Source organism: Cupressus sempervirens, chromosome 3, assembly GCF_028749045.1.
Source record: "Cupressus sempervirens isolate cs-2001-9-10 chromosome 3, ASM2874904v1, whole genome shotgun sequence".
Taxonomy (NCBI): Eukaryota; Viridiplantae; Streptophyta; class Pinopsida; order Cupressales; family Cupressaceae; genus Cupressus; species Cupressus sempervirens.
Genome location: NC_143120.1, coordinates 390,350,420 through 390,422,508, shown reverse-complemented (window position 1 = coordinate 390,422,508; position 72,089 = coordinate 390,350,420).

The window sequence follows — 72,089 nt, the reverse complement described above, 5'->3', positions numbered from 1 at the left end:
TATGCTTGCATGTTGATTTACAATAACTTGTTGATTAGAAAAGATAAAGCTTGGATGAATGAATAGTTGAATGGGTTCACTACACTTAGTGAAAAGTTTGATTAGGACATTTGGACCTTGAATAATTGATTCACACCCTCCCCCCCCTCTTAGTTATTCAAAAGTATTTCTAACAATTGGTATCAGAGCCATTTGCTGATTTAGTTTCAAGGTACTAGAAGTAGGAAGATCAAGATATCCAAGAGAGAAGTTCCCAGGCTCAACAAAGATAACTTTTTTGCATGGCAGAGTTTGATAAAATTACACCTTGGATCAATAGGAGACTATGCACAAACCTCAATTGGAATTGAACATGTAAATCTAGCAAGACCTCTTACTACAAATGATTTGAACAAAAAGAAGGAGCACAATCAAGCAATGCTAGAGATTACCTCAACACTCAATTATGCAGAATATGATGACATGAAAGACTATGACACATGCATTCAAGATGTGGAAAGCTTTATCAAATATCTATGGAGGAGATCAGCATGTCTAGATAGCAAATAGAGAAAGCCGAAGAGGAAAGTTTGATGACATGAAAATGGAGGAAGGTGAAAATGTTGCCTAGTATGCTGCAAGAATGAAAGAAGTGGTAAGTGCAATAAGAAGTCTAGGTGGTCAATTGGAAGAAGAAATAGTCATCAACAAATACTTAAGAACTCTGCTCCCTATCTATGCTATTAGAGTTTCAACCATCTAAGAGTTGAGGTGTGTACAAGGAAACACACTAACCTTTGATGGAATAGTGGAAACACTTATTGCTTTTGAGCTGTCTAGTTTTGACAACTACAGACCTGAGAATCTTGAATCTACTTTCAAGGCCAAGATGACAATAAAAGACACTGAGGAGGAGACATCAAGAAAAAAGAGAAGAAAGGGAAAACATGCATCCAATGATAGCATCATAGATAAGGAAGATGTAGAACAATTGGAAGCACTACTGGCTAGGAGATTCCATAGAGGAAAAGGTAAATTCAAAGGTAAGCTCCCTATCATATGTTTCAATTGCAATGAAGTAGGTTATATTTCTGCAAAATGTACATAGAAGAAGAACTAAAAAGAAGGAAACAAGTACAAGAACAAGAGAGAAGATGATAGCAAAGAGTGTAAGGAGAAAGGCAAGAGATGCTACATTGTTGAAGAAGATTCTAATGAGAATGATGATGAAGTAGTCTATGTAGCCATGAAGGATGAATCATAAGAAGATGAAGCAACAACATTGGTTACCTATGTAAACAAGAATGACAAGTGGATCATTGACAGTGGGTGCTTACATCACATGATAGAAGATAAGAGTAAGTTCATTACCTTTACTTAATATGATGGAAATAGTGTTAGATTTGGTAATGATGCACCATGTCAAATCAAAGGAAAAGGTTCTATTAAGCTCACATAGAAATTTCATGTGATAATGCATACTATGTTGAAAGATTGAACTACAACTTGTTGAGTGTATCACATTTAGGCAATGTAGGTTGCAAAGTAGAATTTGGAAATAAAATAGCCAAGATCTATGATACTGATGGAAATCTAATAAGAAAGGCTGAACAAACTAGGAGTAATTTGTCTTACCTAGATATGGAAGATGCAACATGTCTTGTTGTTATATTTGATGATGTGTTGTGGCACAAAAGGTTGTGTCATGTTAATTTTGATAATTTGATTAACATCAACAATAAAAAGAAGGTTAGAGGGTTCTCCAAGTTGAAGAAACTTGAAAACACAATGTGTAAACAATGTCAACAGGGAAGATGACTAAGTCTAGTTTCAAAAGAAAATCATACACTTCCCAAGAGGTACTAGAGTTAGTTCATATAGAATTATGTGGACCAATAGAAGTGCAAAGCTACCTAGGAGATAAATACATAATGCTATTTGTAGATGACTATTCCAAGATGATGACTGCTATGTTTTTAAAGCAAAAATCTGATGAATTTCAAATGTTTAAGTTGTATTTGGCTAGAGTTGAGAAAGAAATGGGAAAGAACCTAAAATGCCTAAGGTCAGACAGAGGAGATGAGTTCACATCGAAAGAATTTGAGGTATTCTGCAATGAAAAAGGAATCAAAAGGAAAACATCAGCATCAAGAACTCCACCACAGAATGGTATTGCTAAAAGAAGGAATAGGTCAGTGATTGACTATGCTAGAACCTTGATGATGGACAAAAATGTTGCACTAAAGTACTGGAGAGAAGTTGTAAGTACTACAGTCTACACACTGAATAGAGTTCAAGTCAAGAAAGGTAAAAATGCAACACCTTTTGAATAGTTGTATGGTCACTCACCTAATGTTAAACATTTCAAATTATTTGGTTGTAAATGCTATATTCTAAAATATACTAGAAATGGAAAGTTTGATGCAAAGAGTGATGAAGACATATTCCTTAGATACTCCACTAGAAGCAAAGCATTCAAGTGTTTGAATACTAACACTAACAAAACTGTGGAAAGTGCAAATGTAAATTTTGATGAGCATGTAGAAGTTCAGGTTGATGAGTCCAAGAAATTAGAGGATTATAGATCCTTTGTATATTTTTATGAAGGAATGACTATTGAAGAAAATTTTGGAAATCAAGTTGGGAATCAATAACAAATTTGCCGAGTCTCAGCCTGTGAATGTCGAGCTGCATTTAGAAGTTGAGTTGCAGAATGTAGAAAATACTCATTCTAATTCTAAGAATAGTATACATGAGAGGAATGATGAAGTGCTAGATGAAGGAGAACAAAATGACTCTGAAGCTAAAGGATCAAACATGGAAAAAATGACAGAACCAAGATTAGCGAAGTATGTGAGAAGACATCACCCTGCAGATCAAATCATTAGTGACAAGGAATAAACTAAGGAATGAATCATGTCTGTTGAGCAAGGTTGAACCAAAAAAAATGAAGGATGCACTACAAGATGATGACTAGTATAAAGCCATGGAAGAGGAGATAGATCAAATTGATAAGAACAAAACATGGTCTCTAGTTCCTAGACCAGCTAATAAGAATGTGATTGGTATCAAATGGGTGTTTAGAAACAAACTTGATGAGAATGGTGAGATAACAAGAAACAAAGCCAGACTAGTTTGCAAAGGCTATGCACAAGAAGAAGGATTGGATTATGGGGAGACATTTTCCACTATTGCAAGAATTGAAGGAGTAAGAACATTACTTGCATATGCTACATACAAAGGTTTCAAAGTATACCAAATAGATGTGAAGTCTACTTTTCTGAATGGTATACTAGAAGAGGAAGTCTACATAGAACAATCAGAGGGATTTGTTGATGAGAAGAACAAGGACATGGTCTGCAAACTGAACAAAGCACTTTATGGATTGAAGCAAGCGCTAAGAGCATGGTCTGAAAGGTTGCACAAATATCTTGTGAAGATAGGATTTGAGAGAACAGGTGACAACAACAACTTGTACATCAAAGCTGAAAAAGGTAAAGACATTTTGATATCAGAAATCTTTTTTGATGATATAATATTTGGAGCTAAAGATGTTCTTTGCAAAGATTTTGTTGATCAAATGAAACATGAATTTGAGATGCCAATACTTGGAGAAATCAAATTCTTTGTTGGATTACAAGTACATAAATTGAAGCATGGCATATTTGTGATCCAATCCAAATACATCAAGGAGATACTCAAAACATTTGGGTTAGAATATTCAAAACTAGTCAGCACACCCATGGCAACTGGACATAAGCTATCCAAAAATGATGAGTCTGCTAAAGTGAATCAGACATTGTATAGGTCAATGATTGGAAAGCTACAATATGTTGTACATAGTAGACTAGACATTGCATTAGTTGTTGGAATAGTGGCAAGATTTTTTGCAAATCCAAGAGAAAATCACTTAATGGTAGTGAAGAGAATACTAAGATACCTGAAAGGAACTGACGATTTTGGTTTGTACTATAAGACGAGTGAAAAATTTGAACTGAGAGCCTACATTGATGCAGATTAGTGAGGTAACATTGATGATAGAAAAAGAACCAGTGAAGGAGCACTTTTCTTAGGAAAAAGGTTGACTACACAGACCGACAAAAAGTAAAGCTGCACCTCACAGTCCACTGCTGAAGTAGAATATGTTGCAACTACTATAAATTGCACCAATATTGTATGGATCAAACATTTGCTACAAGGTATGGAGGAAGAGGTAACTGAGCCTATGATACTTTATTGTGATAATGCAAGTGCTATTAACATATCAAAGAACCCTATAATGCATGCTAAAACCAAGCATATTGTAATTAAGTATCACTATGTAAGAGAGTTGGTGGAAGACAAACAAGTGAAGATGAAATATGTTAGCTCAAAGGAACAAATTGATGACATCTTCACAAAAGCACTACCTAAAGATGCTTTTGAATATCTTAGAGGTAAGTTAGGGGTGATACCCTTAGCTAAGGCTACTTGAGGCAAAAACAAGAATGCCCTACATCAAATGAGCTGATTATAGAAGATCTTACACATTGATGCAGAAGATGTCTACTTTAGGATTCATGCCTAAAGTAGTTGATGTGCTGAAGTTCCAAATCAATCAGAAGAAAGGTGATAGAGGGAGACATTGAATGAAACTGCAAAAAACACTTGCATATTAAGATGCTAATATGTCTTTGGCATTGTTGTGAAAGAGGGAGAAATAGTAGAAAACTGATCAACAAATTTTAAAGCTAAAAAATCAGAAAAGAGGGAGAAGTTGTGAGAAACTGATTACATGTTGATGATCTAGTGATCAAATGAAGATAGAGGAAAATGTTGATGTAGAAGCAAAATAGGTCATGAACATTTTTGATGACATGTTTTCCAAGAGCATATACAAGTTCCTCAAGGTGACTTCCATTATTAAATTTTTATATACATTTTGCTTGTTATCATTCACTTCTTTATTAATTTTATTAAAAAAATACATCACATGTTGTATTGGGTGATGAAACTATGGGTATGGTTATATTTTTAGAAAATGGGAGTATGATTACACTAAAACACATCCCGCATCTAATTCAATTAGGGTTTTCTTTAAGTTTCCCATAGACTCAAAAGGATTATCATTTGGTGTTGTGGGTTATAAATGAAAATCTCTTTATTGTCTAAGCGTGGAATTGATTTTGAATTGGTGGGTACATTTTATTTCATTTGTAGATTCAATAGAACTTTTGGTAGAGTGGGTTGTAAAGGGATTTCATGTTTATGATCTACTAATGGAGATGAGTTTCTTAATTACAACTTTAATTGGTACATATGTGTGTGGGTTATGAAAGGATTAGAAGTTCTTGATGATCTAACAATGGAGATGAGTTTCATACAACTTGAAATGATTCATATGTAAATTATGAGTCTTTTGGTACGGTGAAGTAGATAGAGATTTCATTTTATGATTTGATGTGTATTTTGAAAATTATCTTTTAGATTTTGTTTTTGTGGTCTCATTATGGGTTTGACCTTCATATATGTTGGATTGCTACTAGAAATCATCTGTAGGTTTAAATATAGATCTTTTGGTATTGTTTCTGTGGACTGCCTCTAGTAGTAACCTTAATTATTACAAGTCATTGCCCATAGTTTGCATCCTACAAGGGAATATTGCAAGTCATTGTAGTTAAACAAAGAGAATATTATGTAATACTTTCATCTGGTGTTGAGGAAGGCAAGTGGAGACCAAAATGCTTTTTCCTCCATCCTTTCCACATGAGAAAAACATTAATCCAATTTCATTCATTGTTGTGATCTGCACATCCGATGGCTTTCCCCATCCAAAATCAACCTTGTACAATGGAAATCTTTGAGATCTTACTACATTAGTTCCATATACGTACCCATCCATCATTGTAATCAACTTGTGTTCTACCATGAGATTCTCCCTTCAACCAACCAACAAGTGGATACAAATGCACTAAAACTTATGAGAGGCTTTTTTTCATGTGCTCTATGAATGAAGAGTATTCAATGAGATCAAATTTGGAGAGGAATATGGTCTATGCACTAAGGGTTGGGATTGCAGGTCTTACTAGAGAGTATGCCTCTAGTGTTATATTGAGATAAATGGGAATAACTTGTTCCCTATTCCTAGAACAATCATCTACTACCACTATGGAAAAAATTATGCCTCCAACATTGAAACCATATGATAAATGGGAATAATAGATGCCCAAGCCATAGCCCAGTTAAATTGGTCTAGTTGTTGATTAGTTGGGTTGATTACAAATTCTAGAACTATCATCAAATTAGGTACAATAAAAAAAATTGTCATCAGATTAGGTAAATACCTTGGTCATTAGATCATTGTGAATGTCAAAATTTGATCTTCTCTACAAGATGGTGTTTGCTTTAAACATTTGTAACAAGCGAGAAATCAATTTTTTCATTTTTATTATATCTTTCCACTAATGGTAGATGATTAAACTTCATTATTATAAGAACACTTTGTGTCCAACAATGAGACAAAGATGAGAAACAATTTATTATTCCTCTAAATGCAGATGCAATACATGACAAATTGTACAACTTGTATTCCTCCCAATATTTGGACTGCAATTTCTCAAAGACACTTGCAAGTTACTCTAATGTCAGAATACCTACCACAACACATTCATGGATATATTTCCATAGACTCTCTCTCATGTTTTAAATTCTAATCAAACTTATGAATACCTACCTCTACCATATCTAAAATACACTTCACATTGTGTTGTAACTCTAGTATAGGTGTTTGATCCTTGATAGCTTTCATTTTAGCATTTCAATGTTCAAGTTTTCAAGTTTTCTCTTCATTATATGTTTGGTTTATCATTGATTTCCTCCAAATTGATTATGGTGCATCTCAACTAGCTGCTCCAACAATGCAATCACCCATCTATCTCTAGATCTTGCAAGCACTTGTTGTTTTACAGAATCTACTGCCACTTTGGAAAAAATTATGCCTTCAACATTGAAACCATATGATAAATGGGAATAACGAATGCCCAAGCCATAACCCAATTAAATTGGTCTACTTGCTGATTAGCTAGGTTGATTACAAATTCTTGTAGAACTATCATCATATTAGGTACAATAAGTCAAACAATCGGTTATTCCTAGCTAACAGGATCAAATATAATTTTCCAAGGTGATAAAATGGAATATATAGATGCATTACTTGAATGTGATGCATGAAGCACATTTCCCAACTTATAATGAATGGTTGGATATAAAGGTTCCATATGCTAGCCCAAAAATAGAAGTCAACGATGTAACGATGCATGTATTGACATGCTCTGGCTATGAGGATCCCAAGTGTCTATTGTTGCTATTAATTTTGGCATCACTATATGATCCATAATGTTATGAAGTACTGAAGCCGGTAGTAACTTCTCCCATGTCTCTAGAAAATTTAGCATAGGTTCAAGGTCCCTTGGCTCCTATGAATTTGTAGCAGCTATTCTCATTATTGGAAGAATAACTTTAGCAAAGAGTTCAGAAAAGAGTTGAAGAAGGAAGTTTTGCTTCTATCTAAATGCCATAATCATGAGGTTCATTCCCTTATAGAAGACATAACCTAGTTAAATAGGTCTAGATATTGATTAACTAGGTTGATTATGAATTCTTGTAGAATTTTCATCATATTAGGTACAATAAAATGAACAATCAGTTATTCCCAACTAGCAAGATCAAATACAATTTTTGAAGGTGATAAAATTCCATATGCAGATGCATCATTTGAATTCTAGGAGGCATGAAGAACATTCCCCAATTTATAAGGAATGGATTGATATGCAGGGTCCATATGGTGGCCCAACAATGGAAACCAAGGATGTAACCATGCATGTATTGGCATGCTCTTCCTACGAGGATGCCAAGTATCTACTGTTGCTACTACAATGGCAAAGAAAATGCATATGCAATACATATATTACTATAGGCCATATGGAGGACTACATAAAATAAACAAAAAAGAAAAGAAAACATGACATTAATCATTCCCCATTTGTTTTGTGTAAAATCCATAATAACAAGGCACATTCCCTTGTAGAAGCCTCTGCGACAATGACATTAACTCTAAACTATGCAAAGGATGCAGATGTATGTATGTATGTATGTATGTAGGTATATATGTATATGTATATGCATATGTATGTATGTATATATGTATATATATCTATGTATGTATGTATGTATACATACCGAGAAAAATGGGTAGACTTAATGTCATTGTTAATGGGGATTATATGTCCCCTACACACACATATTGCCCATTAACTTTGTATTATTTGTGTGTAAGATTTTGAGCTAAGTCACTTAGCAAGGGTTGAGTGAATTTTATTGTTTTATTATTTGGATTCTCAAATATGTATGCAACTAGATCAACTTTTTTGTTGTGCTAAGATGTAATAAGCACCTTAAAAAAGATCTCTATGTATATATACACATATACATGTATATGCTTGTGTGTATGTATGTATGTATGTGTGTGTGTGTGTGTATGTATGTATGTATCAGTGGAGATCTAGGATTTCATTATCATGCTCTTGTGATCTCTGCATCTCATTGTCGTGCCCTTCTGATCTCTATATCTTGTTCATTTATTGTACCTAATATGATGACAGTTCTACATGAATTTGTAATCAACCCAACTAATAAGCAACTAGACCCATTTAACTAGGTTATGACTTATTTCTTTCTAAAAATATCTGCTATGATATGTTTTTGTAAAATTTCTTATGAACTCTACCCATTTTTCCTGATCTGCATTATTTTTATGGAGGATCTTGAGGTAATTCATTTAGTACCTTAAAAAAGATCTTTCTATATACATACATACATACATACATGTATGTATGAATATATGTATGTACGTGCCCTTGTGATCACTGCATTTGTTTTTGTGCCCTTGTGATCTTTGCATCTCGTTGGCATACTCTTGAAATCTCTATATATGTATGTATGTACATATATATACATATGTATATGTATATATACATACATATACATATATGTGTGTGTCTATGTATATATGTATGGATATAAACAAAGAGATCTTGGTACAATAGAAAAACAATAAAACTCACTCAACACATAGCATGGCCACAGATGTGATGGAAACACCTATTGGTAAGTATATTCCTCTTTTTTTCTCTCATTCTTCATGTGTTTATTTCATTTGAACTATTATTTCTTAGGGGGCATTTTGTAATATTGGATTCATTTTATGTAGGAGGCGATGAGGGCATTCCTAGATATACCCCATTTAGATGTAGGGGAATCAATAAAGAATTGTGATGAATTTCTTGTGAGAAATGAACATGGACTTCCCCTAAGAGTAGCAGGAGGCAATCAAGACATTCTAGGTACTTTAAAGATTGATCCTTTCTTAAAGATTTTAGATGTTAACATGGAATTTAGATGTTAGGGAGGATGGGTAGGGGGTGGGCCAAATGAGCTTCCACTTTTACATGGTTGGCCCTACTTAGTAGAGAATATTAAAATATTCTTGAAACGAAGTGAAGCTCAAGATTAGCCTTATATGATTGCATGATAACTAACTATGTGAATCTCTTGGTTTTAGGCAATGCAAAAGGAGGTCATAGTTCAATATGCAATCTCAATTCATATGCATACGACATCAGGTGCAGTTGAAAAATGCAACAGGTTTGCATATTTTCTTAGAGGTCTTTAATTAGTTATTTTAAGTTATAGACCATCACAAACATTCTCTTGGCCATAAAAACTAGAGTTCTAATGTTCATGATGGTCTATAATTTTAAAAACCTAATAAATCTATTAAATAAATGTAATCATGCTGCATTTTTTCAGTTGTGCCTATTGTCCATGCATATAAAATGCAGTTGCATGTGTGCATTCTCAATTCAAAGTGTCTAATTCTTATTTTGGGTGTGACAGAAAAATGAAATGCACTAGAAGATGGGAAAATGATGTCACTTTTTTAGTTCTAGAACCTTTTTTGTACTTTAAAGATTGCTAATTTCTTAAATAATTTAGATGCTAATGGAGAATTTAGATGTTTGGGGGGGGGCAGGGGAGGGGGAGGGTGGGGCTAAATGAGTTTCCACCTTCAAGTGGTTGGCCCTTCTTAGAAGAGATATTAAACTATTCTTGAAACCAAGTGAAGCTCAACATTAACCCATAATTGTATGACAACTAACTATGTGAATCTATTGGATTTAGGCAATACAAAAGGATGTCATAGTTTAATATGCAATCTCAATTCATATGCATATGACATCAGGTGGAGCTGAAAAAACCCAACAAGCTTGCATTTTTTTTAGAGGTTTGCATAGATCTATTAAATAAATGTAAATGTTTTCAGTTTTTTAAACTTCTTCTATTATCCATGCATATAGAACATAGATGTACGTGCATTCTCAATTCAGAGTGGCAAAATCTTATTTTGGATGTGATGAAAAAATGACATGCACTAGAAGATGGGAAAATGATGTCACTTTTGTAGGTCTAGAACCTTTTTTTGTACTTTAAAGATTGATCATTTCTAGAGATTTTAGATGTTAATGAGGAATTTAGATGTTGGGGGTGGGGTAGGGTGGGGCCAAATGAGCTTCCACCTTCACATGGTTGGCCCTGATTAGTAGAGAGTATTAAACTATTCTCAAAACCAAGTGAAGCTCAATATTAACCTATGATTGCATGACAACTATGTGAATATCTTGGTTTTAGGCAATGCAGAAGGATGCCATAGTCAAACTCATTAATTTATGAAATTTAGTTGTAGTGTATGAAGTTGGTAATCCATGCAGATCTTTGCAAATAATTATATATTTTTTTTATAATGCAAAAATCTGTCGCAGTTGTCATGGCTTGTCCAACGAGCAACCATCACTCTGACAACATCACCATCACATGTCATCGCCAGTGCAATAGCAACCACCAGTGACTAGGTGTCACTTCAAAAATGTTGTCATTGTATGCCCATTGTCATTGTGATTCCCCTTCAATTGGATGCCCGTCAAGACTATAGTAATTTTGTTGGACCAACGACAACCAGCTAAAATTGTAGATCATCATAGTTGCGACAATATACCATCGAACATCTAATGGTGTGAAGAGGAACTCTTTGCCTTTCTCTTTTCAAAATTGTGACTACTTTTTCCATCACAATTACAATGGAAGCCCATGTCATCACAATTTGTGACAAAAAAAGTTCAACACCTGTTTGACGGGGGGAAATTCTAGTTACTGTCGCTCATTCGATGAGTGACCGTCATAATTGTGACGACTTGTCATCATAATTAGAGCCCAAAAGTAGTAATGTGATTCAGCTATAGGAAGCTTGTTGTATGCTATGGTATGTACAAGGCCAAGTATTGCACATACAGTGGGAGTGGTTAGCAGATATATGAGTCATCCAGGGCTTGAGCATTGGAACACAATTTAATGGATTTTGATATATTTGAGAGGAACATCCAATAAGTGTTTACATTTTGGTGGCCCTGCTACTGATTTACAGGGCCATGTTGACTCAAGTTTGGCAGGGGATATTGATACCAAGTGGAGTACTACATGTTATGTATTTAGTATTGGTGGGACAACAGTGAGTTGGATTTCTCAGTTGTAGAAGGTTATTGCTTTGCCCACTACAATGTTAGAGTATGTGGCTGCTACAAAGGCAACCAAGGAGATGATATGTCTTTAGTTCTTCATGGAAGAATTGGGACACCCACAAAGGAATAATTATTTTTTTATAGATAGCCAGAGCGTCATTCATCTTGCAAAGAATTATTCTCTACATTCAAAGACAAAACAATATAGTCATGGTATTATTTCATTCGGTTAGTTTTGGATGATGGAGAGTTAAAGCCAGAGAATATACATACAGATGAAAATCTAGTGGATATGTTTACTGAGGTAGTAACAAGGGAGAACATGAATCCCTCTTCAAATTTGGTTGGTCTTCTATACTGAATAGAATAAATGAACAACAAAATCCAAGGCGGTTTGATATTCTAGTGGGACCTACAGGTTTAGCAGTGCTATGATTAGTCTCCAAGTGGAAGGTTATTATTATAGAGTCTAATAAATCTCCAAGTGGAAGATTGTTGTGATGTGGATCCTAATCAGACTTAGAGGTTTATTTGGTGTGGTTTCCCTCCAAGTTATTTCTACAGGGGTTTGGGGGTAGTGCCCACAAGATGGGGTCAAAGGGTAGTACCCCTTGTGGGATCCTAGGGCTCATAGTATAGGGTAGGGTTGAGGGGAAAAACCCTTGTAGGGGTTTTTGGGGGAAGCACCCCCAAAGCCAAAATGACACTACTATTATAAAGGGCATTAGTTGCTATTTTTCTATTGGATGACTTATTCTAGCCCTAATTTTGTAAGTGGTAAAAGCTTGTATAAAATGGCTTAGGATTAGGGATTTCATAATGTATGGTGATATTGTAGCTTCTTGTGGTAGTATTGAACTATAAGGGATTATAGATTGTAATCACTAGATCGTAATAATATTGGCCTTACTATTGGTGGACGTAGCCCAGGGATTGAGTGAACCATGTTAAATCCTTGTGTCTTGTGTTTTATTTTGTGCAATTTATTATTTTCTACTTTACATGTAATTATTATTTCTATTTGTGGTTAATCCTAACACACTCTTTAGATGGGATTAATTAGTGATAAGGTCTAGATTATATATTTTTAAAAAATCCTCTAACTAGGTCACATTAATAATGTGCATGTAACCTTTAACAAGGTTGGCTCCTAGCAGAGCTCACTTCAGAAGAGTGAAATATTTGGGTTGCCAATCCTAGGTAGTTTTTCCCTTTATAGGATTTCCATGTTAAATCTTGGTGACAAATGTGTGAATGTTTTTTTGTGTTATTTACTAATTACTTCAACTCAGTAAAAGCTAAGTAAAACTATTGATACTCAGTAATAATAGGAATAATGATATAATACTTTGAAGTAAATTGATTATAAGAGTTAATTATGAAGTTGAGTGAGATCACTAGGTTATTGTTATTGAAGTTTATGAAATTTTTATGAAGTTTCAATTGGTGCTAAAGTGTTTGAAGGAATTGTAGGATAACTAGAAATATTTGATTCACCTCCCTCTCAATTATCTAACAATTGGTATTATAGCACAATTCTTAGAGGAAGAAGTTTAAAGGAACTTGAGCTAAAGATTAGAAGATGTGTAAGAGAGAGGTACCAAAGATGAACAAGGTGAATTTCTCCTCATGGAAAGATAGAATGAGGTTGCATCTATCTAGAATTAGAGATAATGTTACTCACTGGTTGGACAATGAATACACTACACCCACCACTCCAATGACTATGGAACAAAATGACTAAGAAGAGAAACCATAATAGCTTGATGATTGAGATTACATATGTCCTGTATGATGCAAAATTTGATGATATCAAGAATTGAACTAATTCTAAATAGATGTAGCAAAAATTGGCACTTGTACTTGGTGGATATCAAAATGTGCTGAAAACTAAAGAAGAAATTTTAAGACACAAGGTTGATGACATCAGAATGAAAGAAGCTGAGAACATTGTACAATATGTGAACCAAATCAAAGAAGTTGTGAGTGCAATTAGAGTTGCTAGAAGAATTATTAGTGATAGTGAAATTGTAACTAAAGTTCTTAGAACTCTCTTACCTATCTATGCTATAAAATTTTCTAAAATTAAAGAGGTAAGAGCTATGGCTGGTAATGAGTTGACACTTGATGGTTTAGTTGGTCAGTTGACTGCATTTGAGTTGAGAATTATGATAATAGTATGGTTACACTTGGAAATGCTTTTAAATCTTCACTAGCCATTGGTAGTTCAAATAAAGATAAGATTAGTAAAAAAGAAAGTGAGTTTAAATCTGAAGATGATTTGGATGAAATTGAAGCATTTCTTGCAAGAAGGTTATCAAGAGGTAAAGGTAAACCACCCCTAATTTTTTTAAAGTGTAATGAAGTTGGTTATTTTGTAGCTAAGTTTCCTAATAGAAGTAAGAGTGAAAAAAATGATAAGAAATATCACAAGTACAAGAAGAATAAGGACTACAAAGATAAAGGGAAAGAAATCATGGTACATTGCTGAAGAAGAGCACACTAAGTCTAGTATTGATGAAGAGAAAGAAGTACTTGAGATGGTCTATGTTATAGTTAAGAAAGATACTAATGAAGAAAGGTATGAGAATGGATAATCTATTATTTTACATGTTAGAAAGAATGATACATGGATCATAGATAGTGGATTCTCACAGCACATGACTAGTGACATAAATAAGTTTGATAAACTTGAAGAAATTGATGATGGTGGAATTGTTAAGTTAGGTAATGATGTTCCATTTCCAATGAAAGGTAGATGATCATTAATGTTGAATGAAAAAAATCAGATGTGATGATGCATATTGGGTGCAAGGACTAAAGTATAATATTTTGAGTGTTTCTCAGTTGGATATTTCAAGTCACAAGCTAGAGTTTCAAAACATAAAAGTCAAGATCTATGATGATGAAGGAAATGTGATTGGAATTGGAGTACAAAAAATGATAACTTGTTTTGTCTTGATCCTGCTATTGATATATGTATGTTTGCTAAGGTTGAGGATGTATGAGTTTGGCACAAGAGTTTGTGTCATGTAAAATTTGAGAATATGGTGAAGGTTAATAGAAAGAAAAGAGTTAGAGGCTTTCTGAATTTGCAAAAACTAGAGAATGCAATGTACAAAGAATGTTAGCTCATTAAGATGACAAAGTCAAGATTTTCAAACAAGACACATACTTCTAATGATATTTTGGAATTAGTGCATACTTATCTATGTGGAGAAATGAGAGTGGAAAGTTACTATGGTGATAAATATTTCATACGGTTTGTTGATAATTTTTCTAGAATGATTATAATCATGTTCATGAAGTTAAAATTACATGCTTTTGATATGTTCAAAAGGTATAAGGCTAGAGTTGAGAAAGATACTGGCAAACAATTGAAATGTCTAAGATCTTATAGAGGTGATGAGTTTATATCTACTAAATTTAGTGACTTTTGTGTTGAGTATGGTATTAAGAGATAATTATATGCATTGAGGATACCGCAAAAAAATGAGATTTCTAAAAGAAGAAATAGATCAATTATAGATTGTGCAAGGACATTGTTGATTGAACAAGAAGTTTCACAGATGCTCTAGAGAGAAGCTATTAACATTATTGTTTATACTTTCAACCAAGTTTAGCTAAAGAAAGGAACAAACAAGATACCCTATGAACTTTGGTATGTTTGAATACACCTAATGTTAGTTATTTAAAGATATTTTTAAGTAGATGCTACATTCATAATGTCATGTCCCTTTCCAAATAATTAAAAATAATAATTTTTGCCAAGGCAGGTAGGCCCAAAAAGGTGAAATTTCAGAAAAAGGGGATAATCTTTGGAAGCTAATGGACTAATAAATGAAAATTATTATTAAAATATATTTTATTAACCCCTATTGGACGTGAGTTAGGGTTATGCCCTCTTTTAAGGGGTTTGGAGGCATTCTGGGCTCATTCCAAAACTTAATTTTTGCTCATTTCTTTGTTATTCTTCAGAGGCTGCCAAACTTGTGGAGAAGGAGACCCAAGAATGGGAGTTTGCAGGTTTCTAGGAAGGATAAGGATGGGAGTTTGAAGCCATTCCATGTGCATGCTCATGCAGAGTTTTCCTTTGTGCTGAACAGTGCAGATTTGTGATTTTTCATGTGTGTTTTTGTAAGAGTTTGGTGTTTCTGGTTGAGTATTTCATATCAGTTTGGGTTGCTACTGTATTTTAGAATTTTAGATGTTGAAATAGAGCTCAATATATGTATTTGGTCATTATTATACTTTTGTGATAGATTATTAGTGTTTTTGTGGTGTTTCCAGGCTATTCTATGTTGTTATCGGGAGCCCGATGAGCATTGTTTTTATCCTCCATTTGGGAGCTATTGTGTAAATGTTATACAGATCTGAAAATGTCATTTTGTAGGCTTTTATGCTGCTGAAATTTCTATAAAAATTTCCACTTTCAGATTTACTAATAATATGTGAAGTTGTGAAGTTTTTGGCACTATTTCCAGCATACCCGATTTGGGGTTTATTGAGAAATTGGTGGATCTTTGAAAGATTGGTTGTTTGATCTTAAAGATATGATTAGAGGCTTGAAATATCATATAAAATCAGAGAAAGGGACATTTTAGTGGTATCAGAGCTATGATCTTGATAGCCTGAGGGTTTTTAGAAGTTTGCATGTCAGTTTTGACAACTACCCAAATCTTTCATGTCATAATTTATGGTTGCATGTTGCTTCTAATCAGCTGCATGTCAAAATTTATGGTTGCATGCTACTTCTAATCATTTTCATGTTAGTTCTTGATGAATTTTGTAGTTGCATGTTGCTTCTAATCAGCTACATGTCAAAATTTATTGTTGCATGCAACTGAGTGAAAGAGAAAAGGGATATTTGCAGCAAGAAAAGAATAATTTTTTTTTGATCAAACCTCCAGTTGAAAGTAAAAGTAAAAAATCCAAGGAAGAAAAAAGTATGGTTGATCTAGATGAGATGGCAAATAAATTCTTCCAAGACATCCAAGGTATTTGTTATAATTACTAGTTGCTATAGCTACATATTGCAAGTAGTTTAAGTCTCATATTTGTATTGAATATTGCCAAATTAGTTGCACATTCATGTTAGGTCATTGTTTAGACAATCTGGAGTCTTTTTGTAAGCATTCTCTTTGATGAAAATTGAAACAAGAGTCCTTGCAGGAATCTGAAAAATTATATCAGTCATACGACCCCTTGCTTGCAAAGTGTTTGACAAAATGTCAAACAACTGAAGTATAAAGATTCTTGATGTTTGAAGAAGTTATAAACTATTGGGGTTACACTCTACTTTATCCAGTATGGATAGGTATATTACAGAGTCTCAGAGGACACGATCTTGGACAATTGATATCCAGAGTTAGAACAGTAGAAAGGATGGTTATTTAGACATTCGAGATAAACTTAGGAAAATAAGCCATGACATGTCTGAACAGTTGGTTGAGCACCACCGTATGATGAATGACATGTTGTTCGACCCAGCTAAGGTGGATAAGTTGATTGGATTTCTATTTGGAAAATTTTCTCATAGGGAAAATGACACAATTACCAAGAACTTGCATGAGGAGTTTGAGAAACTAGCTTATAGCCAGGCAGAGGTCTCAGATTCTACTCTGCCACAAGAGCTAGTGGGTTTAAATGATGATTATGAGGATGTTGTTGTGCATGATGGTGAGATACCCGGTAGAGATGAGCAGACATTGAGCATTCATGACTTTGCTGAGAAAGAGTACCAGGCACAGTTAGATGCTTCATCACATGAGGTTGAGGCAGGTAGTACTTCACATGATTTGTCCAGTTAGCTGAAGGTGAACAAAGATAGTATTGTGACTTCATTATCTCATCATGATAGGATGCATGATATGATAGAGGATCACATTTGAATGATTCAGTTACAAGGTAGACATAAGGGAGTTCAGGAAAAGTCTTCTTATGTTGACTTACAAGCGATTAGGGAAGGAATGGGAATGATGAAGTTCAGTTATTTACATCTTCTATCAGATCATGACCATCTTCTTAGCCTTGTTAGAGACTATTCAGATGCCTTGAGGAGGAAGGAGGAGGAAGTTGATAGGCTTTCTCACGAGCTTGAGGACACTTGAGCTTCTTTGGTGAATACTCCATTGGCATTACAAGATTGGGAGAGACATGGGGGTAAGCATGGCATGGAGTTGAGTTTAGTTTCATCTTGCACTCCTAATACTCAGCTTTTTGTGAACGGTAGATCATATGTGGTCGTTGATAATGTTGCGAGTTCATCTTGCATTCACATCCAGGATACAGGGACAATGTCAGACAGGTATGTGGAGTTAGTTGGTATGGGCCATATTACTCAAGTGAGGAGTTTTCTTGAGTTACCAGCTGATTATAGTTTATGGATATGGACTCGAGATTGTTATATTGGTGTTTGGGATTCAGTTGATTGGAGATCTTTTACACTTTTTGGTAGCAGTGTTTTTTTGAGTGCTATCATGGATTTGATTAGTAGATTGCATGGTGTTGTCTTTTCTTGTGCCATGAGCTTATCCGATGTTGGTATTAGTTTTTATACACCGGTGTTGGGCTTTGTTCATATATCCAGTCGACCATTTTTGTTGGAATGGGTTGATGATCTTTCATATTTGGCAGTGTGTACAGATGAGTCTCAGGATCATATTTGCATTGATGACATCCAAGAGGATGTAGTGGGTAGTTTTGAAGACTTAGTTTCCTTGGTGGTTTCTTTTGGTACAGAGGAGTTGGATAGCAGTGCTATAATTTTTGATACTCCATATGTTGATATGAGCTTTGGAGTTGATTCACATGATATGGATGGTAATACTCTAGAGACCAGTAACCTTGAGGATACTCCTTTAGATAGCGCGTCAGAGGAAGTTTGTAGGATACAGTCTAGCTAGTGCCATCATGTGTCTAGTCAGTTGAGAGTTAGTGAACAAGACATTGCTATCGCTTGCCAACATTTCGATGCTTCTCGTCAATTGTTAGCAGTTTATGGATGGGGTTCTCCTACTAGTGATGAGTAGGGAGACAATTATCTTTCCTTGACAAAGTTCCACTCTTTATGGGAGGCTATCCAAATTTTGAGATAGGATTATATGCAGTTGGTAGCCGATAGAGATTATCTTATGGAGTGGGGCAGTACAACATACGATGCATTGTTGGCCAAGGAAGATGAGGTGAGTGAGCTTACTCAGTAGCTTGAGGTGACTTTTGAGATTCTTGAGAGTACATAGTTGGCTTTCAAGGAGTCATAGTTTCATTTGGCTAAGGTGACCATGGAGTTAGAGCAACTACAGTCTTTACTAGATTCTGTACAGTCACAAGCTGTGGTGTCTAGTCACTAATACATTAGGCAGTGTTTTGCAATGTCAATTTGTGACGTCAATGTGCATTTGGCATTTTTGTTTGTTTTATATCTCGACAACATTGCAATTGCGATGGTAATGTCGCAATTGCGACATCGTCGGGATATAAGAGAAAAAAAAAGGTGCGTTGCTCACATTGTTTGCACCCAATGAATTAGATCTCCCAATAGAGCGAAAAAATACCTCCGAGCACAGCGAATCAGCGAATCTGCCCCCGATCGAGCACAAAGCACTGCAATTATTTGGAGTAAATTTTGAATCCAAAGACTACATGAATTGTATGCAAGATGAAGGAAACAAACAAATATTCATTGGACTTCAGGTCTAAGGTAAAATATCTCATTCTCTGAGACATCCTCCTCTTGAAGATGAAGGAAAGAAACAAATCTTGATTGGACTCCAGGTTTGATGTGAAGAGGTAAAATATCTCTTTCTCTGAGACATTGTCCTCTTTGATCTCACCTTATTCGATTCATTATCTAGTCGATATAACATTTAAATAGAACAGATTTTGCGAAATCTTTCAATGGTACAAGGTGTTGTAGTGGACAGTTAGTTTGAGTATTATTTTTGGGGCTAGATGTGAACGAGAATATGAATTTTTGATTTTTTGATTTGGTCCATACCCCCACCATAACGCTCGGTTCCATATCCCGGAATGGCTTAGTCCTTGGAACTTGGCCCATTCCTGAATAGCCGCATCTAAAGAGGAAATGGATATCTATGAGATGGAAATGGAGTTTATTGGCTGGCTAGTTAGATACTAAAAAAAAGCCAGCGACCCTGATGCCCTACTATTTGACAGTGCATGAACCTGCAGGGTGTGCATGCATGCATGAGGGCCAGGTATTGTTTCTTGTATAACCCCCTCAATCCTAACAATAACATAAATAATTAATCCCTTGTTGCCTATAGGAATGCCTCTTTCCTAACTTGGTCTAGGTTTCTGATTATCCTAAGAAGGAAATAAGAATACTTGCCCCATGTCTCAAATTTGTTTCAAATAGCGAGGATTGGGGTTCAAGGATACATGCTAATAGAGGGAGTAGGGATCATGCTTCAGGGATACTTGATGTTGGAGAGAGTAGGGTTGAGGGGGTATGCAGAATGAAACAAAGGCATGACATTATGAGAAAGCACATAATGCCATTGAAGGCTGTAATCACACTTTCATACAGAGGATTAGGGATAGTACATGTCATACTACATATCAATTCAATTTTGTAGGATGAACAAGATTCAATGAGGACTCTATTATCGTTAGAGATTGGTCAATCAACAACATTGAATGGAACAAATTGAAAGTCATCAGACTTGCCATAATAAACTCCACAACCTACGAACGCCTGCATGTCTCAAATTTGTTTCTGAGTTCTTGGAGATAAATCTTTGGACTATTGATGGAGGCATGAACCTGCAGATGATAATATGGAAAAAATAGTCTTTGTGGCTGCAAAATATTAAGCTACCTTCTAGCTTCTTCAACCGTGAGTAGAAGAAGAATTATAAGAGGCTCTCAAAGAATTGGGAGGTTAGAGATAAGTTTAAATCAATTGTAAGTCTCTCTTTTGTTTACTTACTCTAGTTCACTTTAATACTCTTACCAGCCTCCAAAACTGGTAGAGTATCAGCCAATTTTAAGAACAACCTCTCACTCCATCGTTATTGAGCTCAGCCTCACATGCACCACTATGTCTCCCTTCCAAGTCGGGCTTTCACTTTTTTGCTATCCTGACATTTCTCAACCATTTTTCACAGTGATAGGATGAAAATTGATTGTAAATCAGAGTAGATACAATTCAGACATGTCCTTCAGAATTACATAATCATGAACGTTGGCAATTAGTGATTAATCAAAAAATCACATTTTTTGGCTTCATCAACACATTCCTCGTAGCATCATATGAAGTTCCTTACACAATTGGCAAATGTGGGCTTAGCAAAAACTTTGGTAAATTAAAAATTGCTTATGTTTATTTAAAAACAACTTTCTGTTATACATAACAATTTTTCTGCTATCCAATATTTTACTTGATGTTGTTTCTAGAAGAGATTGTATATGTTTTTTGAATCACAATGTTTCAGATCTCACTCTATGATCTATCATCTAGATGTTAGAGAGCAAAAGGTTGCTGTGCTTGCTGGCATGTTTTGGCACGAGGGAGCAAGTACCAAAGTGTTGGGCCTATCATTCTTGCAGAGGGTGCTCCTGAGCTTCCCATTTCTACAAATGGTGTAACACTTGTTTAATTGCATGTTTAGTTTGGCATGCAGATGAGCATGTGTAATATTTTTCTTGTAGATCTATTTATTTTTCTTGCATGGAGACATAGCATAATAAAAGGAAATATGGTTAAAAGTATTTGTTCAGAGCTCATTTTCAAATTGTTTGAAAGATCACTCAAGTCATTCTTTAAATGTATGGATTTGTGGTTTTTTCTGTTAATGCAAATCATGATGTTGTTAGTAGACTTAATTCCTTTTGATTACTATCTATGGCATTTTTTCATCTTCTTCACAGGGGCAGGAAAAGCCATACAAAAAGTTTCAAGCAGTCAGCGTAGCTTCTGTTATTGCTCAACTAGTTAACAATATACCAAACAAATGCAACATTTATCCATCTGTATATTTTTACTATTTTTCTTAAGTTGACAATGCTTCCTTTTGAATCTATTTATGTTAAAGCAGGATGTATCAGCATTGACTATAGTAGAAAAACAAGTTACACAGATGGAAACTTGCATTGTTGCACTTACAGCTGACATTTGACACTTGGAGTTGATATGCATGTTTACATGAAATGCTGAAGTAAGATGCATATCAAATATATTGTCTTGAGTATTTCATGCCAAATTATGGGCTCTCTTGTTAAATGAGCATACACAGTTTAAATGGTATACTCTTACAAACTATTAGCTCTTTTGTTGCTCGCTTACCTAATTTCCCTACAGCTATGAGCAGAAATTAACAATAAATATTTGACATATTATTAGTGTTGATCTTCTTAAGTTGGGCACTGATTTCAATCCATTGTGATTGATTTGTACAGATTCTTATAACCAGTTCCATATATTTAATTACATTTAGACACTATCTTTTAATGCTTTATTTTAGTGTGCTACATATTCTATTTCATATTTGTGATATATGATGAAAGTATTATAACATATGGAGGAACAGTCCATGAGTGGCGTGGCCAATTGAAATGGTTTTAGTTTCAATTTTACACCATTTGATACAAATAATCAGTTTACCAATCCACCCCTAGGTTCATTCCATTTGCAGCAAAATCTTCATTACATAGAAAATGTTCACAAAATCTATGTCAATGCTCACACATCTTCTTGGACTTACGCAAATCTATGTCAATCCTCACACATTTTCTTGGACTTACGCAGGAACTATGCTGCCCTGCAACTCTTGTTAAATATGTTATCAACTTGACTTTTCTATTAAAGGCTCTCATGCTGAATTGAAAGCCAGGTAAAGAAAAAGATATTATACACTATTTTGTTGGTACCCTGTGCAACACAACAAACTTGTTCTTACTATAAGAAAATTTTCTTTTCTTTTGTTTCATTGCAGATCTTCTACTTGCACAGAGGTCTCTCCCCATCATTGGACACACTTGATAACATTCGAGCTTTGGATCGCATACAGGAAGTGCGTATATACACATAAGTATAAAATTCTTCTTTTCCCGCAACACATATAACAACAATTTTAAGTGCTTGCAAGGTATATACTTATGAATAAATATTACATCCTGATTTAAATGTATGAAAACAATTTTCATTCCTTTTAAGCTTCATTCATCTCGAGGTGCAATTCACAAACTCAAGAATAGTGGCTTTTGTTCTTCAGGATACCTTTAGGGGAAGAGTATGTGAATGCCCCCTCGTGTTTGGAGTCCAATTTAGAGGAGATGGCTATTTACACTGCTAAGGTTTGTTGAATCTAATTCTGAATAACATTGCTTGCTATTGTTGAATCTAATCTAATGTATATTTTAACTAGACTTGTAGCTTATATGTTTTGAAATTTTTGTTAGGCCTTGTAGTTTGTATAATTTGATTGCTGGAGAGCTTCTACAGCTAAGCAAGAAGGCTGTTGCACGAGTTATAGCCGCGCGCTCGGGTATGAAAATTGTTTTTTTTAAAATTCTAATGTATATTTTAACTAGACTTTTAGCTTATATATTTTGAAATTGCTTTTAGTGGCTTAATTTTGTAAGGTCTCTTGAAATAAGACCTTCAGGCAGTTGGTCAAAGTTTTACAAATAATCTTAGGAATAAAGTGAAAGAAAGTATTTTTAAAATATTAAAGTATTTAGCTAGGTCTAAGAAGATTTGTGTACTTTCGACAGTTTTGCTTAGTTTTTGAAAGTTGCAGTAGACCAAAGTTTTCATAGCCCAAATTTTGCTTCCTGCAAAGAACGATCATGTCAGATAATATAAGTGAAGAACAAAACAGGGAGACAATCGCTAGATTGTGGTCTAACTTGAAAAGAAAAGGTGATGGAAAATGTTATTGTCCTTGCAATATTTGTAAGGGCTTAAATTGTAGAAGACTGCTAATCAAAATAGTTAAGAGACATTGTAGGGAGAATGGTCACATTGAAGGGGGGCATGACTATCATCCACTGGTAAGTCGTTCATTATATCATTTTAACAATTTATATACATATGAAATCACTTGATGATGAGTTGATGATCATGGTTTATTTATGTTAATCAATTTTATATAGGTTGATCTTCCCAGGGAAGTACATGACATGAACCACAACAATTCGAAGAATATGGTTTTCGAAGTGGAGGAACGTGGAGGTGCAAATATCCAAGGTGAAGATAACGATCCCATGGAAGATGACGATCATGCGCTAGAAAACACAATTGAAGAGGATGGTATAAATACATTGATCCATGACACATCTAGTCCAAGCATATCTGATCATGATGATGATGATAGCCTCGATGTACCACTACTTCAGAAGGAATACGAGCCCCTATACAAAGACTCCCAAACAACTCTTCTCTCTGCTGTATTGTTGTTGTTGAACTTGAAGGTTATGAATGGTTTATCCAACATAACAATGTCACGTATGTTAAGGTATGTCCTATATGTCTTTATAGTTAACAAAGGGTGAATAATGTACCACTAATATTGTTTATATTAACAACTTATATTTTTTGTTGTAGATTGATAGGTGAGTTTCTGTTACCATCATCAAATATTCTACCTCGCTCATATCAAGAATTAACTGCTGTTATGAAAGATATTGGAATGGAGTATGAAGCAATACATGCTTGTCCCAATGATCATATTATATATTATAAAGAACATGAATTTGAAACACAATGCCCTATATGTGATACGAGTAGATATCGAACAGATCGACTAACAAAAAAGGTGCCTCAAAAGGTTCTTCGTTACATCCCCATTATTCCACGGATGCGACAATTATTCAGGTGTAGTAGCTTGGCTCAATTTATGGATTATCATGCATGCAATAGAAGTCGAGATGAAATTATTCGAATCCCTGCGGATGGTTTAGCATTTATGCACATAGAGGAAAAGTGGCAACACTTCAAAGAAGAACCTCGTAATCTCAGGCTTTCATTGGCAGCGGATGGTGTCAATCCATTTGGAGAGATGAGATCTGTTTACTCAGTGTGGCCTATTTTTGTTATCAACAATAACATTCCTCCATGGATGTCAATAAAGAGGGAGCACATTATGTTGGCACTGATTGTTCTAGGTATCTTATCATTTGATAGTTATTAATTTACACGTACTTACAAATCTTGCAGTAAAACGGTCACAATAACTATGTAATGTTACTGTTCATTCAAGTAGGTAAATATCAAGTAAAAGATATGAATGTATATATTGAGCCTCTTATCGACGAGTTGGTGGAGTTATGGAACGGTGTCACTATGTATGATGTGTCTAGACCAATACGACAAAGACAATTTCAATTCCATGCAATACTTGCATGGACAATACATGATGCCCCAGGGCTAACACATTTTTGTGGTATGTTATAGTGAATTCAAGTTGCGCACAATAATTCTAATTATAAAAATCAACATATTTAATAATCCAATTACATCATTATCTTGTAGGTCTTCAAACAAAGGGAAAATTTGCATGTCTAGTTTGTGGTCCAAAGATGAAATCTCGTCATTCAAAAAGTTTAGGAAAGTAGGTGTTTGATGAGTGTAGACACTTCCTCCACAGGAATCATAAGTATCGAAGTACGGAAAAACATCTTTTCAATGGGAAAGAAGAGACTACATCAAAGCCACGAAGAATGACACCTCGCCTATGGAAGTTGGAATATAATAGAATTAATCGTCGAGGTAATGCCGTTCCACCTAATGGTTTATGTTTGTAATTTATATATTTATATTGTGATTTTTGTTGACTAATTATGTAATTGATGATCGTGAAGGTCGTCAAGGCAATATTGACAACCTTCCAAAGGGACTAAAAAGCTATCCCAGACAATTTAGTAGGTTGCCCTACTATGAGCACTTACAAATTGTGCATTTTTTTAATACTATGCATATTGGAAAGAATATAACAGAGACATTGTGGAAAATATTTGATGGAAGGCATGACAAAGAAAAAATTATCAAAATTTGTAATGACATACATGAATCCAATCATGCATTGAAAAATTTCATTCACTCAAATAGCAACAGAGATCAGATTAATATAAGTGCCCTTCCATGGTTATTAACGGAGCAGCAAAGTGATGCCATAAAAGAAGTCATACAAAAAATTTGATTTCCCACAGGATTTGCTGTGAACATAAACAATCTCATATCTAAAAAATGTGAATTTGGGCCAGGGCTCAAAACGCATGATTGGCATACTTTCGTCAAGTTAAGTTATGTTCTTCTATATTTACAATATATTCATAAACTACGTGAATTGTTCGTTATGTTATGTTAGAAAACAATAAAATGATTGGTTTATAATTACTGTAGTACGTGCTTCCTCTATCTCTCCCAGAGCACTTCAACAATAACATCGAACAAGTGATCTACGATCTTGGAAAATATATGAGGTAAGCAGTAATATTTGTTCAATTTGTTGTATATATTTATTATATTCGTGATTTGTTTTTCTTGCTATGTAATCTATTGTATATTATTTTGTAAAGTCTCATATCTATATATTTTTTGTGACTTGAATCTCTTAATGTAGGTGGTTTTCATCTAAAGAAATCCATAAAGAAGATATAAACTATTGGAAGAGAAGAATTCCTCATTTACTGTGTGAAATGCAAAAGTGTCTACCTTCAACTTTTTTCAATGCACAAGAACACTACCTCATACACCTAGTTGAGGAGATTGAATTGTGTGGACCTGTACACACTAGGTCAATGTGGATGGTTGAGAGGCATTTGAAATATTTGAAGGCTTTGGTTTGACAAAGAGCACATCCTGAGGGTTCTATGGTAGAGGGATATATGGTATACCAGACTATGGTGTACATTACTGAATATCTTCCTAAGTTTGCATCAAATATCCATGTAGATCGCATTTGGGATCTCGAGCCTTTTAAAAAATTAGAAGGAGAGTACTTGATGGGGAAAGGTACATTGAGGAAAGTGAGAGGTAATAAATTATAAGATGTTATTGTAATCAATTATTTCTTAATCTTCAAAATAAATCGGTTGTAAGTTGTCTATTTTTTTTTGTACAGGTGCTCGAGAGTGGGATGCACTACATTTGTATATTGCAAACAATCTTGATTGGATGATGGTATGGATTGAACGATGTCAACATTCTGGTCTCACATTAACATGGGAAGGTGTATCTTCATTGGTTAAAGAAGCTCATCGTAATGGAGATTCCAATGTTACGCAAAGGGAAATAGATTTAGCACGTGGTTCAAGAGATTTCCAGGTACGTACAAATTTATTAATCACCCGTATGTTTATCAACTCACGATACAATAATTTTGATATGTTTCACATATTATTGCAGGCTAAACACCACAAGGCTATGTTCTATAATGGTCATAAATTTTGCATCAAAGTGTTGGATGACACGAAGAAAACTTGTGATTCAGGAATAACTATAGTCTTTCAAGTGACTAATATTTCATCTAGAAACGACTTACATCCTCAAGAGTTTGAAAATCGATACTATGGCATTTTGGATGAGATAATTGAGTGTGACTTTAGTTCCTTCAAATTAGTACTCTTCGTTGTCAAATGGTACAGGCTACGACTTAATCCAAATGATCCTGATAGAACTGTTATTGAACATGATAATGGATTTACAATGGTTAATACAAGGTCGTTTGAGCCAGTTGGGGATGAGCCTTATGTTCTTCCAAGCCAATGTGAGCAGGTATTTTACTCAGAGGTTCCACATAAACCGGGTTGGTCATTTGTTGTTAGACATGAACCGAGAGGAAGGCCAATAAAGTATAATGCGATGGAAGAAGAAGATACCAAAGAAGTAGAAGATGATGTAGATGGTGATCACGATCGACAGTTATTAGATGATGTTCCTGACACAAATTTTCATGAAGAAGAAGAAGAAGATGATGACGATGATGCTGCTACTGATGATGATGATGAAGATGATGTTGATGTTGATGATGATGTTGATGATGAGGATGATGATGACAACGACGACAATGATGATGGTGAGGAGGATGATGATGATGACGACGATGATGATGACAAGGACGATGATGATGATGATGATGATGATGATGATGATGAGGATGATGATGATGGAATTTAGAGGTATGACATCAATCCTTAATCTATTTAATATTCATTTCTTGATAGAAATATATTTGTCTTATATATATATGGTTACATAGTTTATTCATTATCTATTTAAAAGCTACAAGTTTCAACTACAAATAGAATACTGCTAATCTAAATTAACTATTAATCTAAATTAATTAAATAAAACTATTTAAAACAAATATTGATGCGTGAATGTATTGAGCCTTATTTTCTTTCAGGTCAAAAGCATTTGTAAGTGTTTAGTTTAGAAAAGGGAATTCATTAAATATCTATAAAAGGGAGTTGTACCTAGAATAAAATTCATAGGGAAAACATAATATAAGTGCTTACCCAATTTGTTGGTTAATAATTCAAGTATCTCTAACATTTCATTTTAGAATAGGAATAACATTGTATCAGTATGTTGATTTACAGACTAAAACTAGAAAACTTATTTCAGTACATGTATTTGGATCTATGGGATTTACACGGTAAGTAAAAAGAAACCAGTATTCCATTTTAAAATTATTATAATGGGTTTTGGAAGAAATTACAGTTATCTTAATTAATATAAAATATCTAACTGAATTTCAAAATGTTATGCAAGTGGCTTTAGTCTAGGTGTTTCCACTACCTCCACACACATCAAACAACTTCAAATAGCATGTCCCCAAGGTGACTAAGCCCTCAACTCATCAGCTGATACAAAAACCTAGTTTTAGCCCTTCACTAGGCCTACTTCCCTAGTAGGCTTATAATGTGAGCCTGATTTAAGTGTTTTATTGTGTACCTTTTAATGTTTTTAATTTTTATGTGATGCTAATGATGGATGTGATTATGATTATGATGTGATTATGCTCACGATAATTGAATTACATTTGCAGGAAATTAAACCCCTTTCAAGAGCATCCTGCACAGTCTCATGGATCGACAGGTATAAGTCAATACTCCTTATAGACAGTCTATTTAATACACTTATCAATAGTAAGATTGATGTCTTCTAAGATCTCTCCCATTTGCAGGTACCAGCGAATAGGTATTTGTCAGAAGTGTCTTCCTCGAGTGAGGGAAATATAGGAATAGAAGAGGAAAGTGAGACATGCAGTTTATCTAGAACAGGGAGATTAACTAGAGGTCAAAGGACTAGAAGGAAATTCAATAAATGCATGAAATTTTTCCTTGCTCAAGGGGGGTCATTTTCTTATGATGATGAGACAGAAGGCGACATCGAGGTGCCCTTGAGGTACCAACATCTACAGAAACATTGGGTACCCAAGGAACTTCGTCCAATAAACACTGATTTTTGTGTTAACGAGAGGATATATTGCATAGCACCATCATCACTACATGGTTTGGGCCTATTTTCTATGGACGGCATAAAGGTGTCTTACAAAAAAGTTTCTGAATTGATGGAGTATGTTGGACCATGTTACGATTACAAAAGTTGGATGCATATTGTTAAATATAAAAAAAGTATGCGTAGGTATGCCCTCTTCACAAATTATATACAACAACAAGACAATAATCAAAGTAAAAGTGTGGCTATATACATTGATGGAAGGCCAAAAGCAACAGGGAATATTGCGGGTTTTATAAATAGTACACGACCTGGGTCAACTATAAAGCAACCCAATTGCATATTTGAGACGTGCGAGGGAAATCGTGTATTCATCTGTGCGATAAAATCAATACGTGCAGGGGAAGAGCTTCTTATTGATTACAATTTGAACCACATAGATACAAATGAGGCTACTATCATGGGGGTGGTACATACTATTAAACCAACTTCTAATCAATGACTCCAACATACCATTTAGTCAATAAATTTTTGGCTAACATTTTTATACTTCATCTTTGACACAGGGGCACAATATGGAGAAACTGCCCAGAGGGGATGCTGACGATGCTCCCGGCTCATCTACACATGAGCAGGTAAAACTCATTTGTAATTGTGCAAACTAGATAGAAGCAAAATGTTATTTTTTTAATGTTGTTTTCTTTATTGTTTTGGAGTAATTTTTATAATACTAATACTATTGTTGTCACAAAGGGCTAGTGGTCGGAGGGAGGGAAAGCAACCTGTAGTCCCTCAGCAGGCCCCCCCTGAGGAGGACCCTTTCTATATCGATTTAGCAGAGATCGATGACTCGATCGGTTTGATTAAAATTAATTTAAAGAAAATTAGCAAAGAAATTCTACATTTGGCAACCATAAAGCCTATGACTCAACAAATAAAAGATAGGGCATCTGAATTGTTGCACACCTCTGAGTCCTTAAAAGTAAGTATTAATGAAATTTTTAATTATAACAAGAGTTCAATAATGGTTTTTATGTTATGCTCTTTTATGGCATTAATTAAAATATGGATGCGTTGTCTTTACAGAGTTTTTTGCTTGATTTCGAGCCCTGTTCCCATGATGAGGGTGCTGCAGGTGGTTCAGGTAGATCGCATGTTCCATTCCCCACTTCTTTTTTCCACTGAATATATATAGGAATGATCATAATCATTGACAATACATGCTTGAACAATCCTTTTTTTTAATGCTCTAACAATCTTGTCCATGCTAGTCCACGCGTTCTATATTTATGCATGCTCTAACAATTTTATTCTTCAGCTTCACATCAATTGAATCCTACAATGACGCCGCCTCCATCTAGGACAACCACAAATCTCTTTTCGATTGCTAAGTTAGCAACACGCAGCTTACATGCATTGACTGTTGCACCATCTACTGGTACACAAATCCCTCTTTTTCTCTCTTATGACAACAACAAACAATTTCTTTTTTACAACTTTATAACATCAATTATCATTTGTTCTTTTATACTTCGATCGTGACAAAGACTTATGAAAATTATGAAACTTTTTGCAATAGGACCTGCAACATCATTTCCTGGATGTTCCTATGTTCCTAGTATGTGAACGGTGAAGGATGTCACATTGATCATCAGCGATGATGAAGGCATTCCATTAAAAGTAGCCAAAGTTCCAGGTACTTTAAAGTTATTATTATTCTATAGTGATATAATAGTAACTTAGTTTTTGATCACTCTTCATCGACTAATGATCCCATGATTGTTTTGTAGGGAATGATCTTTTTTGGAGAAAACTTGGTGATGAGTGTTTGCGAATATTTGGGCCCACCATGCATACCTGGTGGAACATCATATCCTAACTAAAACCCCAAACCACTATTTTGATTTCATATCATTGCTATAATAGTTTTCCTTTTCATCCATTTCTTGAACTATATTAAAGGTAGCTTCACTTCATTTATGAGTCTAACATGTTTTTTTTTACTTAAAAGGTGGAATCACCAACGCAAACCGTTGAAGGATGATCTTATAGAGAGCATGACCCAACTCTTTGGACCTCGTGCATTTGAGAGAAACAAGCTCCTTGAAAAAGCTGGTTTATGTTTGAAGTATATTAGGGACCAGTACAGAAAAAAATTACGGGATAACCCTAGGTACGAGCGTCCGCCCTATGTTCCTGAGGCTGAGTGGCAGGCTCTGATTTTGGATGGAAAGTATAAAGCTGACAAAAAAAATAATATTACACCAGTGGAGAGTACAGCAAGGTATGCGATACTGTTGACAATCTAATTATGTACTAATTAACCTCCATGTTTATACTATCTAACATATTTCAAACTTTTCATAGATTGCCTGACACATCAAAGGCAACAAAGGCAAGAATAAAAAAGCACGGGACACACAAGCTCGGCTCTGGTGGTTTTTCGAAACTTCAAGCAAGAGTTGTAAGTATTAGTAAATGAAAAATTGTATCAAATTTTTTATATAATGTGAAGGGAAATGCTAGGACTCCCTTATTTAGCTCATCAATTGTAAATAGGTCAATAGAATATAATAACAGTAGTGGATTTTCATATTCAATATAAACAATTCAACAATTGAAGTCAAGACTCTGCAATCTAGATTAGTGAAGAAAACTTGTGATTCACTAATATGACATTATTTAAAATCTCACCCTTGACTGAATTTTCCTCCAATAGTTGAGAATAAAGGCAGTGATTGAAAGAATGAGGGAATGCAGCAGCACTTGCAACCATTTTTATTTCCAAAGAGCTGAACTAACTCTTACCCAACTTAAGAATTTGGAGAAAATATGTTGGTACAAGAAAAGCATACAAACACGCAACATTTATATAGTAGATTGCTTCATCAAAATTGCTCAATTTTTCTCCTATTATATTGTGATGGATATAGATGATTTGCTGTTGATATTTTAACTACCCTCCATTGGTTGATGAAACAATGCAAGTAAAATTCACCATACCACGCAAAAATGCAGGGCTTAGAGTTCAAGAGATGCCTCACAGAAGACGATAAGAGAATTGGCTTCCAACAAGGCTATAGAGCCGTGGCTGAACGACTATGAGCTAAAATTAGTGTGGAAGGTTCTAATACTGATGCATCTTAGACACAGGTAAATAAGATAAATGAAATTTATTTCAAATTGAATACTTTACCAATTAGTCTATTTGATGTTAAGTTCCAATATAAAGCGAGTATATTTGTTTTAAGCAAGCAATGATAACAATGCATAGGATGTTGGAATGCAGCCTGACAATCCTTCTACACAGTCTGTGGATGTCGAAGGTTCGCATGATGTGCATCCCAGTGGTGGAGGTATACATTTGCTATTAAATTTTTTATATGTAATTGCAATTGGTGTTTGGATTAACGTAACATTTTGTATAGCAGCTGTAGAGGATCGAGGGGTCGATGTTCATGATCGTGTTGACGTTGAGTCCAGACAAAATGATGTGGTCAGATCAGGTAAAGAGACACAGTTATGTTATTTAAAATAATTAAATACTTGTAACAATTATAATAAATTATTTTTAATTTAACTCTTTTATTTGTTATTGCAGAGGACCCCCCTTTGCAACAGCATAGGAATTTGAGATCATCAAGAACAAAGAACAGAACAACTAATGAGGGGGGAATTGATGATGACACTGATGCTCCTCTTAGAGCTTACATAGAAAAAAGAAATAGAAAGAAAAAAAAAGAAATGATTGTCACTACATACCTTAATTGATAATGACTGTATTTTATGTCTCAATGAATTTAATTATGTGCTAATGAATGTTCATGAATTATGTGTTAATGCAGAATATTGATGAATGTTGCATGTTAATGAATCTAATGTGTTAATGAATGTTATCATGTGATATTGATTGAATGTTACATTTTATTAATGGTTGAAAGAATGAATGAATGTTAGATGTTAACAGGGAATATAGAGTGATGTTAGGGGGAGGGGGTGGGGCCAAATGAGCTTCCACCTTCACGTGGTTGGCCCTATTTAGTAGAGAATATTAAACTATTCTCAAAACAAAGTGAAGCTCAATAAGATACTCAAATAACCACCCTACCCCAAACACATGAATGTGTGTTAATTCTCCATATAGGTTGTGATACACTCATAAACTCCAACGCTTCATAAGAGATCACCACTCTTATATCAATTCATAGTACAACGTTTGAACTCCAATGGCTATGCAAGGACTTCATAAGTACAAGGGTTACACATATCAAGAAGGGTTAATGTGGTAGTATGTAGAATGAGAGACTAGCCATATTGATAGTTTGATAACATGGTTTGGCTCTTCCTAATGGGTTTTACAAATACCACATAATCAAATCATCTTGGATTAGCCATATTATCCATTATTGTTGTAGTATTCTATTTTATATCACATACACTCTCTTTCACGAAAATATTTATGCATGCCCTTAATCTCCAATCGATGCATCCCATCTCTTGGTAACATTCCCTTAAGCCAATTTGTCCAACAATTTGGATATACTGTCTGTACTCCCATATTATGTTGTGATTCTAGCGTGTGTTGTGCTCCATTGGTCTTCTTTTTTATTTCACACACACTATGCACTCTTACTCATTCACACATATCCACACCTTATATTTTTCCAAAATAGAGCCTTTAAATTTTATATTTGAAATCTAAAATTATTTCCATCCCATTGATATTGATATGGGAACCCTAGAGTACTTGTATGAATGCATGTGTATTTTCATTCCCAACTCCTTGTAAATGCAAAGATGTCAGCAGTTCAGTCAACAATATAATATTGCTTTATCAATCTTATGCAATCCCTTGCAAGTAGATTAGAAGCTCCCCAAAGGATAGTAATTGCTCCCCCTGCATATTCACCACTGCTATGTCAAGGTAACTTTAAGGATTTTATAAATGATAATTTGTGTCAATGATTAGCAATTTTATCCATTGTGTTGGCACATCATAGCCATGGTCCTCTTAATTGAATGAGGTCTTATTTGTGGCATTTGTCCCACCACACAGCTCCTTTATTTGGTTCACCTAGCAGATGGGTCACCCAAAATAATTAACTTTTCAGTCTCAGTGCCTTATTAGTATCACACTTCATTATACTTCTACCTTTGTGAGATATATAATTGTTGTTTTATTCATATAAGTCATTGGATATATAAAAGTTGATATGTCCTCCAAAAATTACGACTTGAGATGAGGAGCTAAGAACAAAATAAATCCAGAATATTTCATTATGTGCCATCCCAATATACAGTTTTGTGGCTATTATTGTTTTAAGTATGAGGTCGATCATCTAGTACCACCAATGCTTGAATATTGTCTTTGTCTTCACCAAAATAAAATTCTCCATCAACATAGACAAATTGCAATTATGATCTGTAATCGTAGAGTGCTCTAAGAGGCCCTATGCAGATCATTTCCACTGCATACTCCCACCGCATACTTTAGATCTTAATCTTTTCATTGTCTTTGCAGGTGACATGGTAAGTAGTTTTGGTAACAATACTTGCTTTGCATAGAAGACAACTACTCACTGAAACTACTATGACATCTTCCTTCATCCTCATAGTTGTATAACATGTTATGTATATCATGATTCACTACGTACACAATGTTCTTCATTCCTTTCTATTGATACATATCAAGTTCTAACCCAGTAATCTTCCATCGTTGGTTCCTATTACAAAGTTGATGCCGCACAAGGTGAGTCAGAGATATAGTTATTCCAGTGGTTCAGAAGTTCTCCATCATTATTTCAGGCATGTGATTCTATTATTCTTGGGAAATGATTTGTTGTGATACTAGATCTCTAATTTGCTGTCTTGATCAAGATATTTTCCCAAAAAAAGGTTGATCAGGATTTTCCCAATTTTTTCCAGAATTTTGGCCCACATTTTGTCAATAATTATTTTCCCCTTAGCATTAGCTAGTAAGGAGGAAAATAAAACTTGTTGACTTATTGCCTCCAAATCTGACAAGAACTCCACAAGCTCTTCATCTAAAAACACAGTGATTCTTTTCAAATGCAAATACATCACTAGCAATTCATTTTGTTTGGCCCATCACAATAAGCACAACATTTCTCCTTTCCATGTCACTGTTTGTGATTGCTATTACATCACCATTGCCTATATAAGCTAAGTAGAAATGGATCAATCCAGAGCACTTTATTATGAATTTAGCTTTCAAATTGCACAACACTGGTTCTTCTGAATCGTAAAAGATGGTAAACAAAACTTGTGAAGCCTAATGAGCATTTTGTGCCTCCTTGAGGTACTCAAATATATGAGCAAAATTACCACAAACTGTCAAAAAGCTATGCAGATCCTTCACACACAATTTTCATTTCAAAAATAGAAGTAACATCATTTTTGTAGCTTCCTGTGTCATTTGTAGGCAAATCATCTTAGTGAATAGTATAAAAAACAAACAAAAACAAGTTTTTATACCCCTATGCAGAAATCACAACTACTTAGGGTATAGTCCCATGAAGAGAGGGGAGCCACTTAAACTGCTAAGAAGTTCAGGAGACTCATAAATTAGCTGGTCCCATGGCTTTTATAGGGTAAATTGTACTAAAAACAAATTGGTTGAATTTTTTTGGGACATTAGCAGTCTCATAATTCTATGGCACCAATTAATGCTAAAATAATTAATTGAGAGTCTTTGTAATGGCTGATGTATTTGATGTGGAACAACTGAACCAAATTAGGAGTTAAAACAAAGCTAGACTTTTTCATTAAGAACTACAACCCCCTCATGGATCGTACATCATAGCAGCCAGCCTTACTGGCTCATCTGACAAGTGTTTCTTTGTTGCTTGGCATTTACCTTTTGTAGTTTTTGATTGATTTTGAGGGTTTGACTTAGAAGTTAAATACATTCTAGTTCTGAGCTAATGCAATGTATTTCTTTGATCTTATGCATAATTTTGAAATACTGCATATCATAAATACATGTTTGATATTTTTTTGTGAAAACACACCCATCCTCCAAAAAAAATATCATCGTAACACCATCATAACTTTCACACATGACAATTTTTTTCCCATTATTTACAAAAATTTCAATGTAGTAAACATATAATTATTGCACTATATCTTGCACACTTTTCTTGTAGAATATATAACTGTTGTAGGTTACATAAAAAGACTTTATCAAGATAAATCTAGTTGAGATTCCGCGCAACCCTTCTAGAAAAATATTTGAAGTATAGTTCATTAAACCCATCTTTTTATTAGAGTTCACATTTGAAGAAGGGAGCATGATAGATTGGCCTGAGACAATCCTCGCACTAAGACCAAGCGCGGACCCTCACCCTCTTGGCCCCAACTAGCAAGCACATAGGACATCAAGCAAGAGGCAGCCTACCTAGTGGAGTGTTGGTATCTACCCTCCCTATTCATGCCACATCTAAATTTATTTCATAGCATCCAATCACCATACAATTGGAATCCCGCCATATTGCTAACCATGGACGTCGCAATTGCGACGTACGCATGCGCATTGCAATGAAATAAACGTCATGTGCATAGCGAAGCCGTCATAATTGATGATTTTGCGTCGCAATTGTGATACATTCGCAAACATTGTGATGGCCAGCGGCATCGACAACACCGTCGCAAGTTTCGATGGACATCGCAAGTGCAACACCCACAGATGAACTGTAAAGGCTGTCGCCTCAGCGAACCCGTGGGCAGATGCCGACGCCACCCCATCGCAATGCGTGGTGAAGATGTCAGAATTGTGATGGGAACCACATCTATTGCGATGAGAGCAATGATGGGATAGAATGTTGAGCTTGCGACAGATAGGCATCACAATTGCGACGTCCAAGAGTAGACGTCGTAATTTGCGACTAAAAAACAACTACGTCTGCTACCGTCGTAGTGGCAACACATTTGCGTCACAATTCTGACACTTGGCCATCGCAAATCGATGCCAAATGTATTAGTGAGTGATTTGAGGATGTCCATGGTCGAGATTGTCAAAGATAGTGGAGATGGGGATGCATCCATCCTTGATACTAACATTGGCATATCGGGTTCGTCCCCACTAGAGTCAGGTTTAGTTGAGTTGGGTGTTGTAGCAGATTGTTGTGGTATGCCTGACATGGTGGTGACCTCTAGTACTAATGGCACGAAGACTAGAGAGGTTGTATCAAAGATCATGTGTGATATTGGTGAGCCGATAGTTGGCATGGTTCCTGCTAGTAATACTACTCCCTTGGTGATGTCTTCAAAGGTAGTAGTCAGTTCCAACTTGGTTAGTGATTGATTGCAATTAGTTACATCTGGATTGCAGTCTGAGCCACTGACTGAGATTGGTGCATTCTATTGGCATTACACTGTGAGGTATGCTCATCAATCTACCTTTGATGACCATGTTGATGAGATGATGATACAGAGATGTACTTTGGTTCCTAGTGCTTATCATCAGTTATGGGACAGTTTGATGCCTCAAGATCAGAGTTGTGATGGGCATGACATGGCGATAGGTTCTGCAGTTGACAGCTTGATAATATGTGACTTAGAGCAGGAGTTTGGGAGTGATGCTTTAGTGGGTGTTGTTATTGATTCTACTCCTTTGGCTATGACATCTCCTGACTTAGCTAGTGATCAGTCACAGTGGGTTGTATCACTTTTTCATGGTGAGCTATTGACTGAGGTTGGTTTTTTTAATCAAAATTATATTGTAGGGTATGTACATCAGTTAGCATTTGATCCTTGTGTTGAGGAGTTGATGGTAGGAAAATTTGGTTTGGGTTCCATTTCTTGTTGTTTATCTTGTGATGGCTTTTCACCATCAGGGGTACATGGGAGTTATGGTTATGAGATAGTGGTCAATGATCTACAGAGTTGTGTTGACTACAGGAGTTGTACAATGTGTGGATTCTCCATACTTGGTATAGTTTCATTTGAGAGCATTCACCATTATTGCAGAGTTGGATTGTACATTTCGTATAGGCCAGTGGGATGCGTTGATGGTATTTATTGTGTTGGCAGTTTGATTTGTCCACTTTACTTGGGTTCTGATGTTCTAAGAGTTTGTGTCTCATGGGTTTCTGATTGTGGTAGTGGTGATTTTGGAGTTTGGTTGAGTTGTAATTGTCAGTATGGTTATGGATTCCTCTTAGTTATATTGCAGAGGATATTGCAGGAGCATGTGTTAATTGATAGAAGTATAGTTCATGACTACATTTGGGATCCAGGTGGATTGATTGGTTTATTGTTCAGCCATTGCTTGAGGACAAGCAATATTTGGGAGGGGAGGACTTGTCATGTCCCTTTTCAAATAATTAAAAATAATAATTTTTGCCAAGGCTGGTAGGCCCAAAAAGGTGAAGTTTCAGAAAAAGGGGATAATCTTTGGAAGCTAATGGACTAATAAATGAAAATTATTATTAAAATATATTTTATTAACCCCTCTTGGATGTGAGTTAGGTTTATGCCCTCTTTTAAGGGGTTTGGAGGCATTCTGGGCTCATTCCAGAACTTGATTTTTGCTCATTTCTTTGTTATTCTTCAGAGGCTACAAACCTGTGGAGAAGGAGACCCAAGAACGGGAGTTTGTAGGTTTCCAAGAAGGATAAGGATGGGATTTTGAAGCCATTCCATGTGCATTCTCATGCAGAGTTTGCCTTTGTGCTGAACAGTGCAAATTTGTGGTTTTTCGGGTGTGTTTTTGTAAGAGTTTGGTGTTTCCGGTTGAGTATTTCATATCAGTTTGGGTTGCTGCTGTATTTCAGACTTTTAGATGTTAAAATAGAGCTGAATATATGTATTTGGTCATGATTATACTTATGTGATAGATTATTAGTTTTTTTGTGTTGTTTCCGGGCTATTCTATGTTGTTATCAGGAGCCTGATGAGCATTGTTTTTATCCTCCGTTTGGGAGTTGTTGTGTAAATGTTATACAGATCTGAAAATGTCATTTTGTAGGCTGTTATGCTGCTGAAATTTCTATAAAAATTTCCACTTTCATATTTACTAATAATATGTGAAGTTGTGAAGTTTTTGGCACTATTTCCAGCATACCCGATTTGGGGTTTATTGAGAAATTGGTGGATCTTTGAAAGATTGGTTGTTTGATCTTAAAGATCTGATTAGAGGCTTGAAATATCATATAAAATCAGAGAAAGGGACATTTCACATAAGGATTAAAGGAATGGTAAATTTTATTCAAAATGAGATGAAGGTATTTTCTTTCACTATTCATCCAAGAGAAAAACATATAAATATTTGAACAAATCTACTAATACAATGGTTGAAAGTGAAAATGTAAGGATTGATGAGTTTGCAGAAAAGAAAAATGTAGAAAGAAAGAAGGAACCTAAATGTTACAACAAGTTTGTGTATGTGTATGAATATGTACTTGGAATACTACCCAAGTTACAATAGAGAGAGATTGGGCAACAATATGCTTTACCCAAGTAACAGATAGTACAACCTGAGCAAGAAGTTGAACCCCAACCAAGTGAGAACAATGTCGAGAATCAAATATCTAAATCTATGTTGGCAAAGTATCAAGACAGAATCATTCACCTAAAAAAAATCATTTGAGACACAAGAACTAGAATGACGAAAAGAAGTAAGTTAAGAGATAGTACTTGTTTAATAGCTGAATTTGAACCTAGAATAGTTAAGGTTTCACTTGATAATGTAGATTCAATAAATAGTATGAATGAAGAGATTGATTAGATAGAGAAGAATAAAAAATGGACCCTAGCACTAAGACCTATTGATAAGAATGTGATAGGAACAAAGTGGATTTTTAGAACCAAGCTAAATGAAAATGGAGAAGTGGTTAGAAATAAATCAAGATTAGTTTGCAAAGGTTGTGCCAAGGAAGAAGGAATATACTAGGGTGAGAATTTTGCACCTATAGCAAGATTGGAAGGAGTAAGAACATTGTTGGCCTATGCTACTTACAAAAAGTTCAAAGCATATCAAAAGGATGTCAAATTTGCATTTCTAAATGGAATAGTTGAACAAGTCTACATTGAATAACTAGAAGGATTTTTAAAAAAGAACCAAGTTTACAAATTGAACAAGGCATTGTATGGACTGAAGAAAGCACCTAGAGCATGGTATGAAATGATACATTCTTATTTGATTAAGATTGGATTTTCTGGAATTAGTGAGGTCAATAATCTACATTTGCAATGTGAATATGAAAATATGGTGTTAATTATTCAAATCTTTGTGGATGACATTGTATTTGGTGGAAATAATTTTCTATGTAAATCATTTGTTGATCATATGAGTAAAGAATTTTAAGATGTACATGTTTGGTGAGATTAGATTTTTCATTGTCTTAAAAGTTCATTAAACAAACAATGGTATATATGTGACTTAGTATAAATATGTCAAGGAAATCTTCAAAATATTTGGAATGGATGAGTCAAAACTAGTCGGTACACCTATGGTGAATGGAGTAAAATTATCAAAGGATGATATAACTGCAGAAGTAAATAAAACACAATATAGATCAATGATTAGTAAATTCTAGTATGTTGTGCATAGTAGACCAGATATTGCACATACTGTTGGTATAGTTACAAAGTTTTCATCTAATCCTAAGGAAATACACATGAACACTATCAAGAAGATATTCAAATATTGTAAGGGAACTAAATATTTTGGATTGTGGTACAAATAAAAATGATGAATTTACTCTTAAAGTCTATAGTAATAAAAATTAGGATGTTAATGTTGATGATAGAAAAAGAAGAAGTGGTGGAGCTTTCTTTTTAGGAGAAAGATTAATAACATGGTTGAGAAATAAAAAAAAGCTACATTTCACAATCTATTGTTGAAGCTGAGTATGCTATTGTTGCAATTAATTTTTCTAATATTGTTTAGATTAAGCAATTGTTGGAAGGAATGCAAAGATAGATAACTGACCCTCTTACTATTTATTGTGATAACACTAGTTCAATAAATATATCAAAGAATCTAGCAATGCATTAAAAATCAAAGCATATATCAGTCAAGTATCAACACTACTTGAGGGAGAAAGTACAAGAGAAACAAGTAAGGCTTGAATATGGAAAGTCAAAGGAACAAACTACAGATATATTTACAAAGCCATTGCCTAAGGATGCTTTGGAGTATCTAAGAGGTAAGCTAGCGTCCCTTCCCCTATTTAAAATTTACTAGGTGAAGATACATGTGGCACAAATTCATGGATGAGTAGAAATATTTGTGGAGTTGATGAAAGAGTTCACTCTTTAGGAGTTGTTTCTTGAAGTTGTGAAAATGATGGTGATGAAATTGATGTAAAAAGTAGATGTAAGGTACAAGGTATAACTACAAGGTTTTATAAGTTTCACATCTGAACTTATTGTTATCTTTGGCATTGTTGTCAAAGGGGAAGATAATTTGTAAGGAGAATATGAATAAAAGGGAGAGAATATGCAAAGGAGAGTATAAATTAAGAGTGAACATCTAAAGAAGATTGCTGATAAAGGGGAGATGATACTAAAGAATGAAGATGCTATTGAACATAAAGATATGATATCCTAAGGGGGAGAAATGTTGAAGATTGATATTGCTAAAGATACATACCAAGTACACCTGATGATGGAATTTGTTGCAGAGAACCTTAATCAAGTCAACGAGTTAAACAGTTGTATTATTGTCAATGTATACATTTGATTATCTTATGTGTAATGTTTTGTAATGTAAAATCAAATGTTTATGTGTTACCATTAATACAAAAGGGGGATATTGTTAACCTTGACTAATAATACTATGAATGTGTGTGAAAGATTCATATTAGTTGTTATGTTATCATTGATGTTAAGTCCTAGTTGGCTAGACATTCTGCTAATTCGGTATAGTACCATATCATTTAATTGATGAAGAGGCTTTGATTGATGAAGAAGATTTGACTGATGAAGAGGATTTAAAGAAAGTATGTTGGTAAGTTAGAGTATTAAGATGTATGGTATTTAATGAGCACTTGAATGAGTTGGACAAAGATAATGCAATATTAGCTTGATTGATATACAAGCTACACTGAATAACAAGGTGAAAGAAGGAATAAAATATTCATCGACTGACTATAGTTGTCATTGCTAAGTTGGCAAAGCAAAGTTAAAGATCAATGTTAACTAAGTAAGTCTGGTGTTAACCGAGTGATGTATTACCTAAGTGAAATGTAATGTTCAACGTGTATGAGATGGAAGAACAAGTTAAGAAAAATGGAATCTAAGGCTGAATTATGATGAAAATAAAGAATATTCGATATTTTTGAATGCTAAAGTCAAAGTTAGTTACAAGAACTAAGATTGGAAAAATACAATGAATTAGATGATAGAGATTTAAGAAAGATAAGGATGAGCACAAAGTTCAATGAAAGTTATATTTTCTAAGTGATTAAATGCAATGAATTTGTGATCTATGATCATGATTAAGCGAAAATTTTTGGAAGGATATGAAAGTAGAGAGTTTATTGTTTAAGGAGATGTGTGAGCAAGTTTTTGGTTGTTGGTTGAATGATGATCAAGAATTATTGATGTGAATTATCAAAGGTGCTTAAGGAGAAGAAGAATAGAGCAAGGTGAAACGAGAAAAACAAGAGAGAATATCAAGTAGATTTAAGTGAAAAGTGAAACTGTGAAGAAGATAATAAGCCAAAATAAGATTACAAAGAGAGAAGGAAGAAGACTAAGCAAAACAAAGATCTGAAGAAGAAAAGTAGTGATAAACCTAACAAATCACTCGATTGTTACTTTCTTACCATTGTAATAGAAAAATATCTTAACCAAGTGGACCTAACAAGTCTATGAAATTCTATATGGTAACATTGATTAGTGATGTTTGTAAATCCTTTAAAGAATGTCAATCTTTAGACATGATCAAGGAGTGATAAGGTCTAGATGATCTTTTGGTAAAAATCCTCTAACCAGGCCACATTAATAATGTGCATGTAACCTTTAACAAGGTTGGCTACTAGTAGATCTCACTTCAGAAGAGTGAAATATTTGGGTTTCTAGTCCTAGGTGTTTTTTCTCTTTATAGGGTTTCCATTTTAGATCTTGGTGTCAATTGTGTGAATATTTTTTTGTGTTGCAAGTTGATTTTTGTGTTATTTACTTGTTACTCCAACTCGATAAAAGCTAAGTTTTACTACTAATACATAGTAATAATATGAACAATGAGATAACAATTTGAAGTAAATTGATTATAAGAGTTAATTGTGAAGTTGAATAAGATCACCAAGTTATTGTTATTGAAGTTTCAATTAGTGGTAATGTGTTTGAAGGGACCACAAGATAACTATAGAAAATTGATTCACCCCCCTCTCTGTTATCTAACATATATATGTAGCAGTATCAATAGGTTTGGAGGAAGCATCCTTGTACAATACAAGAGATCTGATTTGATAACCTTTTACCCTTAACTTCTTTTGCATATTGGTCTTTTCTATGCATAGATCATTTACAACCTTGTTTAGCTCAGTTTCCCTCACATGAGCCTATTCAATTTATTCATGTGTGTTTTAATTGATTGTTGTTGAACATGAGTCTATGCATGAGTTTTTTTTATGATACCAATGTGTTGGTATCTTCTATAGTTTGAACCATGGAAATTCCATCATTTACTTTTATAATGTCAAGAAGTTTGGGTTTATGGGGCCTTTAAAGCTAATCCATGTAGTTATAATGTCATGTCCCCTTTTCAAATAATTAAAAATAATAAACTTTGTTAAGGCAGGCAGGCTCCAAAAAGGTGAAGTTTTGGTAAAAGGGGCTAATCTTTGGAAACCAATGGACTAATAAATAAAAATTATTATTAAATTATATTTTATTAACCCCTCTTGGACGTGAGTTAGGGTTATTCCCTCTTTTAAGGGGTTTGGAGGCATTTTGGGCTCATTCCAGAACTTGATTTTTGCTCATTTCTTTGTTGTTCTTCAGAGGCTGCCAAACCTGTGGAGAAGGAGACCCAGGAATAGGAGTTTACAGGTTTACAGGAAGGCTAAGGACAAGAGTTTGAAGCCATTCCATGTGCATGCTCATACAGAGTTTGCCTTTGTGCTGAACAGTGCAAATTTGTGGGTTTTTGAGTGTGTTTTTTGTATGAGTTTGGTATTTTCAGTTGAGTATTTCATATCAGTTTGGGTTGCTGCTGTATTTAAGACTTTAAGATGTTAAAATAGAGCTGAATATATGTATTGGGACGTGATTAAACTTTTGAGATAGATTATTAGTGTTTTTGTGGTGTTTTCAGGCATTTTTGTGTTAATTTCGGGAGCCCGATGAGCATAGTTTTTGTCCTACATTTGTAAACTGTTGTGTAAAGGCTATATAGATCTGGAAATGTCATTTTGTAGGCCATTATGCTGCTGAAATTTCTATAAAAAATGGCCATTTTCAGATTTATTAATAATTTGTGAAGTTGTGAAGTTTTTTGGCACTATTTCAGACATACCCAATTTGGGTTTTATTGAGAAATTGGTGGATCTTTGTAATATTGGTTGTTTAATTTTAAAGATCTGATTTGAGGCTTGAAATATCATACAAAATCAGTAAAGGGACATTTCAGTGCTCTAATACCACGGGAGTTTGAAGCCATTCCATGTGCATGCTCATACAGAGTTTGCCTTTGTGCTGAACAATGCAGATTTGTGGGTTTTCGGGTGTTTTTTTGTATAAGTTTGGTATTTTCAGTTGAGTATTTCATATTAGTTTGGGTTGCTGCTGTATTTCAAACTTTAAGATGTTAAAATAGAGCTGAATATATGTATTGGGATGTGATTAAACTTCTGAGATAGATTATTAGTGTTTTTGTGGTGTTTTTGTGGTGTTTTTGGGTGTTTTTGTATTAATTTGGGGAGCTCGATGAGCATAGTTTTTGTCCTACATTTGTGAACTGTTGTGTAAAGGCTATACAGATCTGGAAATGTCATTTTGTAGGCCATTATGCTGCTGAAATTTTTGTAAAAAATGTCCATTTTTAGATTTATTAATAATTTGTGAAGTTGTGAAGTTTTTTGGCACTATTTCGGACATACCCAATTTGGGTTTTATTGAGAAATTGGTGGATCTTTGTAATATTGGTTGTTTGATTTTAAAGATCTGATTTGAGGCTTGAAATATCATACAAAATCAGTAAAGGGACATTTCAGTGGTATCAGAGCAATGATCTTGCCAGCCTGAGGGTTTGTAGAAGTTTGCATGTCAGTTTTGACAACTACCCAGATCTTGCATGTCATAATTTATGGTTGCATGTTGCTTCTAATCAGTTCCATGTCAAAATTTATGGTTGCATGCAACTAAGTGAAAGAGAAAAAAGATATTTGCAGCGAGAAAAGAATAAAGAAATTTTGATCAAACCTCCAGTTGAAAGTAAAAGTACAAAATCCAAGGAAGGGAAAAGTATGGCTGATCCAGATGAGATGGCAAAAAAATTCTTCCAAGACATCCAAAATACTCAGAAGCAAATCGTGGATAGTTTGGCAGAAATTAGAGAGGCTTTCCGAATATTGACAGAAAAACTACAAGGAGTTGCATCTATTAATGAGAAAGGGAACACTTCAGAGGAGCCAAGAAATCTGAAATCCACACCATCTAAATCAACCAAAACTATTTTCTTTCTTGCAGATGAGCCACCAATACCAAATCCAACCTTTAATCCCATGGACAGTAGATTCCTCAGCTCTTTTTGGAAGGAGCTCTTCATTTGGTAGGAACTGAACTCACTCCTAGTACTAGCTATCACCCTCAAACAGATGGACAAATAGAGATAGTTAATAAATGGATAGAGAGATATTTGAGGAACTATGTTTCAAATCAACAACATGCTTGGGTGAAATGGTTACACCTAGGGGAGTATTATTACAATACATCTCATCACATGTCTATTGGTATGCCTCCTTTTCATGCTCTTTATGGTTATGATGCCCTTTCCTTTTTTGATCTAATACTTTCTGATAGCAGAGTACCTGTAGCAAGTGATTTCGTCAAGCAAAGTCAAGACATAATAAGGTCCCTCAAGGATAGTCTACAACATGAACAGAACCAACAAAAGTTATATGCTGATAGGAAAAGGATTGAAAGATCTTTTGAGGTGGGAGATTTGGTATTTTTTAGGTTTCAGCCATATAAGCAAAGCACCTTGAAGAGGAGTGGGGCAGAGAAACTCAAGCCAAGGTTCTATGGGCCTTATAAGATCATCAAGAAGGTAGGAGAGGTAGCTTATGAATTGGAGCTCCCACCAAACAGAAAAATACATAATATTTTCCATGTATCTTGCCTAAAGAAGGTTCTAGGCTAGAAAACCATAGTATCTACAAAATTACCACCTCTTGATGATGAAGGAAAATTAGTTTTGATACTAGAAGAGATTTTGGATACAAGAGAGAAAAGATTGAGAAACAGGAGCATCATAGAGCATTTGGTCAAATGGAAAGGATTACCACTAGAGGATGCAACTTGGGAAGGAGCACATATTCTTGAGAATTCCAACCTTCATTTCTTGAGGACAAGCAATATTTGGGAGGGGAGAACTTGTCATGTTCGCTTTTCAAATAATTAAAAATAATAAACTTTGCTCAGGCAGGTAGGCTCCAAAAAGGTGAAGTTTCGGAAAAAGGGGCTAATCTTTGGAAACCAATGGACCAATAAATAAAAATTATTATTAAATTATATTTTATTAACCCCTCTTGGACGTGAGTTAGGGTTATGCCCTCTTTTAAGGGGTTTGGAGGCATTTTGGGCTCATTCCAGAACTTGATTTTTGCTCATTTCTTTTTTGTTCTTCAGATGCTGCCAAACCTATGGAGAAGGAGACCCAAGAATGAGATTTTTCAGGTTTCTAGGAAGGATAAGGATGGCATTTTGAAGCCATTCCATGTGCATGATCATACAGAGTTTTCCTTTGTGCTGAACAATGCAGATTTGTGGGTTTTCGAGTGTGTTTTTTGTATGAGTTTGGTATTTTCAGTTGAGTATTTCATATCAGTTTGGGTTGCTGCTGTATTTCAGACTTTAAGATATTAAAATAGAGCTAAATATATGTATTGGGACATGATTAAACTTCTGAGATAGATTATTAGTATTTTTGTGGTGTTTTCGGGTATTTTTGTGTTAATTTCGAGAGCCCGATGAGCATAGTTTGTCCTACATTTGTGAACTGTTGTGTAAAGGCTATATAGATCTGAAAATGTCATTTTTTAGGCCGTTATGCTGCTGAAATTTCTGTAAAAAATGGCCATTTTCAGATTTATTAATAATTTGTGAAGTTGTGAAGTTTTTTGGCACTATTTCGGACATACACGATTTGGGTTTTATTGAGAAATTGGTGGATCTTTGTAATATTGGTTGTTTGATTTTAAAGATTTGATTTGAGGCTTGAAATATCATACAAAATAAGTAAAGGGACATTTCATATAACCTTAGTTTTTAGATTGTATCCTAACCCACTTACTTTCTCATTTGTATCAAAGTTTTCCACAACCATGAGGTCATATTCATTTTTAACTTGATAAAGTAAAAATAAATACTTCAAAGGTAAACTTGGGATAATTAACATGTTACTTTTCAAAATCATTTACTGTAATGTCCCCTGTTTAACCAGTTTGGATATATGTTGTCGTTAGCCTACTTCTATGTGGTCCCGAGGGCTAACAAGGACATGGACGGGATCTTGTGGTGTTTTGGCCTAGTCGATTTTGTTCTGGGGCCAACTAAGTTCGTTTGGAGGCATTTACAATGTGACTTACTATTTTTAGTAAGTCAGCCAGGCTAGTCGGATGATAATTTTGATGATGGGGTTGGATGTGTTTTTCTTAGCTCTTTCTAACGAGCTATCATTTGTGGTGTTTCGAGATCATTTGCTATGGAATTTTAATGCCGAAAGTTATTTAATAAAGTAACTTCAATTAAATTAATATTATAAGGTTACTTTATTATATTTTGTATTTATATGTGTGCCCAAGAGTGGGACACCAAATGATCTCCTTGGGACTTTAAAGTGATAAATGGAAACAATATATTAAAATGCAAATATGAGATTTAATCCCACATTGCTTGTGGAGTGGGGGTCGACCCTCTAAGAGGACTTTATATACAGCCATGAGTGGGGTGTGGAGATATGAAGAGATTGATGAATTCAAGCTTAGTTTGGTTGGTTTGGTTGCTGGCTTTTGGAGACAAAATCCTCCATTGGTGACAATCCTTTCGCTCTTGGAAGACAGAGTCAAGGGATTTAAGATCTATTAGCTTCATACTGTGTGCATTCAGCTTCAATTTTTCAGCTACAGGTAAGATTGAAATTGTTCCATTTCCAAAGGATTATCATTGCAGACATTGAACAGCATGGACAGCAGATTTGGAAGTGAGATTTGGAGCAGGTTTGTGGGTAAACAGTGCTGCTACAGTGCGCGTGAACAGTGCGTGTGAATAGTGCGCATGAACAATCCTCATTCTGTGTACTTGGAGGTCATATTTCATACCCTAACCGAGCAGCTATTAGATGGGTTGCTAAACTGGACATCCATCCTCAAATTTCGAACAACAGCGATCATATTATTTCCAGGTTCTTCTACACCCGATTATAATAGTTCAATGACTGTATAGGTGTCATAATTATAAAGATTTTTGCATATTCAGTCACTGTGTAACAGTCTTTGCACTACAAACTCAGTCACTTTTGTACACAGCTATATGAAGTTTGTATATCTTGAATAGAGGATAAGTGTATGGAACATTTACGATCAGTCCATAAGAACTCTTTACATTGCATATTTGTAGTAGTGTTCAAGTGCCAAGATATTTGTCCTTGCTATTCTTCAGATCATATGGTCATTGTTTGGCAGAGAAGTATTATAACATCTGAACAAGAACTCAGAAATTACAAATCAGACTTTGCACACCAACTGTTTGACAAAATGTTGTTGAATCAAAACTAAAAAACTCAAGGTAGAATTAGTAGGGTATGTTACATTTACCTAGGTTCATCAGAAGTAACATTGTGTTCAACTTATTTCATTTCATTGAGGGTTTGTTTGATAATTTCCTCATGTTGGGACTTTTTAACCCCCATTAATGTAGCTTCTTCTTTTCCTCAAAATCCCTCATTTTATTTTGAATCCAAAAGTCTTTAAATGCTTGAGATTCAATGAACTTTTAATCATGTAGAAACATGTCTAATATAACCCCTCTTTCATTAACAAATTCATTTTTTCGTTCCTCCTCCTAGAGTTGAGATTTGTATCCATGTATTTCCTCTTGGAATACTATGAGAGATTCAGGATTATTTACTTCTTCATCATTTCAAGAACCTTGAGTGGATTGGCAACCAATTCAATATCCCCTTCTCCTTTAGACTCATTGTATTGTACAATAGGTACCACCTCATCCCTATTATTCTTCTTAGTTGGAGGGGAACTAGGTGCAAATAATTTAGACTCATCATAGGGTATAATAGGTACCACATCATCCATGTTCTACTTCCTAGTTGCAAAGGAACTAGGTGCGACTTCTAAATGTAACGAGTCACAAATAATCAAATTTTTTATATTTTTAGGAGGGGGATTAACCTCTGATGATGCATCACTGTGGCCTTTCCAAATGATTTTTTAAAATCTTTAAAACACAATTCCATTCTCTTAATGTCATTTGTCCCATCATTGTGGAAATAGGGTTGTTATTTTTTTGTTCTATCCTCTTCAATTTTCTTGAGGATGTTCTACTTATTTCCCCTTCACATCACCTCGCATAAATTCATGAAATTTCAATAAATATCCTTACTTATGTTTATCTTATACTCAATAATTTTAATAAAATAATATGTGTATCACTTGGGGTCATATACTCTTTCATCTCCATCTTCCAGATGGTATCCCTCTTTTAAATATTTTTGGAGAGGCCCAAGAGCATCAACATTAATAGAAAACCTTATAAATTTGGAAATTTGAGGAAGAAAGGTCCCCTTCTTTCTTAGAGATATTCATTCTTTTTCAACTAGAATATATTCCACATAAACTCAAAAAAGGCTAATCTTTCAAGAATAAAGAATTGTATCTTATGAGGAGCTTACTTGCACCATACAACCTAATGAGAGTATGATCCGTCTTTAAGAACCAATCTACTAAGTTCTAAGAATGCCCTTTCTTAGGATCATATTCTAGTGTCCTTAGAAATATTCTTATCTTAATAAGTAACCTCTCAACTTGATGTCCCAATGCTCTAGATATCCATATAAGAAATCAGTCCCAAATATCTTGAAATTATAGTATCTGCTATCTTTGTCCCATATGCAGCACCACAATTGGACATGAAGCCTATTTCCTGAATTGTTTGTAGTAGCCAATTTCATTTTTTGTTTGGATGAATTTTTATTTTGGGACAAGATCAAGTGAAATAAAAACAAAAATCTTTAAATTCCCCTTTTCATTCTAGTTTAACGATCTTTTGTTTATAAGCCTTTCAAGTTCACTATAAATTTCAACTCTAGATTGATAATAGGGTTTTGGACCCTCATGGACATAAAAATTAAATCAATAGGAATTATAGGTTTGGTATCATCTCCAACTACTTGGCATCAACCATTATAATGTTTTTGGAAAAAAATAATGAAGGCCTAAGTAGGAAATAGTCTAGTTCCAAAAATTGTTAGAGGCCTATTATTCTCCCCCTCTCACTTTGAAGAATGCCACTTCCCTCAAGCTAAAATATTTTAGCATATTTTGGTGCAACCCCAAAATTATGATTTTCATCAAAGAAATCCCACAAATACAAACATGAATACTACAAGAAAATACCAAAAAAAACTCCTAATGAATATCACGTGAATTTTTCCAATGAAAATCCATAAAAATTATCAAACTAGCAGTTTCAATTTTGTAAAAAAAAACTTCTAATCTTTTAAAGTTTTTTACAATTCTCCATAAAATTGTAAAAAAAACTCATGGGATTTAATTCCAAGTATAAATATGATTTATTTTTGGCTAAGCTTTGATGCCACGTTTTTATGATATAAGCAGCAAATCAGAGGTGTTATCGTTAATAGAAGACAATCTAAAGGCATAAAAACAAAATATATTAACAAGGTTAAGAAAAGACCATTGACAAAAAAGTAGTAGCACATCTAGTAACCCACATTTTAAGTGTAATTAAACAACTCACCCACAATGTTGGGACTAGAATGAGAGATTCTAGATTGATTCACAATGTTGGTAGACTTTTGTACCACATTACAATATGTTATTATTCAATTATAAAGCGATTACAATAGAGACTCCTTATATAGAAAAATAATTGAAAAAAAAAAAGATAGGCACTCTAAATAACTAATAAGAAAGATTTTAAATTATCTATGTAAAAAAGTAGACAATATTTACTATACTAAATATTCCTGAATAATGATTAAACAATATTAATTACTTTATTACACAACGTTCTACTTAATATCAAGTATCTTTAACTTTTCTCCTCTCAAAGAAAATTGCACCATGTCGTGCAAATCATATTAAGGTGGGTTATTGGTATACAAACACATTTGTATCAAAAATCATTTTAATTGTTCTTTGACAAAATGACATCTACCTAGCATAGGGCAACATACGAGACTCTTAGTTCATATGTTTTATATTTTTCATAGTTGTCCTAAAATACAACTTGTAGAAATCATGATCTAATTGTACACACCCAAAAATTGGCAAAGACCTGAATTACACAATTTTGATCGATCAATGCAAATTAAGGAGGAAATTAGAAGAACATAACAGACTTTCAAATAAAAAATCACATTAGGTCATTAATCATCTACCAAATCAACAAGACCTAAATCAACTTTAAAAGAGGAGAAAAATAATTCAAAATCATAAAATGAAATTCAAAAGGGGAGGAAGAAAAAGACAAATTGTTGAAAATAAATAGCACATGTATTAAATAAAAAAAGTTAGTTATCCTCACAAAAGTGAAAATCCCCCTTTTACATTTAAAAGAATTGGGAAAATCCTCATTTATCCTCAAAACCAAATTTGTTGGACTCTTCCTCTTTGTCTCTTATGAGATATTTTCAATTTCACCTCCATCCTCTAGTCAAAGCTAAAAATCTTGATTCTTACCCCAAGCACTTTTGAAATCCTGTAAATAGGAGGAAAATCCAAGAGCTAAAGGACCCAAGTTTTAGTCATCTGCACTATAGGCACATTTTGAGTTATCATATTATAACATTGTCATTATAGCAAGTTCATAGCATTTTAGCATTGTTTTCATGTTATTTAGTATCATTTTAGCACATGTTTAGCTCATTACATGTCAATTTTGATAGCATTCTAGAGTTGTTACCCGCATCTAATATGCATTATAGTCATAGATCTTGCATGCATTCTTGTAGATCTATATTTTAAGCATACTCTTGTTCTAGAACTGTCATTGAGATGCTGGTCTAAGAGCTTTTTTAGCGGTTGTAGTTAGAGAAACATGAGACATTCATAGAGTTTACATTTTGACAATGATTTCTTGGGTTTAGTCTAGTTCATTGTCATTTTATCTACACTTTTCTTTAAATTCTCATGAATACACGAATATACTATGTACAAATTGGCACCCATCATGGGGCTTGAAAACAAAGCCTCTCTTTTTTTTCAATCTTTTTGCCTAATCTTTTTTTATAGTATAGATTTATGTTTCTTATTGGTTTCTTGTGAAAATTTGATTGGTTGTAGGTTCTACAATGTTCTGGAGGCTTCGTAACAATGACAACAAACTCTTAAAGGCTTCTCGAATACACAAAGGTTAGATCTGTAATCTTCTAATGCTACAACACTTCTTAACTCTATTTTAACACTTCTGAGCAATCTTTTAATGCATTTGAATTTTTTGCAGTGGTTTAAAAGATTTTTGTACCGCATATAAACATTTCTATAGTGCATATAAACTTTCTTACAGTGCATTTGATATTTACTATAGCGCATTTACTAGATTAAATAGCACATATAATACATTTTGTAACACAAATGCTCATTCCTATAACATATTTGATAAAAGTTTTAATTTGCTAAATCTAACTTCTAGATCTGAATATTGGTTTCTTACAGGTCTCTTCCAAGCTAATGAGAACTCCTAGACTACACACAGCACGTGACAGGAATGAAGACCCTCATAAATGCACGTAGCGTTTGCTAGCTCCAAATCAGATAAGTGGACCTTGGCCCTTTTTAATTCAAAGTGTGGAATTTCTAAGTCCCAAACCTAGTTTAATAGAAGCATTTGATGTCACTGATCCAAACGAGCGTAGGCCTACGCTCTCAATTGATCATAATGCCCTACCTTCTATAAAGATCAGTTACAATTGAATGAGGAAAGAACCCATACATAGTTTAACTAGGAGCCCCTTTATCTTTAATAGTATAAGGGCTAGTGATTGAACATTTATGTCTGTTGTGTTTGGGAAGTCAAGACAGTAGGGATATGTTCTCACTCTTCTTGAGTGATTAAATTCCCAAACTTGTTTGTGATTTCCATTTTCCTACTTTCCACTAGGTAGGATTACTCAGCCATAGAAAGGCCACCTCCTAAGTTGCCTTAGTAAGGCCAGTGAGAGGGAATGCCTCCCAATCTTGTATTCCCAATCAAATGAAAGCAACTCATGTTCATAATATAGCCTTCCTCTAGTAGTCCCATGAGGGATTGTGCCAAACCTCCTTAGTGTTGGTGTGAAGCTCTTTGTCATAAGGGAGGTAAATCTAAACATTGTTGGTTTAAAACTAAAACCCACTAGTCACCAACTCTAGATAACCTTGTTAGGAAGCCCTTTTCTTCCATTTTCTAGGTGCGTGTAGTTTTATATTTTGTTCTAGTTTATTGTTCTTGACTGTGTTTTAAAACTTAATAACAAACACTAGTTTGGATCATAGTCCTTCCAAATGATGCAATCATGAATTGATATGAAAAACCAAGTTCAAAATGAGAATGCTATTGAAAGACCCTGAAATAGTGCATCTACTTCTTAAAAAGACATATTTAAACTCTATTATAGTGCATACAACTACAAAACAATGCATCTATCTTGCATAACAATGCATTTTAAGCCTAAAACAATGCATATGATAGATAAAATACTGCATTTAAATATCTAAATAATGCATATAATCAATGAAATAGCGCATTTGATCAATCTTGTGATGCATTTGAGAAAAAACCTAAAATAGAGGCTATCTGCATACATGACACTTGCGAACCAACAATAGATTTGGATACCCTTTGTCTCACTGATATTTTCCAAAACTGAGAGATCCCAAAATTGACCAAAACCATTTTTCACACAAGCAATGCTACAAATGTCATTAATCCAACAGTCATTATTGCTCCATTTTGCACATCAAGCCAAAAACATTTGGAGACACACATCTATTCCCTACTTGACTTCACAAAAGTGAACTCACCCTATCAACATCACCAAACACCTTGTCCAACCTATCTTGTTACTCCAAATGAATCATGATCAACAAAAACCCTCATACTATGAAAATGCATAAGAACTAAAGGAATCTTATTCACGTTTCATTCCACCACGTAAAACTAGTATAGCCACAAAGCCAAAACGATCACCTATACAGGTGAGTGCTAAGATAGCCAACAAAACCATCAAATGCATGAGACCTCTGAATCTTATTGAACCAATCACACCAATAGATTGTTCAAAAAACACAGTTACCCATGAGTCACCCCTGTTGAACCAAAATTAAGAATGCTTTTCCAAAATAGGTTCATCTAACATATGGGATGACAAGGGCATTGAAACTAAAATTGAAGATTTTCAACAAAATCTTGAACTTGTCGATATCATGGACAAGATATTTGAGAAACACAAATAACATTACATACTAGCATTAGCACAATAAGGTGCAAAATTACCATTTGATTTTGATGTGACCAATCTAAAATGAGACAAAGAAGAGTCATCCCTAGATATTATCACACAAAAATTACAAGACTTACAATTAGAAATGTAAAGGATGAAGCGAGGAAAAATACAACCTACAAAATTCAGCCTCATAAAGGTGTGTCCTCTTCCATTTGATAAAAGCATTACCTTCAGACTGTTCCCTCAGAATGTCCAAATACCAAAATATGATAAATATTTTGGTACATTAGATCCACAAGAATCTCAGACAATTCTATACCCTAAGTATAGAATTTGTCCATGATACAACTTACCTAATGCGTCTATTTCCTAGGAGCCTTGGAGGACAAGCCATGGAGTGGTTTTCCAAGCTACACTCCAACATAAAAAACTTTGACCGATTGGCTTCTATTTTCATCACCCAATATTCCTATAATATTGAAAGGGAGGTTACGATGATTGATTTGTGTAACACAAAACAACTTCCTAGTGAGTCATTGAAGATCTTCCTACAACGGCGAAGACACATGTTTGCTAAATATCATAGAGACATACCAGACAAAGAGAAGAATGACATCTTCATCAATAGTCTCTCCAAACACATGAATTACTGGCTACAACTCCAAGGGCCTAAAGACTTTAAGACTACCTTAGAGAATGCCAATAAGGTAGAAGAGACCCTGATAAATAATGACATTATTAAACTATCAAAAGATGGTAAGAGTTTTTTAAACAATTCCACACAGATTCACAATTTCTCTTATCAAACCACTGATAAACAAAAGTTGTGGTGGAAAAACAATAAAAAAAACACCATTAGTGATGGTGTGGTCAAAGCTAACCATGTTAAACAACAAACCTAATGCCATCCAAATCAGTTGTATCCTATCATCAACAAAAACCAATCCAAACACACCTTGACAAGACAATGCCCATCTATTTTATCGACACAATATGATAACTCCCTTGACATCTAATCAACAAGTTTCTTATAATCAAGCTCCTCCTCCATGCATATATCACTCTTCCAATATACCCAAGGAGTATACACCTATTTGGGGTGTCTTATGAGAGTGCTTTACAAACCCTCTTAGCTGATGAACTCATTGTACTCTCCAAAGCCAAACCCTATGAACCTCAAGTCAATCTGAAGTGGTAGAATGACAAGCACATTTGTGCCTACCACTGAAATAGAGGGTACTTAACAAACAATTATTTTTCCTTTAAGGGGGCCATACAAAAATTAATCAATGACAGAATTATCAAAGTGAATAACCTTAGCAACAATGAAGACCATACGGCCTTCAAGAAATGTTTTATGAGTCATGAAAAGGGTGAATCATCTAGAGCTAATCAGAATGCACCTCCTCACACTAAGGTTAATTACACTTATCATTACAACAACACCATCAACATGATCTCTAGATTTGATGACACCGTAAATGTCATCATAATTAAGGATAATATTAAGAAACAATCATCAAACACTGTTACCCAAGGCCAAGCCTCTAAAGTCATTCTACCAGGACTTGTGACAAATTTTGATCATGCAACTACAAGTTTCTCCTTGCCCAAATACAACCTAGTCAACTAGTTACTTAAGATTCCTATCCATATCTCCATTTTTTAATTGTTGCAAATTTCCTCGAAGCATAAAGAAATCCTCACCAAAACCCTAGTGCCAAATGACCTAGATGTGAGTAGGTTCCAAAACATGGTTAGTAATCTAGTCACCCCTCATTGTGTATCCATTTCAGCCCAAGATGACATGTCCATCATCCAGCCAAAAAAATTCTCCTTTGCATAGTGAAGTCTTTATCCATAGAAATAGAGTTAAGAGTACTTTGGTTGATGGTAGGGCAGGTCTCAATATTTGCATATTAAATTTAGTGAAGGCCTTGGGATATATAGAGGATGTTGTTGCTCCAAGGAAGAAAATCAAAATCAAAGCTTATGATGACAAGGAGAGATTCTTCAAAGGAATGGTTATTCTACCAATTAGTGTAGGACCAATTGTGAAAGAAATCATTTTTCAGGTCTTAGACTTATAATTAACTTATAACATCCAATTAGGAAGACTGTGGATTCATGACATGCAAACAATTCCCTCCACTTACTATCAATGCCTTAAATTTTTGTACATGGGTCAAGAGGTGACTAGAGCTAGGGATCAAAACTTTACCCAATATTGTAACTCCCTTGTTCCTCAGAACAGGGAAGAAACTAGCACCCTAATAGATGACATCAACCAGTCCACATCCATAGACACTTCATGCTTTACTGGTCAAAATGATAACCACTTGTCTACATTAGCTAAGGGTAAAGAGAAAGTTGGTTGTTAAAGTTCTTCCCTTCCTTCACCATCATCATCCAAAGGCCCTAAACAGTCACACTATGAAGAAATGGATAGATTAATGGAAGAATTTGATAGAAAGTGTAAATTGCAATGCAAAGGTGTAGGTGAGTACTCAGTCTCCTTATTTGGTGCCCCACTTTCTTTGAGATCTCATGGAAAACCATCATCCACCACTAGACCTTATCACACATATTTTGTCAAAGCAAGTGGAGTACCTTTAAGCTTGGTAGAAGAAATCAATCAACAAAACATTGACATTTCCTCTCACCTACATGGAAAAGGTTTTGATTGAATGAAAAAGATGGGATATATGAGAGACGGTCCCTTAGGGAAAGGGATAGACATTGTTGAACCTCTAATAGCACAGTTCAGGTCCAAACAATCCATAATAGGGGTGGGGTACAACGAACAAGACAAGACATAAATCTCTTCTGAGTCTCATCCCAAGTATACTATTTCCTCCTCTTCTATCTTGGTGTGGGTACCTAAAAAAAGGGATGGTAGTAGCCAGAAAATAGCTGACATTATAAATGTAAATTTGTCCCTCCCAAGTTCACATCACACAAGAGAACCACCCATAGGCACCTATAATAATGAAGAAAATGATGATTCAACTAAGTGGGAACTTGAATCATTATCCAAAGAGTCTCTTCATGACAAAGAAAGTGATGTTGTTCACATTCCCACATCCGATGGTTTCACTACACAAAGATCAACCTCTCGTTTGAGTTTTACTTCACTAGGGATCAAAGTACAATAGAGCAACTTAGGGGATGATGAACATATTGAAGGGTTTTAGTTTCAAAGCCTATTTCCTAACTTCTTTCCAATAGAATTTGAACATGACTACTATGAGCCTTTCACAAGCTCTACTTTTCCTGACACTTTAGAGGAAGCACATGTCATAGACCTAACTGATACAACATATGACCCATCTAACAAGATCATATCTTTAAACCCTACCAAACCCTTTCCATATTACGAATCACTCTCCCTAGTCCATCCTGAACTCATTAGCTGGGATACAATCGAGCCTCACCATATTCCCTATTTTGACACTAACCATGATGTCTTCATCTATCTTAACATAGTTGAACCATCTCATCCACAAAGAATAGAAGAAATGCACACTATCAGGTCTGATATCAATCATCTTAGTCACACTAGAACAAGCTGAGCATTTCATAGCCTTGATGATCACTACCAAGTTGTAGCTGATCTTGAGAAAAAACTAGAAACAAATAGATTTGACACATCCCAAAGTGAAAACCCAGTCGTGGCACCCACAAATAAGGTGATTGATACCTTACCAAAGAACTCTAAGGAAATATCATCTATTTTGATTGAACCGACATAATTAGTCAACATTAGTATAGAGAAAGAATCAAGGATCATCTATTTGGCATAGTCCTTAAGCACAGAAGAAATAAGTGCATTCGCTTGCTTCTTTGAAGAAAGGCAAATAAACTTTGCATGGTCTTACGTAAAAATGCCAGGATTAGACCCAACTATAATCCTCCATTACCTCAATGTTTTTCTGGAGTTCAAACCAGTTAAGCAAAAGCTTAGAAAAATGCATCCCCACATAACTGTACTAGTCAAAGTAGAATTAGAGAAATTGATCAACACCAACTTCATCTGGCTCTTAGCATATGTGTCATGGATATCAAAAATCATAGCTATATCAAAGAAGAATGGTAGTATATGCATCTACATTGATTTTTGGGATGTAAACAAATCATGTCCTAAAGATGATTTCCCCCTTCCCAACATTGGCACCATTGTAGATCTAACAATGGGCCATTCCATGTTTTCACTCGTGGATGGATTTTTAGGGTATAATTAGATTAGAATAGCACTAGAGGACCAAGAGAAAACAACCTTTACTTGTGCATGGGGCACATTTTGTTGGAATGTGATGCCATTCAGGGTAAAGAACGTAGGAGTGACCACTATTTTTCATGACACAATGTGCCTCTTTATGGAAGATTATGTATATGATATCCTTGCCAAATACCATACTTGAGAAGAACATCTCCCCATCTTGGACAAGATATTTACCCACCTAGAAGCATTCAAAATTAGGCTAAATCCAAATAAATGTGTCTTCAATGTCAAATCTGACAAGCTTCTAGGATACATTGTTTCGGCCAAAGCGATAGAAGTTGATCCTGAAAAGGTTCAAGTTATAGTTAGCATGCAAACCCTAAAGAACCTGAGTCAGTTATGCTCTCTTCAAGGTAGACTTCAATTAGTCTATCATTTCATTTCCTAGTTAGCAGAAAAGTGTATACCTTTTACCCACTTAGTACACAAGGACATAATTTTACCCACTTACTACTCAAAACCTACTTGATGAATCCACCCATGTTGGTGCCTCCAGTATCACACAAACCATTTTTTCTCTACATTTCCCTAATGGATAAATCAATTGGAGCCCTCTTAGTACAAGAAAATGACCAAGGAAAAGAAAGGTCCATTTATTACATCAACCACACCTTGGTCAAATATGAGTTCAATTACTCTTTAATTGAAAAAGCCTATTTAGCCATAGTTTTTTCTTTCCAAAAACTACATTATCTTTTAACACATAAGGTCAAGCTCATCTCCAAGATCAATCCCCTAAAATATCTTCTTAGTAAAACAACATTGACAGGTAGATTGGCCAAGTGGTTGATGATCCTAAGTGAGTTTGATATTGAATATGTTAATAGGAAAGCAATAAAAGGACATGCCATTATCGATCAATTTGCAGATGTACCTATAGAGAGCTCAAATCCTATCTTGGCTAATTTTCTAGATATGCACATTCTTCAAATAGAGCCAGTAAGTTGGAAGTTCTATTTTGATGGTTCTTACACACATAAGGGATCAGGCACCGGTATTTTGTTCATCACGCCACTGGGTGTTACCATCCCTAAATCTTATAAACTACTTTTCCCCTGCACCAATAACATGGTAGAATATGAAGCTTTGGTCTTAGGCTTCAAACTATCTTTATAATGGAAACTAATAGTGCTAGAAGTTTATGGATATTCCTAGTTGATCATAAATCAAGTCATCGACACATATCAGATCAATGATGAAAAGTTATTGCCTTACAAACATATGCTTAACACACTTAAGAAAAAAAATTTTGACATTACTTTTGAACAAATTCCCAGAGATAAGAATAGAGAAGCAAATACCATGGCCACCTTGGCCTCCTTACTCTAGCTACCGAATTAGCACGAGTGGTATGAGTTCTTAGTAGAAGAGGTGGTTCAATCCACATTTACTCAACCTGATTCCTTATCATTTGTCATTTAGATGCTCTTGATTCCCTCTGGTATGACCCCATCATCACTTACCTCTGTGATAACACCATCTGCTCTGACCTCTCATGCAACCAAAGATGTAATTTCATTCAATAGAACTAAAACTACACTTTGGTGGCTGATATGTTGCATAGGAAGGGTCTTGATGGTACCTTGTTTAGATGTCTTGAAAAGGATGAGCCGAGAGTCACTCTGCAAGAAGTCCATGTAGGGATTTGTGGGTCATACTCCAGCAGGTTTACACTAGCAAAGAAGATTCTTAGGATGGGTTATTTTTGGCCAACCATGGAAAAGGATTATATTGACTATGTTAAGATTTGCAAAAAATGTCAAATCCATGGTAACCTTATTCATGCGCCAACACAAGAGCTCAACCCTTTGGCCACACCATGGCCTTTTTATCAATGGGGCTTCAATTTGACTAGAGTCATCCACCCACTCTCCTCTGGTGGACATAAATGGATTATCACTGCCATAGAATACTTCATCAAGTGGGTCAAAGCAGCACCACTTGTTAACTCTATGGAAAAACAAATCTCTTCTCTCATTCTAAACCATATCATTTGCTAGTTTGGCATACCCCATGCCATTCTCATGGATAACACCTTATACTTTAAAAATCAAATAATTGAGGAATTATGCAGAAAATTTCACATTATACACTACTCCTCATCAATTTATTATCCCCAAGGCAGTGGCCAAGCAAAGTCCACCAACAAAACTATTATCAACATTCTCAAAAGAACCGTCAACAATATTGGTAGAGATTGGAATTTACAGCTAAACCCCACCCTCTGGGCCTACAAGACGAGTGTTAGGACACCCACAGGCGCAACACCCTTCTCCTTGGTTTATGGTTGTGAAGCTATTCTTCCTCTACAGGTTGAGATCCCATCCTTGAGAGTTACTCTTCATGACATCCTATCAGATGAGGACTATAGAGTGGCCCATCTAGAGTACCTAGAATTGTTAGAAGAACACCAACATGTAGCACATGAAAACCTCAAAGTGTATCAGAATAGGTTATCAAGACATTACAACAAAAAGTTAAAACCCGATGTTTGTCAGATTGGTGATCTAGTCCTTTGAGAAAACCCAAAAAATCAAGTTGCTAGGAAAAAGAAAGGAAAATGGGAGGCGAATTGGATTAGTCCTTACATTATCACAAAGTCTTTTAGGACTAGTACTTAAAAATTTTTAGATTTTGATAGCACAAACTTAGTAGAGCCCGTCAATACCATCCATCTCAAAAGGTTTTATGTCTAGAGCTTTAAGAAAGACCTCATGACCGAAAATACCAAAAAATATATATATATATAGTACAAAAGAAGTGAGAAATGCCACCCTTAGTTTCAAAAGGAGCGAGAGATAGCACCTTTTGACTTCCCTAAACAACACAAGTCCTTCAACATTGAAAGACAATCAAGACAACACTCAAGCGACTTCCTTAGTGACAAAATTTTGTTTGTTTGCAGCTTACCTAGCATAATTGAGTTAATCTCACACATAGCCAATTGAGAAACACCTGTGGTCAATAGTTCAGTAGTTTCTTGGCATCAGACGTAGTTCACAGTGGCAAAGACAGTCAGTATAATAACAACAAAGGGAAGAACAAATCAAACAAAACATGGAGTCAAATTATGTATTGAGATATCACAGACATGAATTGCAGGAAAATCAATGCACATCTCAACTATCCGCCATGACCAATGATCCCCAATTATCCATTTTAGCCCTCATTCAAATCCATTTGATGTCCCAAAATTTGTTTTCTACCTCCCACATCTTAAATATAGCTATTCATGCCCACTTTTTGCCTCTTTGGCCCTATTTTTGGTCTCCTTGGGTGCCTCCACACAATCTTGGTTATCCCCATATTCCAACAAATCTCACTCACATCCTCATTCCACTCTCACCAAAATTCAAAAATAGTAAAAAGTTATCAAAAAAATTCAAAAATAGTAAAAAATTATCAAAAAATTCAAAAATTGTAAAAAATTATCAAAAAAAAAGAGTCAAAAATTGCCAAAAACATTCAAAAGGAGGTAATATTTGCCAAACATAGCTGAAAAATCCAAAAAATTAACATCCCAAAATTCTAGTCAAACGTGGCTCACTTCAACTTAAACAAATTATGCATAACTTATTGATGTATTTTTCAAACCGATGATCTATTGATTTCATGTCGGACTAGTGTCCATCTATAATTGTTGCTCCTTCAGGATAGGTTTACGTACCTTGACCAGGCTTATATGAAATCAATGGTGAGGCCCACTATATTGCAAAATATTTAAATATTTTATGACATGTTTTATGGCTCCATCACCTTTGGCAAAACAATAAGAATGCCTCAATGGTATTAAGAAGCAACATATTTATGTCCTAAAACATTTCGCTGGGTTTTGGAAAATTTGGCACAATGCGAATAGCGCAAGAGGCTCTTGCAGAGTCCTCTCTTCTTTCCTCTTGTCAAGAATAACAATTCCCAATGGATTATTAGTCTTATTTATGTTGCAATGGCCACGATTGATCTAGACCCCTTCAACAAATATATCAATGCTATCCTGAAAGCCTAGATATCTGTCAAACTCTTTCATCATCACCTAACAGGGGGCACAGAAAAAGCAAGCGTAATTTTGAGAGACTGTCATGACCTTCTCTCCTTTTTAAGCCCCGAAGCACCTTTTTAGGCCCCTCAAGCTCCTTTTTTGGTCCAAAATGCCTTTTTAGGCCAAAATTGCTTTTTTTTCAAGGCCCTATTTCACCCTTCCAAGCCCTCAAAGTGGCCTTTTAAGCCCAAACATCTTTTTCAAGGCCCAATCCTATCTTTTTAGGCTCCTACAGTGACCTTCCAGGCTCTTAAAATGTCCTTTCAGGCCAAAATTCCTTTTTCATGGCTCTGTAGCGCATTTTTAGGCACCGAAAAGGCCCTAACACCTTTTCATAGGTCTTGTGAGCATCTATCTCGACACACACCTAGAGAGAAATCCCAACATGGGTCTTAAGCTTGTCTATAAAGGCTTTCAATATATACCAAACGGTGCCTCATGATTTTTGGTTTAGCACTTCCTTCTTTTTCCACTTTTAATGCCACAACTCTCCAAATGTTACACAAATTTGTACTCATCTTTCATTGAGAGCCCACACAAACATTTAGTTTCCAACATATAAGTAGAGGTTTGTCTTCCTCTACAAATCATATTGTTCCTACTTTTACGGAGATTGACACCTTTCCATAATTTACCAAAATCTCAAAAACATTCAAATATCTATCAAAAATCCCATAAACACTCAAATATTTAGCAAAAATCCCAAAAACATCCATATATCCCTCTAAATGCTAAAAACATCCAAATACATTCTAAAAATATTTTTTAAAAATATGACAATGTTCATCGAGCACTTTAACATCAACATCAATTGTCCTTTTGCTTGCCACAAAAACAAACACATTTTTTATTCTACTATGATGACAACAACAACATTATATTGAAATTGTGTCTAGCAGATTATTTATTCTGGCCTCCTTGGGGGAGGTGGCATGATAGGGTGTCCAATCAATGGTGTTTCTTTTGACCCAACTCCAGAAGAGGAAGCCCCTAGCATCAATCCTCTATAGACCCACACCATACCCATGGGAATAGGTGACCTACCACCATGTAATTGTGCATTCAATAGTTGTGTAAATTCCCTATCCACAAACTTTTTTTTTTTGTTGGTTCTCATTTGGGAATGACTAGTGATAATGTCCCATATAATAAGTGGCTTCTTGATGTACCTTTGATGTCTGTTGCATTTCTACATACACATTCTCGACTAGCTTATTTACCCCTATGCCATGATCGCTTGTTGGGCCAAATCCCACTCCTACTGCATTTAATTAGTCGCTATTTTCCAACACTCCACATCTACTTTTGCCTCACCCAACCGCTGCTCCAACTATCTCACCCTCAACTCACTCAATGGTAAACACTCCTGCAGGTTCAATGATAGGGTGTTTGACTTTGCAATCATCTCCCTAAATGACTCAGATTGTGATTTTAGTAACAACAGCTCATTTTGTGTGTTCTCCAAACCCATTTGCACCATCTTTAGAGATTCTTGCAACCTCAGAGCTCATGACTGCTCTACCCACATCCCCTTGTCATTTCCCTCCACTCACGTATGCTCCACTCAAAATTCTACTTCTAGTGATTGGACTCATGCTTGCTCCTGCTCTATATTCACCACCACTTGGAGCCATTTTGCCTTTGTTTGTGCTCCATCTTCTCATGCTTTCTCCATCAACCCCAGCAAAAATGCAACTTCTTGTTTAGCATTTTCTGCCCAAACTCTCTCTACAACCAATATTCTTTGTCATTCTTCCATGTTAGTTGTTGATTGATCTCCATCCCTCACCTCTAGCCATGACTCCTCTGCGTTTACCTTGCTTGCTTCCCCTTCCATTGACCCTTGTCCTAGAATCCTGAGACTGATCAACTAACATGCTCCACTCATCACCTCACCCACACCAACGTCTTCCACATCCCTTAGAGCTTTTTCTGTAGACTTTTCAAGAGATTTTATCTCCCCTGCCTCCCTACAACTTTTGACATACTCTTCATCATCCTAGGTAGGCTATTCTCTACTTGCATCATCAACTCATCATCCAACACCACCTACAATATTGATTGCACTGCAGTCCTCAACAACATCATTAACACTGACAAGGGTGTTTCTTCCACCTTGATCCCCACATCTTTAGCTTGTGTTGACCTCCATCTTGCATGACTTGATTCACCTTTCTCGTGAACTAATGCTTGAAGTTTGGACTGATACACCAATTACTCAGAGGTTCACTGAATGTTCTTCGCTCTTCACTCTTGCCTAATCCACCTTCCTTGGATAGCATCACCCTCCTATTGAGATTGATCTAGTGAGCCTAACATGTTTTCACTTACATAGCCACATTCTACTCTTTACCTTAATTTGTTTGCCTATTTATAGTTGTCACTCACCCATAATTTTCTCTTTACTGGTCTTACCACATTTCCACTCTTTACATCCCACCACACTAATACTAGGTAAATTTGACCCTTGGTTCTCGCACTTCAATACCCTAATTCCCACTAATGCACATCACCAGACAAAATCTACTACTAAATTGCCGCTGACACATCTCACGCTTTGTTATCTGACCTATGCAAAAATTGCTTCCAGGAAGAACTGAACAAACTCGACAATATTACACACAACTCTCAGCACACTTGGTCCACATTTAATGAGGTTTTCCACTATTATTCACTTCTAATACCTCAATGATGTGCTTGACTAGAGGTACTAGGATGAAGTCATGATATTTTATTTTTTCTTGGTTTTTCACTGTATAACTCTAATGATCCTCTAATTTCATGCATTATTGGTGTCCACTTGTAAGTGCCTCCTCTCATTTAGAAGGCCATGTGTACCTTGACCAATTTTGTATGATATCTTAGGTGAGGTCTTTCATCTGAAATGTGACTATTTATGTGCCTATTTTTATTTTTTGCAACTATATCTTTTATTTTTCTAGTAGTTTTCCTATTTTTCATGTACATTGTTCATTTTTGTTGGTACTTCTCGGTGTGACATAGTATTCATATCACCATAGTTGAGCTAGTGGTGGTTGTACTTAGTCATTTTTTATTAAACACTTTATGGTAACAATTAATTTTCATCTCTTTACAAAACAAGTGACAGATAGTCACATTCATTTAGTTTTCATTTTCATCTTGGGTCCCTTCAAAACAAACATTTGGCACATAAATTAGGATAACACACACACACAAGTCTCATCAACAGTGTTCAACAAAATGGCTAAATAATTTGAGTAAGGTTATCAAAAAATAAGTCATAAACCAACATACTCGTACACGGTTAACACTCTACTATTGTGGACTCGATCTCATCACAACACTACCACCTTGCATCACACTTCATCCTTGCATATCACTTATTCTACCTATTGCATTACGTGGCTTTCAAATCTCAAACAATTAGGGTCACTAATTCATTACACCATTCATCTCATTTTATGCATCCACATCTTCATCTATTCTTACTGAGGTCTCAAGCTTCATTTCATGGCTTTTGAATCTCAAAGGTGGAGTCCCCTCCCATGTCTTTTCATCTCTAGCACATTCAATTCCTCTCATTTTTCACTTTCATTCACCTCATCCTATCTCATTATGTTTGTTTCATTTCACATCTCCTTTGCAAATTTCTTTACATCCCATTTTATCACATTTCCATTTCATTTCATTCAAATTTATTTTTTTTTATTTTTATCATATTTTATTCCATTACACTTTGTCACACTTCCATTCATTTACAATTTTCATTTCATTTACACATTCATTTCATTTTATCACATTTTCATTACATCATCATTACATGTCATTACATTACATTTTATCACATTTTCATCACATTGTCATTTCATGTCATTAAGTCTAGTTTTATCACATTTGCATTACATTATCATTTCATGTCATTACATCCCATTTTATCATATTTCCATTTTATTTCATTTCTTTCCTTTTTATCATATTTCATTACATTACACTTTGTCACACTTCTGTTCATTTACAATTTTCATATCATTTATCACAATTCATTTCATTACATTAAATTTCATTTTACTACCTCAAATTACATCTCATTTCATCCCAATTCAATACATCACATCTCTTTTCAAAATTCATTTCATTACATCATATTACATTACACCAAATGTTACACCAAATGTCATTTCATTTATTACATTCCATTACATCTAATTTCATTACATCACATGACATTACCACAAAATTCAGTCCATTACATCACATGGTATTACATAAAATTTCCTTTTACCACATTTCATTCACACCTATTTTATTACATACATACTCTCACATCACATTTTGATTCATTTTTTCTATTTAATTCTTTCAGTCATTATCCACATACCATGCTACATTAAACATTCACACACACACACACACACACACACACACATAAATATCTACTACTACCATATCCATCAAATCAAACCATCACATGCATACATGAGTCCATGATATAACAAGTGCACACGTCTGAACATAAATACACTCGGATATCTCATAAAGCAAAAGAACGACCAACATATCAAAACGATCAAATCAACATGAATATAAGATGGATTGCATCAATAAAAACATCCAAATAATCACATAACATGAACATCAAAAGGTCACAACATCTATCACATGAACATCCAAATGATCACATAACATGAACATCAAAAGGTCACAAAATCTATCCACATGACCATCCAAAGATCACCAAGTACCTCAACATGAATATCAAATGAACATAAAATGAATTAAAAAAATTTGATAAGTAATTCCATAGCAAATAATATACACTCATCCATGTGTAGGTGGCTGATCCGAAGGTCTCCGCTCACTGGGGGCACTCCTATCCTCTCGTGGTGCCTGCTCAGCTACATCTCTCATCGCTGTAACATGTCCAACTATGACTGTCTGACTAGTCAAAGCCCCTCTATCCTTGGTGGTGGTGGTGGGGGTGGTGGCCTCAGTATCATCAATGCTATAGATGCCTATATCATACTCATCGACTCATCCATCCAAGCCTCCATGGTACTCATCTAAGCCTCTAAATTAGCAGATCCTCCTAGCCTCTCTAGTGTTGGCGACGCATCTAGTGGCACCTATTGCTGCACCTATGGCTATAAATCCTATGGACCTCTAATAGGGGCATGTACCCATGGCCTTTTTTGCCAAATAAACTGTATATCATCGGGCAACCTGGCCCTCACCTGCTCTATCTAGCCTAGCCCAACACCTCTATCCCACTAACTAGCCCCCACACCACCACCCATCCCTCCTCTCACCATCACACCTCTACGGCCTTAGATCCCTCCAACCCTACCTACACCTACATCTCTTGGCCTCTACACTGGACCTTGTGCAATACCCCTCTATGGTAGTACCACTGCTACTCAGCCTCATCCTCCATATCCCCCTATGCTCTAACAACACCTCTAGCTCTCCCCTGTAATGTCCCATTTTTTTATTTTTTATTTTTGGGAGGAATTAATTATAAATTTATAAATTAAAAATATATATTATAAGGTAAATTTATAAATTAAATAAAGAAAATCTTCTAGAGGTTGCTGGAAGAAGCAGAGAAAAATTTAAAAGGGAGGTCGCCCTATCAAGGAAAAAAGAATAAATAGGCATTGAGGGATCATTGTCTATCATGGAGATTTATTATTGATTTTTCTTATGTGCATTATGGAGCCTAGGGTTTCTACAAATAGTCACAATTGGCCATTGAGAACAAAAACTCTCCGTTGGTACGCAATTTTGAGGGTGTGAGAGATCACCTGAATTATTGCAGCCGTGGGAAGGATATTTCAGTCCTTTCATTTGTGCTTAATTGTTGATTTGGAGTTTCTAGTGGAGTTGCACTTTCACCATATCATGTACAGCATTCAATCTCCACCATTTGATCAATCCAGGTTCTTTATTTCAATCTATAGTTGCAACAAGTTCTCAATTGTATACAGCTAGTTAGGGTTCCTTTGTAATGTGCTATGTCATAATGTTTTGGTGCTGAAATTTTCCATATCATTTGTAAAAATATTTAATTTTCATTGAATGAATACATTGGCACTGCTATTTCTTTAATTTTAGCAATATATTTTAGTAGTGTGTTAAAATCTAGAGTTTGTTTAGTGGCCTATTGGTACGGGTCATTATAGTGGTATCAGAGCAGTTTCCTGCCAGCCTGATAGGGTTACCCAGCCACCATTTAATTTATTTTACAAAGGAACCAACATAACTAATAATATGGCTAAGAGACATTCTCTAAGCCCATCTAGAAGTGTGCGAGATTATGAGACTTTACAGCAACAGGAGAGGCTTCTACAGTCAATAGAGGCAAGTACACAGGCAATGATGGTTATGATGCAACATTTGATTGAGGAAAATAGGAGAAATAATCATGATCAGGATGATAGAAGCATGGCAGGATCACAACATAGGACACGGTCTGGAATAGCTAATAGACCCACACATCCTACATTTAGAGAAGAAACTCCAGCATGCACACCTGATGCTATGGTAACTGATATTGTAGTTGAACTCCGAAAAGCAAGGAATGAGTGGGATTCATTACTAGAATATGTATAGGATGGATGGACATTTGATAGGTACCTAAACTATAGAGCTTCCAGGCAGAAGCAAGTAGATAAAAACAGTGAGTTGCAATAGGTCACCAACAAGTTGGTATCACCCACATTTGATGGCAGTGGAAAAATGACTGCTCGTGCTTGGATTCATAAGGTGGATATTTTCCTATCTCTGAAGACTATGACAAAAATTGAAGCACTCAAGTATGCCACTTTACACTTAGATGGGGCAACACATGATTGGTGGACACATGGCATAATAACATTGCAACACAATCTAGTAACCACTTATCAAGAGTTTGTGGATAGATTGATAGAAAGGTTTGATAAAAAAATCCTAAAGTTTATTTCTGGGAGTTAGCCTAGTTGAGACAGTCAGGAGGTTTAGAACAATTTATCAATGACTTCCAAAAGCTTGCAGTGATGGTCCCTAATATTTCAGAAAGGAGGATAGTCATTTTATTCACAGAGGGATTAACTAAACCACTCAAGGGGTGGGGTAAAGGCCTTTGATCCTCCTACATTGCAAGAAGCCATGAAGAAAGCCCGTAGTATGGAACTTACAGCTCCAGCAAACTGGTTTAGTTCAAAGAGTTTTTCATCATTTAGAGATAACAAAGGGGAATTCAGCAAGGGTAAAAAGAAGGTTAGTGACTCAAAAGACAAGCTAGCTACACCTTGTGATAAGGAAACACTTAATGACCTACGTAGGAAGAAGCTATGCTTCTTTTGCAAAGGTCCCTATGAGTTTGGTCATGATTTTCCTTTGAAGCCTAAGGGGAAAGCTAACCAGGTGATGTGGGCTTATTATGAAGGTTCAGATTCAGACATCTCAGAGCACCCTGATGAGGATCTTGATGAGGTAGAGGGTGAACAAGAGGTAGATAGTGCTGAGAAAAAAAGGCTCCAGAGATACATTTATAGGAGGCACGTCTATCTAGTATTCAAAGAGAGGGATCTTTCAGATTTCGAGGAGTCTTGGCAGGACAAAAGATTATTACTCTGTTGGATATAGGTGCTATGCATAATTTTATTGATGCACGATTTGTGGAGAGGCGTGGACTCATTACTAAGGAGTTTGAGGGGCTAAGAGTTAAGGTAGCTGATGGATATACTCTTCATTGTGATAAGATGGTGGAGATCTACCTTTGCGCCTAAACAACTATGAGTTTAAGGCATACTATCATGTGGTCAACATGGGTGACATGGACATAGTACTTGGGATGCAATGGCTACATTCTTTGAAGGAGGTTACCCTAAGATTGGAGGATATGGAGATACGATTTGTGGTGGATGGCAGGACTCATGTGCTGAAGGCTATCCGTAATGGTGATATTAGGACTATCTCATTTAGGCAGTTGGAGAGATTAGCCAGGCATAATAATATAGAGTGGGCAGCAATATGTGCCTTGATGCCTACCTAGGGGGAGCAACATAAGACTGAATATCATCTAGACATTCAAAAATTGAGAATCAAGTATGGGAAGGTATTTAGTGAGATTCCACTAGGCAAGCCACCAGACAGAGGTATTGAGCACATTATCGAGTTGGAGGAAGGTGCTAAGCCTATCATGATCACACCATACCGGCACCCAAAATGACTCAAAGATGAGATCGAGAGGACCATCAACGAGTTGCTAGCAATGGGACACATCAGACCAAGTAAGTCACCTTTTGCATCTTCTGTTGTTTTGGTAAAAAAGAAGGATGGAACTCTACAAATGTGTATTGATTATAGGGTGTTGAATAAGAAAACTATAAAGAACAAGTATCTCATCCCATGCATCGATGAGCTAATAGATGAATTGCATGGGGCTTGTTATTTCACAAAAATTGATTTGAGATCAAGCTATCACCAGATCAGAGTTCAAGAGCAAGATATTGAAAAAACTGCTTTTAGATGTCACTACAGTCATTTTGAGTTTGTAGTCATGCCTTTTGGTTTGACTAATGCACCTGCCACTTTTCAGTCCACTATGAACAAGGTCTTCCACCATCAGTTGAGGAAATTTGTGCTAGTGTTCTTTGATGATATTTTGATCTATAGCAGGACATGGCAGGAACATTTAGAGCACTTGGAGATAGTATTAAGCATTTTATAGAGCGAGTCCTTGTATGCCAAGGAGTCCAAATGTGATTTGGGGATGACAAAATTGTTGTATCTTGGACACATCATTAGTGCAAAAGGAGTGTGAATGGATCTTGAAAAGATCCGTGCTATTGTTGATTGGCCACCACCAGAGAACCTTACACAGTTAAGAGGGTTCCTTGGTCTATGTGGATTCT